Here is a 72,089-nt window from a genome sequence, read left to right as displayed (position 1 = left end):
GAGAGCTATAGGCACAATCTTTTAGGAGGCTCCAGTTTCATGGGCCAAATTCATGCCACAGGTACTAAGAAAGCAGTGCATGGTAGAATGGAGTACATGAAGGTTCTGAAAACTAATACTGCTGGTATTTTTTATCTCAATATTTTCCATGAAAATGCAACAATTTGTATTTTTAATTAAATAAAAGTCTTTAGTGGGTGTTTTCTAGAGTCATCTTTATCATCTTTGGATTTGAGTGTTGTGTTGGAGGTTAATTTCAAGAGATACATTTAGTATTTCATAGAGTTGCCCATACTAAAAATACTGAAAACATATTGGAAAAACACAAAAGGGCAAAAAGAAAAATGCTTCATGAGTCAATTATACACCAGTCATTCTTGAAAGGGGTCCATCCTATTTTCTTTTGATTTCTTCTATTTGGAATGTAATATAGGTTAATACACATGTAAATGCATGCACATGCACATGCACACGTGCACACACACATAAAAACACAGACACATAGAAATCCTTTGAAACTTACATAGCATACTCCTTGTCTCAGGTTCTTCACTGCCTATGTCTTACCTTCAGTTTTCTCAGCTCTAGTCACACTGAATGCAGTTGCCGTGCCAACTCCAGTGTTGTTAACTATGCTTCTTGCAGCCATTTTGATTTGCCTTTATGGTAAGTGGAGCTTTTTCCCTGTGGCTTACAAATAGGCGACTTTGCAAATATGAGGGAAACATACCTGCTGTTCTGTGTTGTCAGATGGAAAGACTCCACTTACCATAAAGGCAAATCAAAATGGCTGCAAGAAGCATAGTTAACAACACTGGAGTTGGCACGGCAACTAATATGGTTAACTAATATGTAGCCTTAGCCTGATTGGTTTCCATTGAAGGGCTCTTGCGCTCCCTATCCTGTTATTGTCCAATGAAATGATATATAAGTTGCTCAGTTTGGTCAGGACCACCTGTAACTGAATATAATGGATCACTTATTAAAAACACTGAATTAAGTGCTTAGCCTCAGATATACTGATTCAGCATCTTTGGGTGATGGGTCAAGGATTTTACACTTCTAAGAAGCATTTTATTGTTTCTTATGCTATTTAAGTTTTAAGAAGTCACTTGGGCAACTTTGTCTCTGTCTCTCCCTTGCTCAGTCTTGCTTATTTTCATCCCCAGCAAGTTTTAGTAAACAAGACACAACCCAAAAACATTCCAAAAGAGATTTTTAAAATAAAAATGAATACATCTTTCAAAACAGGAACATAGAAATTAATATGAATTACTATAGTGTAGAAGACCAGACTTCTCAATCTCTTGACCCTTATTGGTAGCCATGGAAAAATGTACTAATCAGAAGCCTCAACCAATAATATGATACCATTTTCTACTACTCATAATGCCTTTAGAGAGATCCCTCTTTTCCATCATGGATGGCAGATCTAAATGACAGAAAAAGATCTTAAATAAGATCTTTGCAGGCAATTGACTAAAAGCTTAACTTTTCCTCCCCTATTAACCCAAATTCTGCTGTTGGCTATTCATTGAATTAGGGATTTCTTGTTTACTCAGGTTCAATCTTGTAAAAATAAAATACACCTTAGCTCGAAGTGTTTCCCTCTATGGCAGAAGAATTAGGAAAAGAAGGTTATGACCAGTTAGTTCAATGAAAGGGGAGAAAGAAAATGGAAGAGTCAGTGTTAAATGAGTCTTTTTATTCCCCCAATCTTCATTTTGGGGGGGGGGTCAGGTTATTTTCTTTGTCTGCAATAATCAGAGAAGTATATTGTTTACCATATTTATCTCTGGGAATAGGTTCTTGAGGAAAATCAGATATGCCATAAATCTAGAACTTGATCTGCCATGCCTGGAGAGCCTGGGCACTGGAACCGCTTATCCAGTCAAAAATGCAAGTGGAAGAGCAGCAGGGCAGAGCTACTGGGGGCTCCAGGATCCATTTTCTTCTCCTATATACCTACAACACATGCCTCCTGCTCATCTGTCTTCTTTTTATCATGATATTTCTACTGATTTCTGACGTACAAATGTTGAATCCCTCATTCTCTCATCCATTGAGACTAACTTATTTTGCTTCTGTCAGATTTGCTGACACTATAAGTTAGCATAGATCTCCCCCCCTCTCTCCCAAGCTATCCTTAGTCTCATCTCTACTAGCTTTGATTGTACATGCCTTTTCTGCCTAGTCTGATTGGGAACTTCAACAAGATAGAATAATCATATATGTATCTAGTAGCTACTCAAACAAATGAAGAGTAATGTAGTTAGGTTAGCTGGGACTGTGGGAAGGTCACTGCTTTTTGTGCAGAGCCTGTCTTTGATCTTAGTATATTCTCTTTCCCACCTGATTCGTAAAACTCTGTGTAGGTGCATCATCTTCGGTCCTCAAGCCTTTGAAGTTCTGGAATGTGAGCTTCTGCTGGCTATCCTGTCACATTCTACTTTTATCTCAGAATACTTTTAATAGTTTTTCAAATTAGTTTGTTTGGGGGAAATTATCATTTTACTATTTCTCTCTTTTGGTGTGTTTGAACTGTGAGTTGTTGCTAAAACGGACAGTCTTTTCATACGTAGGCTGAACCTTCTTTCATATCTACTGCAGTATACATTCAGTTTAACTTAGCTGGAACAGAACTTGCAAATGTTGATGCTATTGTGTTGTTAAATGGTGCCAACCTAATGAATAAATCTAAGAATACATAAACTTGAATGATCATTTCAAGAGCTCTCAATGCAAAAGAGATAATAACCTTCTCTGAACAATTTTCCCTATGGTCTCACTTATATGTTGCATCTGGTTTAGAGCTATGACTATGTCTCCTTAGAGGCCTTGTTTTATTGCACATCTACTTTTTTGCATCTCAAGTCAACTTTATTCTGTTCAGTCAGGAATATATGACACTTGATTGTTGGGAAGACAGGAAAAAAATTCTTTCTTTCCTCTCTATTTTCTTAAGCCAAGAAAGCTAAGCAGGTCCAGCCCCGCCCCCTCCCTCCACCCCCCCCCCCTCCACTACCCCCCAAAACTTTACAAAACCCTAAAACACACAACAAAAGTCATTCCATTCTGATAAGCCTATCACTAGGAATGCTTATACTTCTCGTAAGATGAGAATAAAAAGTGTGCTGGAGGCCACTCACTGGAAGTTTCCAGGTAAGCACAATGTGAATCTGTGACTGCTTATCAATTCTAACACGATCTGTTTCCCCTCCTGGCACTTCTGAGGTCAATACAATTCATCACTGGGGCTAATGTGTCTTGCAGAAGAGACAATTCTCTCTCTCTAAGCATTTTCTTAGAAGTCAACCCACTGTGGCATATAGACTAAGAAGTCTGCTGTTACATCTTTTGTGAAAAGTCTATGGTGTTCTGCATGTACTCTGTCAAAGATGTTCTTACATGAACTGGCCACCATCACCATCATCATCTGGAGCATTTGGAGAAAACATAGATGGAGCTGGCTAAGACTCAGAGCTTCCCATTTGTAGTAACTGAAGCCAGGTTTGGGGATTTTAATATTTTAGTGGTTTGGGAAGGGGAGGTCATACCTTTTGAAGCTCTGGTCTCAGGATACTGCCATTATAATTAGGACTAGAGAAAAAACCTTGTAAGTTGTCTCCACTTTTCTTTTTCTTTTCTTTTTTAAAGACGATAAGAATCAGAGATATTGGAAGCTTCATTCAAGGAGAAAGAGTAAGGCAGAATTTGAGCCATGCTGAGATGCTGGATCTCTGGATTGTCCAATCAGGCTGTGCTGTGGGTACCACTATGGACCTTTCTGCCTTGGGGCTGTCCTTTTCAGTTGTTTTACTGCTACACCCTGGGCTGTTCTCAGGAAATGCTTTCCTTTCACCTCTCCTTCACTTCCTCTGGCTAAATCTCAGTGTAATCATCACCACTATTGCTGGCCTGATGTTGCCTCCATCTTTTCTATGTCTTCCTTAATTTTCCAGAACATGAGCAAAACAGGCCCCAGAGACAAAGCCTATCCTCAGCAATCAACAGAAGAATGCTGTGAGAAGACAAAGTGAGCTACTGCCAATAGCCTGTCAGCAAAACCTGAGACACACTGAGAGATTCTGAATTCTATTGGAAGCTGCCATAGAACAGTCATCAAGATGTTTAGTGCTCTTTTTTTAAATCATGCACAAATCAGGTTACCATAGCAACTAACAGTGTTTTGAAAACATAATGTTATTCACACAAAGTGATGTTATCTATTTGAACAGAAAGAGAAGGTTCTGTTTGGGAGGAATCGTAGGATCTATGCTTCAGGAGATAACTTCAAGTTATAACTTGTCACACACAGCACTTTTCCAAAGGACCTGTCCTTTTTGTTCTTGCTTCACCTCAACAATGTTTGGTCCGTTTTCATGCCACTGTTAACTTATTTTCTTCAACTTGCTGAATCTGATTTTTTTCTGCTTTCTTTCTAGGGAGGTGACAACTGACATGTAGTCTCAATGTCCCATGAGCATCTAATAGTTTAAAGCTGTCTTTAACCACAGCTGGATATTAGAGATGGAAAATGTGGATGTGTGAATTAACTAGAATTTTCATGTATTCCTGTCCTACCAAGAGAGTGGCAATGCTTAGTACAATTCAAGAGCTTCTTATTCTGAGTGAAGAGGGGGAAAGAAATCCACTTACAAAAGCTTGTACTCTGCACAGGGGGATGTCCGCTAGCAAAAGCAATTCCCACCACATTCCTGCCAAGAGGATCTACCATCATTTCCATTTCCAGATAAGGAAAAAAGGTTCAGGAAGATTTATTATTTGCCTAAAGCCACACAATGTCAGGATTAGGACTGATGTTTAATTCCAAAGCCTGCATTCTTCTCAAATGCTCCTATCTGAATTTTGGGGGCTACTTGCAAATATGGGAAAGGACTATGGGAAAGGAATAAGGATTGGAGTTCAGGGAAGTCAGGCATTTATCAAGGGAGTTAAAAATGGCAAGCACATATTCTTTTGGAAAAGTATTTTGAAGGTTTTCTGAAACCTTAAAAGGTTTCTGCTTATGATGAGATTATCCCCAACAGCTGAGAATTGTAACCAGAGAGAGGAAAACAGGAAGTGAAAGACATTTAAGTTGGATTGCTAGATTCAGGTCACAGCCTTTTCTGATTCACTGGTGCTAAAGTCAGTATATCACAAGCCCTCTGGCTCGTGGGTACCAGCGCTTTTCACAATGGGGGAAATGGAAACCCATTAGTCCAGCCTGTGAGAAACTGTCATTCTGATGTGACCCATAGCATGTTTCCTGCAAATGGGATGATTCTCCAATTAAAACAGGCTGGTGTCAATAGAAGTCAGAACCCATAGAAATTAGTGGACATCACCTTGGAATGAGCCTAGTACATAAAATACGAATAACTAACTCAGAGCAAAAGGTGAGGGGGAGAGGATGCAAAGAAGGGAAAGTCTCTAATTAGAGGTTTCTAATTAGCACATCTTTCTGAAGAAGACAAAACAAGAAACACAAAGAACAAAAAACAAAAGACTGAAACTTGCAGGTTCCCTCAAATGCAAATGAAATAGACCTATATTATACAAATAAAATTATGGGCAGGGACTAGTGACACAGGTCACAGAGAAGATGGAGAGAAGGCCAAGGTTTATCCAGCTGAGACTGATGGAATGGCTATGCAGAAGAAATTTATATCAGAAACTGAAGTGTAGAAACATCAGAGGCTGAGACAGATCTTTTTTTTTTAATTTTCTTTTTCTCAGAAGGAGCATTGAAGGCAATGGTTCCACTACGGAGCCAAGATGGCAGAGTCAGGGCTACTTGTGGAGCGGGTGGACCCTGAGCAAGGGTGAAAAGATGATTTTATGGGGGAGCAGCTCCACAAACATCATGAAGAGCTGCTGAGTCTTTTAGCCTCAAAGCTGAGTTGACTATAATTGTGCCAACTTGAGTGTTTACAGTCCTCACAATTTGTGCTTGAAAAGAGATGCTTTAAGGATGCTATGTTGGTTGTTTTGAAGGTGTGAAGGGCTGTCACACACAAAGTGAAATAGATTTGCTGGAAGGCACTAAGCTCCAGAGTTCTACAGAAACACAAAAGGAAAGCAGGGGGTTGATATTATTTTTCCCCCAATGTTGGGCTTGGGCTCTGAATCAGGAAGATTCTTTGGGTTCTGTGAAACTGCAGGCTTACTCAGGGCAGGCCTGCTGGATCCTTAAGATAAGATAGTGGATAAAGGAAGGACTCACAGCACTGGGAGAAGAAACAGGCTGGAAAGGTAGGTGGCCTACTTGAAGGTCAAGCTGCCTAAGAACAGGCAGAATCATCTGGACCACATCTGAGGCAGAGGAGAGGTTCAGCTTTCATTCCGGCAATGTCACTGTCCACAGAGGTCCAACTTGGCCAGCAGGTTCCATGGCAGGAAAGAAGATGGTAGTAAATAGCCAGATGGCTGTTGACCTTCTAATGGCTCACGCCAGGATTCCTGGTTCACATTGGCGGCACAGACTAGGATTCTGGGTCTAGGGTGAGACATTCTTCTGATGGAGACTTGGCATTTGTGGCAAGCAGACTGATGTGAAGTAAATTGAGATCAAGTAAAATGAGGTTCAACTGGAGCTCTGTAAATTTAGGAAGATGAAATTCTCCTAGAAACCTGGTCTGGAGGTTTTGCCAAAGAGTGGGCCTGAAGCGGACCTGAGCCTTTCCCTAAAAACATACTTTGTATTCATTTCTGGGGCAAGTATGGGTAGTATCACAGATGGTACCCAAGATGTCCTTATAACTGCAGGGATTTTAACCACTGCCTATCTTTTTAAAGGCCTAGCTCAAAGATTCTTCCCTTTGTAAATACTTCTGAAATCTCTTACACGGTTATTCTCACTTTTAGCTTTTACTGAGCTGTGGTATTGGTGATGATGGCCTTGTCTTTTCTCCACATGGAGCTCACTGTGTACCCTGGGGACTCCTTCTCGTACTTGTCTATCTAAACCTTTAGATAGGAAGATAATTATTTCTATTTTTTGCCAAGTAATTTGCCCAAGATCTCATCATGGCAAGTATGGCAGGTATATGAGTGTGAGTTCGACTCTGGCTTATTTTGCTTGAAATCTGTGTGCAGGGGTGTACCCTTTAGCATGCTGGCACAGGTCTAGGGAAAAGGACAGAGCTGCTTTGTGAGCATAGACATGTATCAGGAATGTTCTGGCTGAGTGTCACTACTCCACCCTGAGAAATTTCCATTTTCTATGTTGCATTATATACACCGGAATCAAGTGAGTCCTGATGAGTCTGGCTTTTGGCAACTGCTCTAACCCTATTGCCTCTACTCAGTAGTAGCTGAACTATTTCTGTCTAACTTGGCTGTTGAACCTACAAACTATTTCAAATCAGATGTCTTGTGCCTAGTGAAACTGAGAAAATTATTTTATAATCATGTTCGCTGGAAAAAAGTCAATGGAAATTTTTAATAAAAATATGTGTGGTAGAAACAGAATTTTAAGTCACAAATTGGAAAATGTGCAGCAACATCATTATCCACAGGCCTGTACAGTATTCTATACCCATTTGTGGAAGTTTTTTGATATGAGATTAAAAATGGTTGGATTTTCTGTTTATATGTAATAGAAACTTAATTGAAAACAGTACAACAGCTTCATGAGACCAAATATAATGTCTGTTCTTTTCAAGGTCAAAATATATGTACAATATAAACAGAACTATTTACTTTGGTTTTTGAATCAGAAGACCTTTGTTCATGTCTTTATTAAATACTGAATGTTTATAAGATATCTGAAAAGTAAATGGCATGATCTGCCCTTGAGTTTAAATTATATACAAGAGGGAATGTAACAAGGAAATGCATAATGTATGAAGTTAGTTTTCCTTTGTGTACATTTTATTGTTTGAATGTTTGCAAGTCTTGTCAAAAAGTTACTGGTCATACAAAAATCTCAGGAATACAGCTTGACAGACAGGTCATACTTTTTTGCTTTTTTTGTGCTGGTACTTGGGCTTGAACTCAGGAGCTCCCATTCTTACTTGGCCTTTCCCTCAAGGCTGACATTAGACCTCTTGAGCCAAACCTCAACTTTTGGCTACCCTCCCCATGCCCCCCGCCCTGTGCTGAATCTCTTGAATTTGTCTACACAGGCTAGATTCAAATCATGATCCTCAGATCTTAGCCTCTTGAGTAGCTAGAGTTACTGGTACCTTGCAGGTCATATTTTCTAAAATCTGTGTTCATCAGGACCTCAGTTTACTTCTAATACCCTTTAAAGAGGTTTTGTTTTGACTGTTCAATATTTTGAAGAGGTATCTGCATGCCCACAGTCACTATTTAAGATATTTAAGATAGCCAAGATATGGAATAAACCTACATTTTCATTGGTAGATGAATAAAGAAAATATGGTATATTTACAGGGTGGAATACTATTCAGCCTTAAAAAGAAGAAAATCCTTTAATTTATGACAAATGAGCTCAAAGGACATTGCATTAAGTGAAATAAAAAGGGAAAAGAAAATGAAATAGGGAAAGCAAATATTATAAGATCTTACAGAGTCTATAGCTGTAAAACTCATAGAAGCAGGCAATATAGTGGTGGTTATAGCAGTTAGGTTTAGAAAGGGGGAATAGTTAGAGTTAAAAGTCAAAGAAGTCTATTGTACAACATAATGACTATCTTAAATAAGTTAGTGTTGTTTGCCAAGATAGTAGATTTTAGATGTCTCATTACAAATAGGCATATATGTAAGTTAGAAATAAATAAATAGAATAATGTCTTTCCCTACTGCTCCCCACCAAAAAAATACTAGCCAAGTGTAATGGTACATGCCATTGATCTCAGTATTCAGGATGCTGAGGCAGGAGGATTGAAAGTTCCAGGCCATCCTAAGCTAAATAGACTCTCCCTCCTTGGCAAAGCAACATCACGAGTTACTAGGTTTCTCGTAGAAGCTAGAAAATGAACACAAAAAATTGCTTCATTTGTCATAGAATTTTCATGTCTTTGTTGGAGAAAGAAGGCTGGTCCAAGTGACTCCTTGCATCTGTGATCCCTGTCCCTGAACTTAGTCCTGTGGAGCCCTGAAAAGAGACTTGCCAAGGGCAAATGTCCAGAAGTGTAATTGCTGAATCATAGGGTAGTTCCATGTTTAATTTTTTTTGAGGAACCTTCACACTGCTTCTCAGAGTGGTTGAACAAGTTTCTATTCCCACCAACAGTGTAATAGAGTTCCCTTTTGACTGCATTCTCACTAACACCTGTTATTGCTTGTTTTCTTGATAATGGCCATTTTAACTGGGGTAAGGTGGAATCTCAGTGTTGTTTGAGTTGCATTTCCTTTATGGCTAGAGATGCTAAGCATTTCTTCATGTGTTCATGGGCCATTTTTACTTCTGAGAAAACTGTCTTTAGCTCATTAGCCCATTTATTAATTGAATTGATGGGTTTGAGTGTTCAGTTTTTAAAATTCCTTACATATCCTGGATATTAGGCCATTGTCTGATATGTAGCTGGCAAAAATCTCCCATTCCATAAAGGCACCAGTACAACCGTGTTTATTGCAGCACTATTTGCCACAGCCAACACATGGAATCTGCAAACTGCTGTCTCTATAGTAAGTAAGACTCATATTGGCTAAAACGGAGATGTGCATTAAAGCTGGGTGATTGATTCACTGTATCCATTGGCTATTTTCCCTTGGCTTTCTCAGATCTCTTCCCTATTCTGTTCAGGTTCTGCTCTGTGCCTAGGAAAATAGCTGAACTGTCCATGTTACCTGCCTGCACTGGCCTTTAGCAATTGGCTCATGAAGTGCCTGCAGAAGATGGGAGAATGAATGGACAGAATGATAGCAGCACCTCTACCATTCATGCTTGCTTCCATATAGTATCTAGAGCAGTTGTAGCTTATTCTCCTTCCTTGTCTCTGATCAGAGCTTGAACTGGTGAGTGGCTCGTTGTGTGCCTTAACATAATGTTTAACATGGTGTGGTGGGAGTGTGTGCAAGAGCAGCCCATGTGGAAGAGAAAGATATTTGGGGATACCAATTTATAAAAACCTGCTTTGTGGTAACCATCTGGGCCTGAGACCTAACATAGTCATGTAAGATGGACATTAATTTCTCCCAAGTCTGGTGCCACCAGTGATCTAACCATTCCTCTTCAGCCTTCTGCTTATAAACATAGGAGACATCATACTCAAGCGTGAACAAGTGGCATCATGTCAATTATGCCTAAAATCCTCGACATAAATGTCAGCAGATTATATGCTGACAATGGGTTTGTTAAGGATGCTGTTAAGGTGTCTTGAAATGTATTTCTTTTCATTCCCCCCCCCCCCACTACTATGGCTTCAGCACTAAGTGGTATTATCCAAGGACAGAAGAGGTTTTTAGTGACTATCTCCAGGGGACCAAGAGCCTGATTGAATATGGAAATGGGGGCCAACACCACCGTTGGATGAATTTAAGATCAGTGCAAGAGGAAAGCCTGGAAGGATGGTCAGACATGTCCCTTACAGGCATGATTCTACAATTGCTTCCTAGGATTCATCTAAAATTTAGTCTGAAATTCTGTCTAGTTTAAGAACAAATCTCAAGCACAAAATTCTACTAAAGGAGTCCATCAGCTTGAGGCTGACTGGTGTGGTCTATGTCAGAGGAGAGAGTTGGGTAGGAGCAGAGTGGGCACAATCACATACCTCATTGGTGGTTGATTCAGGGAGAGGGAGTACATGTCAGGCATCAGGAGGACACTCTTTGGGGGTATTTTCTGTTTCCTAAATGTTGATTTCAAAGCAGACTATCGAGTTATTTTAGTAAGAAGTTAGAACAAGTGTTTTACATTTGACATTAAACACTTTCAATTGCTGTACCATGTTAAAGGCTGGGTGTTGAGTTGATCTGTAACTCATGCCTTTTATTTTTGTTTATTTTTTAGGGATACTAGAATTTGAACTCAGGTCCTCTCACTTGCTAGACAGGCCCTCTATCACTTAAGCCATACCCCCCACCCTGCCTTAAAGCATGCTTTTTGAATACTGCTATCTTGGTATCATAATGGGTTCTCGAGCAGAAACTGGAAAGGCAATGGCTTACAAAAATGATTCTGGATAAAAAAGATGGCAATCTCTGAGTCTCAGCTCCAAAACTAGTTAGCTGCTAGTTTTGTGCAAGCCACTTAACTTCCCTGGGCTAGATTTCTCTCACTAGCTTTTATTTGAGGAACAAATTTCTACTTCAAAATATTTTCATGTACATTACTGAAATGTAATAGTCAAAGGACTTCCTTTAACCATGAAAAGGAGTGTAGAGTGTTAGGCTTTATGGACAAGAATATTCATACTTAAGGCTTAATTTACTTGGTGAGAAAATCAGCATATATAGTATAGGATATTTTTACTTAAGCAACCTATTTTCAGCTTCATTTTTATTGTGGCACTATCTCTGTGATGTGAATGATAAGAAGATAAATGATAATGATTGTCCTGTAAATTTTGAAGTGAGAAAGAAAACTTTATTCAACACAGGCTGTATTTACAGGTCCTTCTTATGAGAACATTGATTTTTCCTACTGAATGAAGGTCAAGTTATTTAGAGTTTACTTTTGTAAAAATATAGACACCTTTCTCTGCTGACTGACATCAATCTCAGAGCCCTGCTCTCTGGGAAAAAAACCAACTGAATATATAAAATTGACAATAAATGAGATGACTGGAGACCATACACTTGGAACAGTCAGAATGTGCCTAGTGAGGTATGCTAATGAAGAGAGGAAGGGAGTATAATTCATTTCTGAGTTGGTTATCAAAATCTTCTTGTAAGTGACTTGATCGAAACTGCTGATTGGCTTTGAAAACTGCTGAGTCCTTGTTTTTGCATCTGTGAAAGCTCAGAAAATGGGATCTTCTCAGCAAAGCAAGAAGTTTTTGCCAGCAGAAACCTTATGAGGTGTTGTACCCTGTGGCCAGCCACTTCTTAGGACCCTCTTTCTCTTTCACCTATTAATTACAATATGATCCACAAGCAGCTCCACTCATTACTCAGATTGGCTTCATCTTATGTCCTTAGCAAATCTGATTACCACCATACTTCTTGAAAACACAGTTGCATTATTGCCCTGGGGTCACTCAACAGTAGAGCTCGCAGGGACTCAAGAGATCATCTGTCTCACTAATGCTCCTTCTCCCAAGAGCAGCCATTTGGTTTTTTCAACCTTAACCCTCACTATAAGGTAACACATGAACCTATATCATCATCTTTGCTAAAATTTTACAGGAAGTTCTTCCTAGAATGTTTCCAACGCTTTTAACTTAGATTCTCCAAACTATAAAATATGACTTGGTTAGGAAAATGTTATACTGACTAGATGTGATAGCTTAAGCCCATAATTCTGCCTATGGGAGGATAACATTTTGAGGCTAGCCTGCTCAGAAACATTAGTGAAACCCTAATTTCAATAAATAAGCTAGACATGGCAGTTCTTGTTTGTAATCCCTGTTAGATTGGAGGCCTAGGTGTAAGGTCATAGTTCATAGGCAACAATGTGTGATGGTATCTAAAAATAATTAAAGCGAAGAAAAGGGCAGAGCTATAGCTATGGCTCTGAAGTAGGCACCTGCCTAACAAGCACAAGATCTTGAATTTGGACCCTAATACTACCAAAAAAAAAGATGTTATACTAAAAATTGTAATGAAATCGTTTTATTTGCTTTAAATGTGAGAATTGAGTTAGCTGCTTTTAGCACTATGAGAAGAGCTGAGAATTATGTCTTCTCTAAAGGAAGCCTGCCAAAGCTGGAACAATGTGGGTTGATTGAATTGTTGAGACAGACTCCTAACCTCTTGAAGTCTTCAATATATGTCTTCTGAGAAGTGCCACGTGCTAATATTTGTATAGGAGGAGAAAAGCATCAGAAAAAGATACATGTTTAATATTTCTTCTAGCCATTTTCTCTTTTTCCAGATATTATGTCTGTCAGAGAAATACACTTCTAAATAAGAGACCAGCTCCAGCAACATGAATAAACACATTGTCTAGCTGAGAAAACCCCATTCAGGCTGCTCAATTCAGAGCCAAGTTCAACAATAGTTGCATAGAACCAGTGGAATGGCATTTTTCCATTTAATGAACTATCAGAAACAGTTGCAAGTTTTTTTTGAAGTACACATGGCTTTAACTTGTTCCATTTATCATGAATTCGCAGAAGAACTCAGACTCACAAGTCACAGAAAAGCCATCACCATTGCATATATTTGATCACTCCATCAGGTGATCTGATAGCTTCTCTTACTCAAAGACTCATTTAGCACTGGAGATACATAATGCTTTTACTGGGCTGAGGCTAGGAAAATAGGAAAAGGAGTAGCGTCCACTTATTGGCATCAGATGAGACTGTAACAGCCATTTTCTTAGAACAAAATAAGAATGAGGGTTGTTGTACATTAGAGAAAAATCAATAATAATTACAAGCTCCATCTAGTAAAAGCTATACCTTATATTTCTGCCATCTCTCATACCATGCCAGCACAGGTCTAACATCAAGTTCTTCATCAAGCTTTATCAAAATGATGTTCTGCAAACATTCTCAAGAACATCCCTCCCCTAAGAAGCTCTGATTATTTAATCTCCATTTAGGTATTAAGTAAAAAGATGTTTGGACCTGGGAAGGATGGAGAAGACCATGAGGTCTTGCAAGGAGGGAAGAGAAGTTCTGAAACGGGGTTAGTAGATGAGGGATGGTGAAGGTTGTGATCAGGGGGTTATTCTTTGGCAAATTGTAAGCTGCTCCAGGAGAGATGACAATTAAGCAAAACTTTATACTACTTTAAAACTACATTTAGTTAAAGTTCAGATCTTTAAGGTGAACTACTCTGATTTCAGGGTATAGGGTATGCTAGGGGAAATACTATTCAGCATTTTAAATAAATGAATTGATTGGGATCTTGGGAACCTGTGAAAGCACTTCCTGGGAATTTTGTGAATAGGAACAAGCTTGGTTTCAGAGTTAACTCTAAGACTGAATTACCTGTCCCAAATGTTCCGTTTATCCTAACAACTCTTAACTAGGGACTACAGCTATCTTGCAGTAGAAATCAACTGCTGTTAAAACTCTTGCAGTTTGTCTGGTTTCAAATCTTAGTCTAAGAGAAGAGGGAAAAGAGGAGAAAAGGACCCATGTTTCATTGGCAACACAATTTAATTTTGAATGACTTAGCTTGTGAAAGAGTATCTAGGTTGAGTACATTCCTATCCTTGACTCATGATGTATCTATCTGCCTTTTATTACAAAATCTCGGGTCTTATCATTATTTCCTTCCAAGTTCTCTCATTGAATAGTGGAGACAAAAATTTCATTTAGTGTTTGTAGAGCTCTTGGCATTCTACTGAGTGGATAATTTTTTAAAGTGGATTTTATTCTTTCATTCTTTTTTGCTTTGTGTTTATTGTAAATAAGTAACCAATGAACCCATCTATCCAGTTAGCGAAATATAGCTAGGATTTGACACAGAAAGGAAGGCATCCCCGTCACACATTAGCACTGATACTGAAATACGCTCCAAAAACTGCCATTTGTGTCCCAGTAGTGAAACCACCTTCCCCCTTGTATTCTTAACATATGTCCCACATTTTAAACCCCATGAAAAGTATTTTTACCTCAAGGTCTTTGATCCATTTGGAGTTAATTCTGGTGCCGGGTGATATATATGGATCTAACTTTAGTTTTCTACAAGTGTTTAGCCAATTTTGCCAGCACCATTTACTGAAGAGGCTGCCTTTCTTCCATTCTTTTTTCTTTTTTGGCTCCCTTATGGAAGTTTAGGTGGCTATAGATCTGCGGGTTCATTTCTGGGTCTTCAGTTCTATTCCATTGGTCCTCAGGTCTGTTTTTGTGCCAGTACCAAGCTATTTTGATAGTATGGCTTTGTAGTAGACTTTGAAGTTTGGTATTGATATTCCTCCAGCACTGTTCTTTCTGCTAAGGATTGTTTTTGCTATTCAGGGTCTTTTATTGTTCCATATGAAAGAATAACCATGAGGTAAAAGCAGACACCCTGAAAACATTACAGGAAGGAATAGAAGAAACTCTTGGGCTCCTTAGCACAGGCTGAAAATTTCTTAATAAAGGCCCAGAAACACAACAAATTAAAGAAAGGTTGGACAAATGGGATTACATTAAACTGCAGAAATTCTGCATGGCAAAGGACATAGCTAGTAAGATCAATAGAAAGCCCATGGTCTGGGAGAAGATCTTCACTAGCCATACAACAGACAAGGGTCTCAGATCTAAAATATACTTAGAGCTCAAAAAATTAAATCCTACAAAAACAAATCCTTAGAGAAACAACAGCCCCATCAACAAGTGGGCTAACAACATAAAGAAAGACTTCTCTGAAGAGGAAATAAGAATGGCCAATAGACACATGAAGAAATGCTCAACTTCTCTGGCCATAAAAGAAATGCAAATCAAAACAACATTGAGATTCTACCTCATCCCAGTTAGAGTGGCTATAATCAAGAACTCTAATAACAACAGATGCTGGAAGGGATGTGGACAGAAGGGAACCTTACTGCATTGTTGGTGGGAGTGTAAACTTGTTCAACCACTTTGGAAAGCAGTAAGGAGTTTCTTCAAAAGACTCCACATACAGCTCACCTATGACCCAGCAATCCTATTTCTGGGAATTTTCCCAAATGATCACAAATAAGACCATACTAAAGCTACCAGCACAACTATGTTTATTGCAGCATTATTCACCATAGCTAAGATATGGAACCAACCCAGATTCCTCTCACTAGATGAATGGATGAGGAAAATGTGGTAAATCTATTTATCTATCTATCATCTCTCTCTCTCTCTCTCTCCTCTCTCTCTCTCTCTCTCTCTCTCTCTCTCTCTCTCTCTCTCTCTCTCTCTCTCTCTCTCTCTCTCTCTCTCTATCTATCTAGTGGAATTCTATGCTTCCATCAGAAAGAATGACACTGCCCCATTTGTTAGGAAATGGAAAGTCTTAGAAAAACATCATAGTAAGTGAAGTAAACCAAACCCAAAGAAATATAGGTCCCATGGTTTCCTTTATTTGCAATAATTAGTATATGTCTAAGATAATCTTAGCAGATAAGTAGAAAAGCTCAAAAACTATATATGACCATATATATGACCTATATGACCATATATATGACTTATATGACCATATAAGATGAGGCTAAGTGAAATGAACTCCAAGATATAGACACAAGAAGTTTTTCTTTGTTGTTGTTTTTAATGTACTATGTGATTTTTTTTTGCTTCTTTTATATGTTCGTCTTCCTATGGTATATCCCTGTTGTCACTGCATTTGATTTTGGCATCTTGTATATACATTTATCTAATTTTGGGCGGGAAAGGGGAATAACAAAATGCTGAAACAAGGACACAGGATGACCCATTGCAACAATGAGACTCACAAGACACAATGTTGGAAATGAACTTTACAACTTTGGGGTAGGGGGAAGTGGGGAGGAAGGAAGGGATAGTAGGAGAAAAACAAAGGAGGAGGTAACAATGCATGACAAGAAATGTACTCATTACTCATGTATCTGTAACCTCTCTGCACAGCATCTTTACAATTAAAACAATTTTAAAGTATTTTTAAAGAGAAAGTGAAAAAACAGAGTTTTTAGTTTTTAGGTGAGTTTGTACCTTAAAACAGTGACTAGTAATGATTTAAATCGTGGAGTCCTGTCACTTCCAGGCAAGAAGCAGGAAGCAGCGTAGAATCCATCCTGAAGCATGCTCTCACTGGGAGGAGGAAGAACGTGGCATCTGTAGACATAATCCAAGATGGCTGCTGTTCACAGGCTGTCCGGCTCTTTCTCTTGCCCCATCCTGAGGAGATTGCTATTCAGCTGTTTCTCAGTATAATACCTCTTGTTCCAAATTATCAAGAGACAGAAGCTTAAGAATATTTTTAGCAACATGAATGTATTGTGAAAAACAATGAGGATCTAGGGCTGTTGAAAGGCTGTGTTCCATTTCCGTTAACACCCTGCCGTGCCTGGTTACAGCACATCTGCCCAGGGCAAGCTTCTCACTTTGAAACACAGCATCCCAGATTTCACAGTGGCTTATAGGGCTTCAAAACTGTTAACACCTTTACATTCCTTGTAAAACCACACATAGCAGTTGTCTGCCTTCCAGGGTTAGCTCTCTGATGAAAAAGACTGAATGCTTTCAGGCTAAATATTTGGAGTAATCTGAGGATATGGATGTGTGTGTGTTGGGGGTGGGGGGAAACTATTATTAAGGGTTCTGTGTTAGCACACATTTTACTGGTTCTAATCATTTTGTCTTTCTGGAAAGGAGTTATATGTTGGGCCTTCATTCAGCTAGTCAGCAGTATTCAAAGAGGCCATGGACTGCCGTCATGCATTGCTCTAGATGCTTCAAGGTCATCTAGCTTGTAAGAATAATACTTAATGCACAGTCCTTTGATTCACCCATATTGTGATGTTGGCTCCAAGCAGAGTACAAGTGCATGCAAGCTAACGTCGCTGCAATACTTTATAGGTACTGTAAGATGATGCTGGGGGAAAAAGATTCTTCATTGACAAATTTCTTCATTTTAGTAACCAACTTCAGATTTTAATTTTCTGACTTCAGGCTCTCTTCTGCTGGGCTAGTGGAAAGAAATTTTATCTCAGTTGTTTCTGGGGTTTTCCCCATGGCTCCTCAGGATTGCTGTCACCTTTCTGGATCTTGTGTAATAAGAAGCGCCCAGGATAGAGTGCTGTCAGGTCCTCCCACATCTGTCCACTCCCATGTTTCTGTCTTCTTCACACTTTGGGGAAGTGCACTCTCTGCCACGCTCGTGCTTAGCATGGGGCTGAGGATCCAGTATGAGGCATCTCTGGTCCTGTAGGCACACTTCAGTCAGTTCTTTTCCTTCTCTGAGAACTTGCTGCCTTCTAGGTGGTGACACTAGGGACTGAAGTCCAGGTGATTTCTTCTTGTGGTCTACTGCTTTGTATTCTTGACTCTTGGGGGACTCTTTTTAAGGAGAATTCTGCTAGCTTCCCTATCCTGAGGACTTTCGTTAAGTAGAAGTCAGAAGGACTTGTGGGGATAGTTCTACCTTTTCTTTGCTAACTTCTTTCCCTGAAGCAATGAAGAGTATGGGGGAGAGTATGGGGGAGGAGCAGAGAGAAGTGGCAGAAGCAAGCAAGCAAGCTGCTCTCAAATAGTATCATCTTTTTCAGAAGGTAGAATTCCAGCTCAAGAGATCACACATAGCCCTATCATACATACATGTATTTTTTTTAAAGGACAACTGTGCTAAAAGTTTTACCTCAAATCATTTGAGAATAGAAGTATCCAGTTGCTGGAACCTCTATCTCTGGAACTCTCTAGGATGTTCCCATACACCACAGAAATATTTAACATTTTGTTTACTCTTAAGAACAAGAGCAAACTGAAGAAAGAGCACCTTCATCAGTGTCGATACAATATGATTCTAGTGGGTTTCAAAGACTCAATTCTCTGTCGTTGCCACTATTCCCTGGCAGCCTGTTGCCAGGGACTGAAGACCTCATCTAAGGACTTAGACTGTACCAAGTGAATCATCATTGTGTTCTCAGACACAGAAGCCCAGGCCAGCTGCCTGGCCAGATGTCAAAGTGGCCTCACAGGTCCTCTCATGCTGGCCTGAAAGAACCAGCAGCACAGCAGGGAGATAGAGTGAGAGAAATTATAGCCAGTAGCTGCTGCAACTCCAGCTGTTGATCCGATTCCAGACATGAGCACAATGATGTCTGGCTGCCAAAAGAACAGCACATTCTAGCCAGGGAGAGCCACCAAGGACCTCATGGTCAGCTCTGATACACGTGTGTTGTCTCAAGAACATCCAAAAGACAGAGGAAAATATTCTCTTCAGCATAAATTGAAGGGATGTATTTTGTGACTTTGTGACAACTTCGTTACTGAGTGTGGTTTGTGGACCATCATTGTGTCACTGGCAACAGGTTTAGTAACTTAGAATGGTTGAATGAGTCATTTCACAAGTCAAAAAAATCCAAATTCCATTTAGCTAGATCTGAGCAGCTACAATTTATATTTCCTCATATTTAGAAAGGACACCATACTTTCCAGATCCTTTTCTTTGTGTACAACCCTGATGTATCAATTTCAGGTATCATTTTACAGATAAGTAAATCAAGGCTTGAAAATAACTTATTTCTCTGGGCTTATACAGGGAGAAATGGCAAAGTTGGGTCTAAAACTCGGGCCTGTCTCAGTCTTCCAAGGAACTGGCATTGTTTTTGTTCTATGATGCTTTTCAACCTTCAAGTGCAGGTAGAAAGCCTGGATATTTTCTTTAAATGTATATAATCTGAGTCACTAGGCATTGGTAGGTCCTGAGTAGCTAGGATTACAGATATGAGCCACCATTTCCTGGCGAACTGGGAAAATTTTTAGAGAAGATAATCTCATTTTATAGCACTATGAACTCTGAGCATAAGAAATCCTTTTATTTCCCTCATTTTTTTAATTCAACAGATATTTATGTTAAACTGACCTTGAAATAAACAACCAAAACAGCAACAAAAGAGAAACAAACGAGGCCTCTCATTCTCACTCAGTTATAAGCTGTGACTCCAGGCATAGCCAAGTTAGGAGTTGGGCCAACTGTCCAGGTTATTCAAGCAGCAATTCTGCTTAGGAAAGAAAAATGATACAATGATGTTTTGAAGCTGAATTTTCCAAGTTCTTTCCCATCCCACCTACAAATCCTTTTAATTTACAGTTTTCTATTCCCTTTGCTTATGTTGATTTAGAAGAGTCTGTTTAGGATGACAGCAAAGCCTTTGGAATTTGTCTAGATTATGCTGCTGTCACTAGGGACTATAATTTTCATTAACTAACTTTTCAAAGACTCATTAAATAGTATCAGTATTATCAAGGAAGTTATCTGTCACTTTTTTTTTCTTTCTGTTACCAGCAGCCACATCTTCCTCAGCCCTGATAACTGCTATCTACCTGGGCTGACTCACACCTGTCATTTTGTCTTTTGGGAGGAATTCTTTGGTTGTCTGTGATGAGGTGATGCTGTGGAGCAGGATGTTAAATTTCTGACTTGTTAGGCTTTATCAAAAGGGGAACTCAAGGATCTGAGGAATGGGCACTAGGATTCAGGGGGGAAGACCAGGCAACATCTGTAAGCTATTGGCTGATGACTATACGTCAGGAAGGCTAAGGTGCTTGAAGGGTCTTCTTCGGGCCACAATCTTGATGGACAGGTTAAGTTTTTTTGATGTCTGGAAAGCCACATTGTCACTGAGGTTACTAAGGACATGGAAGGGTCCATGCGTATCCACCTGAGGGACCACATCTTTTCTGACTGGGGCTCCAACTTAGCTGAGCATGAATCCAGCCCGTTTCCATCATTCTCAAGGATGTAGTCAGAAAGGGTTTGGGACATCCTCTTAGTGTCAGCAAGTTCCTTAAAGGTAGGAATGGTGTGCTAGGAAGGTAAGCCAGAGTCAATAGTTGTAGTGTATCTACTACCTACAATGCTTCATTTGAAGCACCAGACATGGGAGACCTTGTATAAGTTCCATGCACTAACTAGTTGTACCACTGGAGCTCCCATGGGACACTGTGTGACAAATAACAAGCCATTCACCATCTCACATGTATGCAGATAGGTAGTTGCCCCATTCAATTTTCATTTCCTCAACACCCTTAGTTGGTACCTCCAAATACTCATTGTCCCCAAAGATTTACTTGGCCCTGCCTTTGTTAACTGGCTTCGGGTCATCCCATTGACAGAGGATCTGCCATTTCACACATCAGCTAAGACTTGTTAATCATACAGGCTATCAACTTATCTCATCTTTTTTTTTTTTGCTGTGAATTTATTTATTTTTAATTGTGAAAATACCGTACAAGGGGTTACAATTACATGGGCAAGGTAATGAGTACATTTTTTTTTTGTCTGTCATGGGGCCTGAACTCTGGGCCTGGGCGCTGTCCCTCAGCTCTTTAGCTCAAGGGTAGCGTCCTACCACTTGAGCCACAGCGCCACTTTCAGCTTTTTCTGCTTATGTGGTGTGGAGGAATCGAACCGAAGGCCTCATGCATGCAAGTTAAGCACCTTCCCAGCCCAATGAGTACATTTCTTATCAAGCATTGTTGCCTCTTCCTTTGTTTCTCCTAGCTTATCTCATTTTACCTCATTCTATCTATCTAATCCCTTTGGGACTAACTCAAAGTACATAATACACTGGACTTATGCTGTCTAGAGCAGACACAGCATCTCTCTCCTTTCCTGCAGGGATAACTCAACCTCTTCCACTTGTTATGATAATCTCTCTTTCCTACTAGCATGAAAATCAATAGGATTTGAGAGAGACATCTTTTAATGGAATATATTTAGTAGAAAAATTACAAGAAAACTATAGCTTGCTTCTTTCTTTCTTTCTTTCTTCTTTCTTTCTTCCTTCCTTCCTTCCTTCCTTCCTTCCTTCCTTCCTTCCTTCCTTCCTTCCTTCCTTCCTTCTTTCTTTCTTTCTTTCTTTCTTTCTTTCTTTCTTTCTTTCTTTCTTTCTTTCTTTCTTTCTTTCTTTCTTTCTTTCTGGAAGGAGAAAAGGAAAGAAAATCAGACACTGGGTATTTTTATGTTTGTCTCTTTCATTGACTTCATCTCTGACTTCTAAAGTATTTGCTCCAAATCCTTCTGCCCTTAGTCACAGTTCTAAAGGAGGTCAGACAAACAAGGCATCATTTCTGTAGCCTAGAGAGAACCAGATATTGGTTCTGAGATGTGTTGGTTTGGCATGAGGTAGAGATTTGCATACTCAAGTAGGATGAGGGTTGGGGAGGGGGGGTGCATGTTGCACCCTTTTGGAAGATTTCCAGGAGCATTATTTGGTAGGGAAGGAAGGCTTTTGGTCTAGAAGGGTGTAACTAGATTTGATCTCCAAACAGAGGTAATTAACTGAAGTCTCTTTAACTTCTTAAAAACAGGATATCGCTGCTTAGGTGCTGTACACTTGTGGTATCATTGGGTGTTCTCCCTACTTTAGTGCTGGCACAGCACAAGGTGTTGAATCACATTCTCAGGCAGAAGCCTCCATCTTCTTTCTGCCTCTGATTGGGCTCATGGGATTAAGTGATCAATTGAAGGCCTCAGAGTACACTGAAAAAGCAGCCTGGGCAGTGAAACTGCAAAACCTACTTTGGTGGTCATCCGAAAGTTCCAGATAGTTTACTTACATCCATGAGTGGAGCCTTATTTTCACAGGGCCTCACCTGGCTTCTTACAGTGGGCAGCTCCTCATCTGTCTTACATTTCCCATTAGAAAGTGCTGACATTACTTTGAATTTTTTCTTTGGTAATATTGTTCCTCGATGTGGTTTCTTCTTATTTTTCTTCCTGTTTTCATTTTTGAGCTTTTACAGGATGTTAGGTGTCAATGTCAAGAACCCTAACCATATAGGTCGTTAATCTATTCATGATGGAGCTTCAGTCCACTCTGCAAGGAAGCCCCCTCATCCTCAGCTCTGTTTTAATTATTGCCTCTTTCTCTACTTGTTCTAGGACCCTGTGAGTGTAAGACTTTGGAGGAGATCACAAGGATATCTTAGTTACCCAAACCAGAGATCCCTGGCTTTCCAGAAAAACCACGAACACACTGCTATTCTCATGAACTTTATAAAATCTTCTTTATAAGAATCAAAGTCCTATACCTTTAAATTCTTTTCTTTTACCCTTCACTTTTAAACGTCAGGGGCTGCTTTTCAAATCCCACAGCAAAGGTTATTATCTTTAACTCTAATTCAGCTCCCTCCCTCAACACAAAGAATAGGAGGCTACAGTATTTCTTCTGCTGTAGCACAATCTTCCCTAACTGCTGGGACTGGAAGTTTTCAAGGATCGATGCTTTGGAGGCTGTGTGCAACTTTGGCCCCTTTTAAAAAATGAGACTCAGAGTTGTAGTTATGACAAATTGTCATAGATAATTTTATGCATGAACTTGTCTTAAGGCACAAGGTGACTAGTTGATCAAGTATTATTCTGAGTGTGTCTAGGAAAGTGTTTTTGGATGAGATTAGCAATAAAATCAGTAGACGGAGTCACGTAGGTTGCCCTCTTTTGGGCAATTGAAAGCATGAATAGAATAAAATGATTAAAATAAGAAGGAGTTCTTACCTGGTAGCCTCTGAACTTGAAACAGCTTTTCCCCTATGCTAGAACTTCATACTAGAACTTCAGCTCATTCTAACCTCAAGTCTACCAGCCTTCCAACTGAAATAACATTGGCTTTCTTAACTCTCATGTCTTTGAACTCAGACTGGAACTATATCATTGGCTCATCTGGGTATCCAGTTTGCTGATTATACTCCCTTTTTTGGGATGTGTCAGCCTTTATAATTGCATGAGCCAATTCCTTATAAGCAATCTTTCCTCCCCACCCCCCGCCTCGCTTTTCTCCCCTCCTCTTGTCTCCTTTCTTTGTCTCCTCTTTTGTGTTGGTGTACCAGGGCATGAAAACAGGGCCTGGCAATGTTATTCAGCTTGCTTGATCCAGGTTGGTTCTCTACCACTTATGCCACACTGATAGCCCTACTTTTTGCTGATTATTTAGGTAAAAGTCTCTAGGAATTTTCTGCCTAGGCTGGCTTTGAACTGTCATCCTTTAGATCTCAACCTCTTGAGTAGCTAGGATTATAGGCTTGAGCCATTGGCACCACCCCCCCTCTTTTTTTGGGGGGGTCTGGTCGTGGGTTCTGAATTCTGGGCCTGGGTGCTGCCCCTCAGCTCTTCAGCTCAAGGCTAGCACTCTACCACTTGAGCCATAGCACCACTTCCAGCTTTTTTTCTTTTTGCTTATGTGGTGCTGGGGAATCGAACCCAGGGCCTCAGGCATGCAAGGCAAGCCCTCTACCACTGAGCCACCTTCCTAGCCCCACCCCCCCTTTTTGACAACAGTCTTTCTCTGTAGCCCAGGCTGACCTTGAACTTGAGATCTTCCTCAGCCTTCTGAGGAGTGGCATTGCTGGTATGTACCACCAAGCCTGGCTTTATAAAGCCTCATCTTTATAAATTGAAATCTGAGAAGGGACATAAAGGAAAAATGCAAGGACAGGACATTTGGAGGTATGTGGATTATCTTCGGTTACCTGATAGCTATGTATTTTCTGTCATCCTCTATCAATCCTCAACTCCTTTACAGATGAATGGTTTGTACTGTAGGTAACTAAAAATGCTCATGATAATTGGCTTAAATTGTCATAAGTATTAACCACATGTGATGGTTTGGACCTATAGTCCTCCCTACTTGAAAGCCTGAGTTAGGAAGTATACTTGAGCCCAGGACTTCAAAATCATAAGACCATCATCTAAACACATATGCATGCATACACACTATTATTTCTCATAAGCTCAGAGGCAGGACAGACCCTTAAGCCTGGTGTTGTTAGAACAACTGTGCTTTCACGTTCCCATGAACCTCCTTACTCTGTCTCCTCCCTGTGTTGGCCTATATGCAAAATGGCTGCAGTAGGTTCCAGGCAATGGGAGAGATAAAACAACAGCAACAACAACAAAACTTCTCCCAGGAACCCTCACCACATTGCTCCTCAGATCTCATTAGCTAGGACCAGAGCCCATGCCCTTGTCCAGGCAACCACTCACAAGGGGAATGGATCTTATTATTTTTTACTTTATAGTCACAGTTTTGTTGTTTTCAAAGGATCAGTGTGCAGAAATTGTTAATTGTCCTCTTAATATCTGCTCTTTTTCTTTTTTAGTAGAAAATTTGTTTGTATGTATATAAACTTATACATGCAATATATATATACATACACACACACACACACACACACACACACACACACACACACACACACACACACACACACACACACACACATATATATATATATATATATAAACACAACATTTCTCAACCACCTTTCTGGCCAGGTATGATTATGTGGCTAAATTCTGGCTAACAGGATGGAGAATTTTTCAGTATTGTTTCATCATCATTCTCTATATCTAATATGAACATAATTATTATAGGACAATAACAGTTCATGCCATTAAAACAAGAATATAATCCTACCTCTTCCCTGTTCCTGCTCATTCATGTGGACATCATGGCAGAAGCTAAAGCAGCTTCCAAAGACCATAATATTAATGCTGCAAGTTGAGCATGGCCCAGCATGAATATGCACAAGGTTCTGGCATTCTTCATCCCTCTGAGTAAGTTCATTCATATCATTAGGTAAGACAGAAAGAAGTTCCCATTGTGTTTGCCTGCTGGCATTTTTGGCCTTTGTTATGGCAGCCAAATTTGTACCTCAAACAACAGAATCTTTGTTCAAAATTCCAAGTTAAAGAAAGAAAACTTTGAGATACCGTTGAAGACTATTATTTCTAAAAGGCTGTAGCTTTCAAGTATGGCCCAAATTCTAGTATTAAAAAAACAAATGAACATGATCCAGCAGTCTTACTTTGGGCATTTACCCAAATGATCACAAGCTACCAGCAAAACTATGTATATCACAGCATTATTCACCATAGCTAAGATATGGAACCAACCCAGATGCCCCTCATTGGATGAATGGATCAAGAAAATGTGACATATATATAATGGAATTCTATGCCTCCATCAGAAAGAATGACACTGCCCATCTGTTAGGAAATGGAAAGACTTGGAAAAATTATATTAAGTGAAGTAAGCCGACCCAAAGAAACATAGGTCCCATGGTTTCCCTTATTTGCAACAACTAGTATAAGTCTAGGATAATCTTATCAGACAAGCAGAAAAGGTCAAAAGCTATGTACATATGACCACATAAGATGATGCTAAGCGAAATAAACTCCAAGATAGGGTCACAAGAGGCTGTTTCTTTTATTTTTTTCTTTTTTGGGGGGCCGATAGTGGGGCCTGTACTCTGTGCCTGGGCGCTGTCCCTCAGCTCTTCAGCTCAAGGCTAGCACTCTACCACTTGAGCCACAGCGCCACTTCCGACTTTTTTATTTTTGCTTATGTGGTGCTGAGGAATTGAACCCAGGGCCTTAGGTATGCAAGGCAAGCGCTCTACCACTGAGCCACCTTTCCAGCCCACAAGAGACTGTTTCTTTGTCGCTGTTGTTTTTAATGTACTATGTGATTTTTTTTTGTTTCTTTTGTATGTTCTTCCCCTGTGGTATAACTCATGTTTTCACTGTTTTTGAGTTCAGTGCCCTGCATCTTGTATATACATTTTTCTAATTTGGGGAGGGGAAGGGAAATAACAACATGCTGAAACAAGGATACAGTTTTACCTATTGTAACAATGAGATGTACAAGATACTATATTGAAAATGAACTTTACAACTTTGGTGGAGGGGGGGGGGTTGTGTGTGGGGTGGGAGTAGGTGTTAGAGAGGTAGGGAGGGAAGGGATGGTTGGGGAAAAACAAAGGAGGGGTAACAACGCTCAATAGGAAATGTACTCATTACCTGACTCATGTAACTGTAACCCCTCTGTACAGTATCTTTACAATAAAAAATATTAAAAAAACAAATGAATAACAACAAAATTCCCATGTAAGTATTATCTTTTGGGGAATGCTGCTTTACTAAGACTTTAATCTGAAATTTATTTCTTTTCTTGTTGTTTCTTGTACCCAATTCAGTCAAGTCATCTTTCCTCACCCTTTTACTAAAATTACTTTCACCAGGATCAATAATGACTTCTAAATGATGAAGTTCAATAGTTTCTCTGTAATTCTTGTCTTTGATCTGTCAGTGTCTGATGAATTTGATTTGTGCATTTTCTGTCATTTGGAAGTTCTTCACCTTATTTACCGAATCTCACTTCCTCAGATTTCCTTCACCCTCATTTCTCAATTTCTCCCTTATCACCTCTTCAATGGGGAACTCTCCTCAATTCTTAGAAGTTTCTTTTCTGTGTTCACCGCGTTGACATTCTTACTCCATCTCATAGCTTTGAACATCCTACCAGTAAGTGCAATCCAAAGTTTTATTTCTAGCCTAAGTTTTCTAAGGAAAAGTTTTCTAATGAAAACTTTTTTTGAGGACAGATGTCTTTGTCTGCTTTTTTCTCCAGTGCATCTTTGTGCCTGGAAGTTTGCTCTGGCACAGCAAATGCACTCTTCGATGAAGGAACACATAAAGAGGTAAGCGCTAGAAGCTTGCGCGCTTCATGACGATAATGTTTCTCAGGTATTTAATATCTACTGCTTTCTTGAAGGTCTAACTGGGCAGCAAGTATCTTTGCTTTGTGTATCAAGAAGATATGGAATAAAATTCAATTCTGGATTTCTGGGGATGAATCCAGGCTGTGTTCAGTCTAACTGTACAGCCACACAAGTAGGGGAAGGGAATATCCTGAGCAGGCTTTACACATTTTATAGCATTGCAGAATACGGAATGGTATGCCAAAGTCAATAGCAGGCTTAGAGAAAATGAGTGCTTCATGGCATTCGTCTCCTAGTTTCTGTGAATCTAATTTCCAACACAAACTTTTAGACCCATATCCAATGCACTAATTCCAGCTCCCTCAAAAGAGGTTTCCAGGATCTGCGTTGTTGGAGGCTATAGTTAACAAACCATTACACTCAAGAAACACATGTCTAATTAGAAGTATTATCAGTTAAATAAAGGTACTGTAAGTCCTCACTCAGAACTAAATCAGGAACTGCAATTAGTTCTTCAGCAAATAACGTATTATCTCCTGTGGGGTTTTATTATCAAACTTTCATTTAAGAAACGAATCCTCATACCATGATGCTAATTTGTTATGCTACAGTGGTCATCTCCTATGTCCAGCTTGTGCCTCATATTTTTGATTGCATAAACTTCATAAATTCTGAAAATAAATTTGTTTATGGTATCATTTACAAAGTGCCTTTGGCTAATTACTTTTTCATAGACTACATCTTCTTTTGATTTTTCAGCCACATTTTGAGAGTTGTTTTGTTGACTTACTTATTGTTTCTTGTTTCATTATTTCCCCAAAGAATACTACAACTTATTCTACGAGACCAGTATTACCCTGATACCAAAGCCAGACCAAAAAATTACTAGTAAGCCATAGTCTAAATGTTGGCAGTTGTTGCGTTTCAGGGTTACATCTTACCATGTCCTCCTTGTGTTTTGTGTTTACCGCAAAAAAATCAGTTATTCCAATGGACTTTCTATTGGATGTCATTTATTTAATTTTTATTGTGCATTTATTATTTCTCTATTTTGTATATTTAGGTTTTTTTTTACTATAATGTATCTAGGAGTATTTCTTTTCTGGTCTCTTCTCTTGGAGTTCTGCATTTTAGATAGACAAAAGTCTGGAAGTAGTGCTGTGGCTCCAGTGGTAGTGTTCACTTTGAGCTGAACAGGTTAGGGACAGCACTTAGGCTCAAAAAAAAGAGAGACAAAACTCTTTTTCTTGAGGTTGGGAACGTTTTCTGCTATTATTTTGTTGAATAGATTCTCAAAGCCTTTAGCTTTTGTTTCTTTTTCCTCAGCAGTTCCCATTATACATAGATTTGATCCCTGCCCCCCCTTTGTTTTCTTTTTTGGTGCTGGTCCTGGGACTTGAACTCAGGGCCTGGACACTTTTGCTTCTTCTGCTCAAGGATAGTGCTCTACGACCTGAACCACAGTGCCACATCTGGCTTTTTTTTCTGAGTGGTTTGTTGTAGATAAGAGTCTCATCGCCTTTCCTGACTGGGCTGGTTTTGAATCATGATCCTCAGATCTCAGCCTCCTGAGTAGCTAGGATTACATGCGTGAGCCTCTAGCACCCAGCTAGATTTGATCTTTTGACAGAGTCCAAAAGGTCTTGCAAGTATTCTTGGTATCTTCTGGATGATTTTACACTGTCTTTGGCTGTCTAACTAGTTCCTCTGCTTTTATCTTCAGTCTCTGATATCCTGTTCTCAACTTTGAGAACTACATGGAAAAGACTTGTTAGCTGTGTTCAAGGCTCTTTAACCTTCTTTTCTGTTTTCATCTTCCTTTTCCTATTCTTTTTAACTTACCTAACATACTTGTCTCCTTGATTTTTGTTATGAGTTTGAAACATGTGACAGTGGGAAGAACTAGAATACAGTTTGAAGAATTTGGGATTGGTCCAAATGTCATTCCTGAAAAATAGTGAAGTTGTGGAATGCATAAACCTTAAATAATTTTAGTCATTGAAATAGGAAGAAATGGGTTAATATTGCTGAGAATTTGGTTGAGCAATGAGAAAAGAATTCATAAAATGGAATAGTTATTAACCTTGGAACAACTGATTGAGATCCAGTTGGGAGTTTTGGTCTCTGTGGGATGTGAGCCAGGTCAATTCACATCTGCTCAAGATATTGTGCTGGATTTGGTAATCCCTGAATAGCTGTTCCAGCTGATATCCAAAATGTTTTGATGACCTGCTCCAAATTCCCATGTGTTTTTTATATCACTGTGTGTGCTCTTGAACTTTCCAAGGTCTTGGAGTACCATCTATATAAATCAGTCCTGACCCATAGGCTTAAAAACTGTTCTCTGACCAAGAATAATATGACAAAAGAATAATATCATACGTTTGAACTAATTTTTTTAAAAAAACTTTTTATATTTTCTTCATGTGCCAAGTACTTCAAAAATTATTTTATTTTTTTGGGTCCGGTCGTGGGGCCTGAACTCTGGGCCTGGGCGCTCGGTCCCTTAGCTCTTCAACTCAAGACTAGCACTCTACCACTTGAGCCACAGCACCACTTCCAGCTTTTTTCTTTTTGCTTATGTGGTGCTGAGGAATTGAACCCAGGGCCTCATGCATGCAAGGCAAGCGTTCTACCACTGAGCCACCTTCCCAGCCCCTCTATGCTTACAGCCAAGCTGATTGGAAAGTTCAGAGCTATTAGATACCCTCTGTCCCAAATTTGAATATCCTTCCCAATGCATACCCTACTCCACCACGATGCACTGATTAATATTCATTGAATTTAATATTGATGTTACTATTTCCTACAGCTTGTTGTTGTTAGGTTGATTTAATCTGTGTGCTTGGAAAAATGGACCCACCATTGAAAATACTTTAGTTTTAATTTTTTATGTAGTTCAGGAATTTCATAACCTTGTTTTTGACAAAAATGAAAGTTTTTGGAGGGTCTGGGGTGTTATGTATTTTTACCTTGGACTTAGACTCTCAGTAGAATTTCTCTTGCTCAGAATAGTACTCTGTTTTGTTGCATTTGATTAAAAATGTCACTGTTTGTAAAGGCAAAGAAATGATGACCCATAGAGGTTATCTATCTTGCACAGAGTAATACAATTAGCATTCAAAGCCAAATTTCCTGATTCTCAGCTTATTGTTCATTCTCAAACATTAAGCCTCAGGATTTCTGTTCTGAAAAGCCAATTCTAAAGGGAAATATTCAAGTGTGGTGAGAAAAATTATAGTCTACCTCTGCAAGCCCAAGATGAAAGATATTATGATTTAGTTTGCACTAACAGAGTTCCTGTATTCCAGATTCTAATACATGCTATTGTTTGACTCAACTCACTTATGCTTACGGATTCAGGAAGAAGTGAGCCTAGTGGTCTTTTGAGATTATCTCACTGTAACTCTGTCCCTTTTTGCACATGGTGGGCCATGATCCTCCTGTTTTCACCTTTCCTGCTGCAGCTGGCATTACGAGCATACATCAATACAGCAAGGTTTCTCTACGGAGATGGAGTCTTGAGAACATTTTTCCTGGGATGGCTTTAAACTACCATCTTCCTGATCTTAGCCTTCTGAGTAGTTGAGAGCCACCATGCCTGGCGTAGGAGTACTCATGTGATTCATAGCTAAACAATCCTTTCTTCTGAAAAAAAAAGTACAAGATGCTATGTTGAAAAATGAACTTTACACCTTTGGTGGGGGTGGGGTGGGGTGGAGGGGATATGGGAGGGCAGGGATGGGAAGGGGAAACAAAGGAGGAGGCAACAATGCTTGATAAGAAATGTATTCATTACCTTGCTCATGTAATTATAACCCCTCTGTACAGTATTTTCACAATAAAAAACTTATTAATAAAAAAGAAACTTTCCATAAAACACACTATAAGAAAAAGCAGTCCCAATGAGTTTCTCTTGTAGAGGTAGAAACAAAAGATGGGATCTGACTCAATTCATCCATTATCCTTACTGTGTCAGATGCCTGGGCTCTGTGGTAGACAGTTTCAAGTCCAAAGGCCTCACCTTTGATGCTTAGTTAACATCTGAGGAAAGATAAGCCCTTGAATCCTAAAGTTTTGTAAAAATAGTATTTTTTGAGAAATCTTTTTCTTTTTCAGTTGGGGGACTTGAACTCGGGGTCTGGGTGCTGTTCCTGCACTCTTCTCCTCAAGGCTAGAGCTCTACCATTTTGAGACACAGGCATCATTTCTTGTTTTCTGGTGGTTAATTGGACATAAGAGTCTCATGGACTTTTCTGCCTAGGCTGACATTGAACTGTGAGCTCTCAGCCTTCTGAGTAGCGAGGATGACAGGCATGAGCCACAAGTGCCTGGCCCAAATTTTTTTTTTTTTATTAGCATCTATTGTACAAGGGGATGCCACTGTGCTTTTCCATATATGTATACTAAGTACCTTGATCAAACTTCCTTCCTTTCTGCACTCTCCTTCATCCCTTTCCCCTGATTCTTAAAACAGTTTCAACAACTTTCATTGTTCTATTTACATAAATACATATAAAGTACTTTGATCATCTTCACCTTCCTTCATCCTCTTCACTGCCCCCATGTTTTACTGTTGGCTTCCATCCTTGAGTAAATTCTTGACAAACAGTGTGTGGAAAGCAGAAAATGGATCCCTTGCAAGTGTGATGATGTTTTCATTTTTCTGATAGTGCACTAAAGAGGTATAAGTTGGAAAATTTTCTCCAGAATTTTAAATGCATATCTATCTATCTATCTATCTATCTATCTATCTATCTATCTATCTATCTATCTATCTATCTACCTACCTACCTACCTATTTAGTGGAGAACATATTTTTACCTTCTCTGAACATTTAGAATTTGTTTGTAATAAAAAAATTCCTTTTGGTATAAGCATTGACTTTAATATTAGTTGTTACTGGTATTACGTGTAAAGTGCACACATGTGAATGTGTGTATATATATGAGCATAAGCATTCCTACCTCGCTTAAAACTGAAATATTAATATTCTACCCAGTCACCAGCAGCCATCTTTGCTCATCTCTGCCACATTTGTAGAGGTGTGAGCTCTCTGCTGTGAGTTTTTTAAAACCACCTGGAGGTTTTGCCTATTAAATAAATTGAATTATCAATTAGTAACTTTCCAAAATAGAGGATATCAGGCTTAGATGGGTTATTGATGGATTCTACTAAACAACACAGTAATAAATCATTATCAATCTTTACAATTTCTTCCAGAAGTTAGAAGGAGAAGGAATCTCCATTCTAGGATGTAAACAATACTCTAATATCAACAGCAAACAAAGACAGTACAAGACAAGAAAAGTAACCACCACTATCTGTTTTAAAATAGATTCAAAAATTCTCACCAACATATTACAAATTACTAAGTGGAAATAATTGCCCAGGTATGTAAAGCTGGTTTAGCATTTGAAGATCAGTAAATATAATCCATCATGTCAATGGATTAAAGAACAAAATTGCGATCCTATCAATATATGCAGAAAAGGCATTTGACAAAATCCAACCTCATTTATGAACCCCCCCCCCAGCAAACTAGGAACATAAGGTTATTTCTTCAACTTGATAAAGAACAACTGCAGAATTCTGCAGCTAAGGTCATGTGTTGTGGTGAGAAACATGAAGCTTTCTCACAAAAACAATCAAGAACAAGACAAAGATTGCTTGCTCCTTTTACCACTACTTTTACCTAGAAGCCCTGCAGAGGCAATTAGACAAGAGGAGGAAGGAAGGAAATGCAAGAAATATACGTTAAGAAGAAAGAAGTAAAAGTGTTTTTATTCACAGATGACTTGATTATCTATGCAGGAAATCTGAAAGAAGCAACAAAAAAACTTCAGGAACTAATTAGCAAGGTTATAGGACACAAAGTTAATATATGGAGGCCAATCAATTTCCTACACACCAGCAAGTAACAAGTGGAATTTGAAATAAAACATATTACTATATACATTAGTATTTCCCCAAATGAAATTAGTATCCCTTAGGCATAAATCTGACAAAATGTGTGTATGAATATGACAAAACTGATCAAAGATATGAAAGGACAAAAAAGGAGCAATATTTAATCTATTTTATAGATAGGGAATTGTCAAGATGTCAATCATCCTTTACTTGATCTATCAATTCAACACAATCCCATCAAAATTCCAGTAAGTTGTCTTGTGGATGTACATTGATTCTAAAGCTCATGCAGAAAGCCCAAACAAGCAGCTCAGTATTTTTTTTTTTTTTTTTGAGAACAGCTGCAGGACAGACACATCTTGACCTCATGACTCACTCTAAAGCTATAGTAATCAAGGCTATGTGCTCTATGTAATCTATTTAGATGATTTTTAGCTATAACACCAATGCCTGGCTGAGGAAAGGAATGATCAACAAGGTAAATTTCACTAAAATGAACAACTTTTGCTCTTCAAAAGGTGACATGACACTGGGCGCTGGTGGCTTATGCCTGTAATCCTAGCTATAGGAGGCTGAGATCTGAGGATCACAGTTCAAAGCCAGCCCACTCAGGAAAGTCTGTGAGACTCTTATCTCCAATAAACCACTCAGAAAACTAGAAGAGGTGCAGTGGCTTAAGTGGTAGAGCGCTAACCTTGAGCAGAAGAGCTAAGGGACAGTGTTCAGGCCCAGAGTTCAAGCCCCATGACCACCACCACCACCACCCCCATCACCACCAACAAAACAACAGACATGAGTAGGAGAAAATATTTGCAAGCAGTCTCTCTGCATCTAATAAGGGGTTGGCATCCAAAATAGACACAGATTTCTTCAAATTCAATAATGCCATGAACAACCCAATGAAAAATTGGGCAGAGTCTGAGCATAAGATCACCATAAAAGATACAAAGTTGACAAACAAGCATATGGAAGATGTTCAACATTAGGAATTATAAATGAAAACAAGGGGATATCACTGTGTTAGTACATGATGGAGTATTAGAATGTCCAAAATCCCAAACATTGACACCACCAAAATACTGATGTTGTCAAACACCAAATCTTGACTCTGCTATTTACTAGTTATGTGCCCTTAGGTAGATTCAGTAATATTTCTGGCACACTATTTTTTACTGAAACATGAAGACAACCATTACTTTCTCTTGGGACCATTATGAGAACAACCTAACAACATACATATTAATCTCAAAACATGGAACCTCACAAGCCCAGTGTCGAGGAAACAAACATGTTCTTTTCCCTTTTGGCACTTAGGGCTCTTTGTTCAAGGATCTGTTATGAAGCCAGTGCCTGAGCACCTACTGGGGGACTATAGGGCACCTTTGATGGAAGTTTGTTTCGCAATAAGAGTTCTGAAAACCCATGTCTCGGTTATGAATCTCTCCCCTATCACTTCTTGGCTTTGTTACCTTAGAGGAGTTTCCTAGCTTACCTAGTTTTCAGTTATGCATTTTAAAATTGGGGATGAGGATCTTAGCTGTCACAGTTATTATGGCTGTAAATAAACAGCTGCCTGCAATGTACTTGCACAGTGCTCTATCCATTGTGGACACTAAGTAGGTACAAGTAAGGACAGTACCCTAGTACTGTTGTTTGCTGCCTGTTGGCAAGTTCAAGCAAGTCATTACAAGTACCTAGATCTCAATATTTATCTGTGAAACAGGGAAAACATCCACTTTTAAGCATTGCTTTGAGAGCAATGATAAGTGGAGGTAGGGGAATGTAGTTTAGTGGTAGGTATAGGTCAGTTCCCTCTGCCATTTTTATTGTCCTGCTTGTGGATTAAATATTCTTTGATTCTATTCTTGTCAGCTGTCTCAGTTTCCAACACGGTCCAAGCAGACAGGGTGGGTGCCTTTTCTAAGTAAAGTTACTTTTCTTACTTTCTGGAGCACAGATCTACTGCTGGGTAGGTTGACAGGATAGCCATGCAGTATTCTTGCTGGTAAAGGATGTAGGAACGTGACGGCTTAGAGATGGTGCATGTCACTGTCAGCTAGCCTCCTTGTCCTCGCAGGACAATCCTCCAAAGACATCTCAGTTTCTTTTTCAGATCAAGAAAGCCCTTCCACTCCCTAAACCCCAAAGCAAAGTAAAAACAGTATGTGTTTTTTTTTCTTCCAGGCAGTGATCTCTTCTAATGCCAACACAAAATTCTCTTTAAGAGCGCAGTTCCCGGGACCATGTATCATTACATTAGACAATGTCTCTTTTCTTGCCAAGGCTTTCTTGTTTGTGTTGACCATGCAGGAATTCATTACTTTTGCTCTCTGGACCTGCGCCTAAAATGATTTAAAAAAATCATGCTTGTCACACTGCATTGCACGCATGTCTATGGAGGGTTTTTTTTTTTTTTTTAAAATAAGTATTTTATTTTCTCCTTCAGAAAAGGAACAGAAACAGTTGCCCAGCTGTGGGTTTGGAGCCTGAAGTATAATTCAGCAGTACCTTCTAGTGGCAACATTGGGGAATTACAGAAGGCTCTGAGCTATGAAGGAATTAAGATTTCAAAATGAAAACCCTTAGAAACACATGATTTTCCTCTTTTTAAAAATTTTCTATTATCTGTAAGTGGGTGTCCAAATGTGTTTCAATTGAACATGTCAGTTAGGGAATACAATGAACCTTATGGCATGTCCTATTCCAAGTGTATTAAGTACATAGAATTAATAAAACTAATTGAAATTTTCAATCACCTTAGTGTGTGTGTGTGTGTGTGTGTGTGTGTGTGTGTGTGTGTGTGTGTGTGTGTGTGTGTGTGTGTGTGCATGCGCATAACAGATCAACATTTTTTTTCCCCTGTGCTCTCTTTGCAAGACTCATAGGAATATTCCATTTGGGCCATACTTCTGTTTGTCTCCATGAAAGTCACCACACCCCAGGAACCAGTAACCAGTTCTACTCTTTTATTAAAGAAGATTCCATCATGAAGCTGCTGGATTATTAACATTATGGATTCTGTATTCAGCAACAGGCATTCCACTTTGATATTAATTTCCGTGCCTTGGTGATGTCTAGTACCATTTGTAAAAGCTATTAGCCCAAGCGAATAGGGGACATGCTTCATTTTCTCCATCATGGGTTCTGGAAAACTGAGTGAATCCTTCCAAGGATGCCCAGCCTTCCTAGTTCTGGAACCAATTTTGTACTTTTTACAAAAATGATACCACTTCCTCCTCACCAATTTTGATAGAAAATGGGTATGATAAAATGGCACTGATGAATAGAATCCCTCCACCAGAGCACTGAGATTTCAAAATTAATCAACACTAGAAAGACTGGTACAGTTGAGCCAAATGCCTACAATGCAAAGACAGGGTGACAAATATGAGGACTTCAGCCTGACCCACTTCTTATAGTTTGGATCCAATTTTGTAATCTGTAAAAATGAAACTACTGAAAAGGTTAAATGACAATGTGTGTTAAAACTTTAGCATAACACATAGAAGCTTACTTAAAGCAGTGTTTTTTCTATTCTATGTCATGGAGGCAAAGAGAGAAAAGTTGAAATACAGTATGTAATTGGTAAAATTCGGGCTGTGGAATTTGAATGGACAGATGATGTTAATTGTTTTAAAAAAGTATACTAGTTATAAATGTAGGCTCTAGGAAAGTTGTTTTTTTTTCTGGTCCTGGGGCTTGAACTCTGGGCCTGAGTGCTGTCCTTGAGGTCCTTTTGCTCAATGCTAGCCCCATACTACTTGAGCCATAGCACCACTTCTGGATTTTTCTGTGATTAATTGGAGATAAGAGTCACAGCGTTTCTTGCTCAGGCTGGCTTTGAAACATGATCCTCATATCTCAGCCTACTGAGTAGCTCGGATTATAGGAATGAGCCACCAGTCCCTGGCCTCTAGGAAATTTTTCTTGTTTTCAAAGTCTGGATCGATCACTTAAGTTGCTGCATGAGGATCTTTGCATGTTAGGTTCCTCAGTTGCAAAGCAGCAAGAATAAGAACATCTGCCTTATGATATTGAGGATAAAAAGATGTCATACCTGAAAAGTGTTTAGAAAAGAGCTTCACAGAGAAGAAGTTCTCAATAAACATTCTGTGTTACTAGTATTAAAAGGTGGAATACTTTATGAATCTAGGAAACAATTATATTCACATATTTCTATTACATTGTGTGTGTCTCTGAAAAGAATGTGTATTCTGCAGCTGTTGATCTATAGTATGGTTTAATTCTAAGTTTCTTTGTTAACTTATTTTGGTGAGAGTAGAATATTGAAGTCACCTACTATTATTGTGTATTTATGTCAGTAGTGTTTGTTTAATACAATTTGGTGTTCTAACACTTAGAGCACATATGTTTAAAAGTTTTATTTGCTATTGGTGAATTTTCAATATGAAGTGATTTTCTTAGTCTCTTCTGATGAATTTTAGTTTGAAATCTGTAAGTATAGTTATCCTTGTTTGCTATTTGGCTTGTGATATCTTTTTCTACTCTCTTGTTATGCTATGTTTGACTTGGTCAATGAAGTGTGTTACTTATAGGCAACAAATAGTTTTTTTTTTTTTTTGTCGGTCGTGGGGCTTGAACTGTGGGCTTGGGTGCTGTCCCTCAGCTCTTCAGCTCAGGGCTAGCACTCTACTGCTTGAGCCACAGCACCACTTCCAGTTTTCTAGTGGTTTATTGGAGATAAGAGTCTCATGGACTTTCTTGTCCGGGCTGGCTTTGAACCATGATCCTCAGATTTCAGCCTCCTGAGTGGCTAGGATTACAGGCATGAGCCACTGAGTCCCGGCTTTGGTCTTATTCATTTATTTTTTTTTTAACTCAACCCACCAGTCTGTATCTTTGAATTGGAGAATTGAGACCATTAACATTCAGAGTTATGATTGAAAGGAATATTCTTGTTCTTGCCATTTTACTTTGTAATGTTTGAACTTTCCCTCACCTTTCTTTGCATATCCATTCTTCCAGTAAGATTTATTCTTTTCCATATTCTTTTGGTTGTTGATCTTCTACTTTCATGTGTATGATTTCTTTTTTTATGTATTAAAAGCCAGATATATTTTTTACAGATTATGCTTACAATAAGTAAATTATGTAGTGGAGAAACATCAAAATGAAGTTGATGAATAAAAAGTCACGTCTGAAAGACTGAGTAGTAGACAGTTCTTTTTGTTCCATTTAGAATGTGGGGGGAGAGAGAAACAGACACGTTGAAGTTATTTTTTTGGGTGAAGGTTCCTGTCAGGAGCAGTGATTAACACTGGCTTCTTTTCTCCCTCAGTCAAGGTGGTCTCTTCTTCCCCAGCATCTAGGGATGGTCAGTCTTCTGCCACGTAGAAGCGATACATCAGAGCTACCACCAGGGCAGAGATGGCTGGGATCACCCAGTTGGACCACCAACTGGAATTAGACTCGACAGTAGTAATGAGAGTGTCCGAGGGCTTGGGTAATTTTGATCTGTCGTCTGGATGCAGCCCTCCGATGATGAACGTCTTGGACAGTTCTCGAGCATCGGTAGAGTGGCCGACATCTTCGGCCTTTTCTCTGAGGACTTCTTCCCCACCAGGATGCTCTTCCAGAAACTTGGTCAGGTCGTACACCTTGTGATGCAGAATCACCCAGGTGCTCTTGCTGGTTTTGTGCTTCTCGATCTCTTCCAGGGTGTAGTACTTCACAGCCTGGTCTGCCTTCCCTGTCATCTCCAAAGCTCCCCAGGCCCCGCACCCGCACAGACGCGCCTGGTGGAGCCGAGCGCACGTCTGAGGCTCCTCCCTGTATGATTTCTTTAAGTATCTTCTGGGGTCCTGGTTTTGTCCTTCAGTTTTTGTCATGGAAGTTCTTTTTTTCTTTAACTATGCGGCAACTTTGCTGGATACAGTAATCTAGGTTGGCAGCTATTTTCTTTCAGAAATTGAAGTCCATGATTCCAGTTCTTCGTGGCCGGTAAAGTTTGCTTTCCCCTTTTGTCACTTTTGGTAGTTTTTGTCGTGTATTTAAGTTTATCTGTTTGGGGGAGGGGAAGGGGAAGCACAGAAATGGTGGGACAAAGGGTGAACTAATTCAGCGGTGATACTCACCAGACACGATGTTGAAAATTATCTATACAACCTGTGGAAGAGGCAGGCCAGGAGGGAAAAAGCTGGAAGAAAATGAAGGAAGGGGTAACATTGTTAAAAAAGGAATGTACTCATTACCTGACCTAACTGTAACCTCTCTTTATATCACCTTTACAATAAAAATCAATAAAAAAGGAAAACATCATTCTTATGGGCTTGTGTTTAAATGTGACTTAGTTACTCTTGCAGCATCCAGTATTTTCCCCATTCGGTATCTTTAATATATTAACTGTAATATTTCATGTAGAAGCTCTTGTCTGACTGTGTTTATTTGGTGATCTGAAAGCTTCCTACCTGGATGTCCATCTTTCCCCAACATTTTGGAAATTTCCACACCACCACCTCCTCTTCCTCCTGTACCTCCTGCTCTTCCTCTCCTTCTCCTCCTCCTCCTCCTCCTCCTCCTCCTCCTCCTCCTCCTCCTCCTCCTCCTCCTCCTCCTCCTCCTCCTCCTCCTCCTCCTCCTCCTCCTCCTCCTCCTCCTCCTCCTCTTTCTCCTCCTCCCCCTTATCCTCCTTTCTCCTCCTTTCTCCTTCTTTTCCTCCTTGCATTTAGTGTTCTAATTAATCTGCTCTATCTTCAAGCCATGATAGTCTGTCTTCTACTTGCTCTAGTCCATTAATAAGGTTTTCAAGTGTGTTTGCTTATTTCACATAATGTTTTCCTTTTCTGAACTTTTCACTTGATTTTCTTCAAGCTTTTTTATAGAACTACTAAATTCCTTTTTATATCCTACACTATCTTCTTCATTTCATTATTTTCTTTGAATTAATTTGGGGATGTATGAGTGTCTTCTTTAATGTCATTACCCAGGAATATAATCACTCTTTTGAACACTTTGGGATTTTTTCCACTTCCCTATCAAAGTCTGTATTGTGGACTTGATTTTCTGAAGAGTCGCAATGCCTCCCCCCACCCATAGTTATTATATTTCTGCATTGGAATTTGTTCTTCTGAGACCATGTCATTGGTTGGAGGTTTTAATCAACTTTTCAACTTTCAGTTGAATTCTACTAGGCCAAATGAGACACTGGGGAATAGCAAGACCAAAGTAATGAACACTAAAACTCAAGACAAACAAAATTCATCCATTACAGAGTGTTTGAACAGGGAAGATTATGTCTTTATTTCAGCAGTGCCCTCTTGTGGAAGTTTCTAAGAAAACCAGGTGCAGGAAGTTCACAGTAAAACAACTCCCTCCTTAATTCTTTCCCTGGGAAGATTGCTTTTCTTTGCACAGACTCTCTTCCTCTGCCTGTCTTTCAGCCCCCTCCTTCTTTACTTTATTTTGTAACCCGTTGTACTTTCTCTCTTACTCTCACTTTTTGTTCTTGCATATCCTACATTTTGGATACAGTTCTTGCAAACTTCACCTACTTACCTCTATCCCTACATGCCTCTAACTTAAAGAAGTCATCTACCAGCTAGGATACTGGATTCACACGTCTTGCTTTCAGAGGGTTATCATTAAAAGAATATCTATGCACATACCCACAGAACTTTGCCCTGGATAATTCGAATCTCTTTAAAGTTACTTTAACAATTTCTGTGTTCAAATTCTAAGCAAGTGGACAGTTCTATTTCTATAGAGGAAAACATTTTCTACTGTAAAATCTTTAAGGCATTTACACTTCAGTGCATGGGATAAGACAATAGGCTCTTCAGGTACACCCTATCTTACCTACTTCATTCACCGATGGGACACAAAACAAAATGAAATCTCACCTGATAGTTTATGTCCTCTAATGACTGACATCATAACATTAAATTCTAGGAGCATTTGGGAAAAACACTTCAAATGAAACCCTATATATACTCAACAAAGCACATTGGAAATTGCTTTTTTCTTCTCTTCCACCATCATTATGGATGGAATTTGATAGGAAAGATAGATTTAAGGGAGTTATTACCTACGATGAGGTAATACAAGAAATTTTCTGATGTAGCTGAAAATCACGTCAAATTCAATATTTTGCTTTATTCACATCTCTTCTCTTTCCTCTCATTTCACATGAATTCTCTTCCTAGGCTCTACTTTTGAAATATATCTAATAAATCTTGCATGGGAGAGACAGAGTGAGAGACAGACGAGAGATATGAGGTGATATTTTAAAGGTTAACCTCATCATCTTCAAACCAAAACCCAAGAAAGCTTTGTGCCACAAAACCTCACACCACCACAGCCACAGCCTAGGTCCCTGAAAGGCAGCTCTAGCTGTTGGCCAACTAACCACAGCAGTCACTCTTGATTCATTCAGGCACCCTTGGTCTAGTCTATTCATTGGCTGTTTGGCTGTGGGGCTGAGATGTTCCTTGACAGCAGATAAGAGGTGAGAAGTTGAGTATTGCTTCTTTGCTACTTCACAAGAGTAGCAGCTGATCCTTAATGAGCAAATAAAACATACTGGACTCCAGTTGAAGTGCTTGACTTGTTTCAACTTACTCAATTCCCTCAAGAAATAAATGAGGTAGATACGGTCACTTACCTTCACCTTAATGATATGAAAACTGAACGCTCAAGAGCTTCTATCACCTGACCATAGACTTGTAGTCAGAAGGACCCAGAAATTCTGGCTCTGTCCCAAGTGCCTCATCTCTGTCTGTCTGGCCAAGCCAGTGTCTCTCAGAGAAGCATAGTTGTAGCCAAGTATGAAGCATAGTTTGTAGCTGAGCATGAATCTGTGAAGGGAATCCAGTGTTCCTGTTTTTCAAATCAAGTTGTATTTCCTTGGACAAATTCCTGGGCATTGGGTATAATAAAAATCACATTTAAGACTGCAGCAAAACTTATAACTTTATATAGTTGAGGGAAAATCTCACTGATATAAACTATAGTTAAGAACATAGTGACTCAGTAAATCAAGTCAAATGAAAAAAACCCTTAACTTGGAACTCCACCAGTCTAAAACAAATGGTTCTGTGAATGGGGTTCTGTTACTTACCATGCTCCATGTTTGAGGCTGAGATCTCTACAATTTAGCAATTTGGTTTTGATGTTTCTAAGTTGTATTTTAATCAGGTCTAAACTTCCTTGAAACTTTCATGTTTCTTCCAAGGCAGTGGGTTCCCAAGTGCACAGAAGAGAATTCTATTACCTTTTAATAATTGTAAGAGAAACAGGGGCGATTCAGGCAATTTTAGTCCTTTAGGGAGAAAAAAAGATTTATAAAAGATGATTGCCTGCAGCCCTATACTTTTTTTCCTCACTATGTTCACACAGCAGCAAGCAACAACAAACTGCAACCCAGCCTGAGCTAGCAAATCCTGCAAATGTTGGTGCTCACGTTAGATGAGAATATGTGTTCCCTTAGACCCAGCAGCCTTGGAAAAGGCTCTATAAATAACCTTTGTTGGACTGACAATACTTAGGAGGTGGGAAGGGAACTGATTTCTACAGCTAGAAGTCTCATCTTCCCTTATTTCAATACTTTATTTCTTACTCATTTTTCCTATTGAATCTATTTGGGATTTTCCCTAGCTCTTCCCAGGAATCCTTGTAAGGCATCACTTTGTGAGTCTTCTAATGTCAAGTCCTTGCTTAGAAATGAAGCTATGAAGCTTTTTCTCAGTATTTGGCAGAACAGGAGATCAGTCATAGGTTGATCTCCCCCAAGTGGCCAGAAAATATGTTGCACTCTGATGTTGCTCCAAATAATGGAGCTGATGGAGAGATGGGTAAGAAAACGCATGACCATTTTGTCTGGGCTGGCCTTGAACTGAAAGTCTCCTCATGACAGCCTCCCAAGTAGCTTACTTTGGGGTTTGTTACACACAGATTTAGCTTCATGGTGCCAAAGGGACATTAAATAGAATACTGGGTTTGGATAAGGAAGTGAGCATGGGCAGGCTCCTCTTGGCTGGTGGGATGAAGATGATCGACTTTTTGAAGAGTGACTTTGTAACAAATGTCAAACCCACAGTGCTTCACATCATCTGATGACCATGTAGTGCTCAATCCAGCACTTCATCAGACATTTCCCAGTTATAGGGTCTGCTCAAGTTAGGATTAAAATGACCATAATGGACACACACTTAATGCATCTCTTTACAAAATGAGTCCTTAGATCCAGTGGACAAATTCCCTTGCCTCAAGGAAACAGACAGGAAACTCAAGGTGGGGTAACTGAAGAGAATTTAATAAGGAGGCTATTTGTAAAGGTATGAACAGGGGTAAGGAAAATCAACAAGAGATGGAGAAATGTCCCAGGGCAAGCAATAGCAGAAAGTCATTACCACCTCTAAGGTGGAAGGTCAAGGGGAGAGAATGTTCTAGAAAACAGACATTGCTGAGAAACATTTCCAGCCCTGGGAACAAGCTTCCTGTCAGGCGCCAGGGATCTGAGGCGAGGAAGGCCAGGGAACAAATACTCCAGTTTTGCTTTCCCCAGAGCAGAAAGTAAGTGGAAGTCAGAGATTGAGGAAATTGATGCAGTGTGAAAATGGAAATGCTCTGTTTTTGCTTTTCCTAACTAGGCAAGACCTTTGACCATACCAGTCCGTTTAACAGTTACATAATCAGTGCTAATTACAGGCTCCTAGCTCCTCTTTCTCCAGTTTGAATGAAGATGTGACTTAGCAAAAGCTTCTGTTCATCACTGCCAGCTAGTTTCAATGATTTAATCTAAAAGCTTTATTCTATGTCCTGTCACAAAAAAGTATTCAAATTATTTTATTTTCTAGTCAAAATTTTCTTCAGGTTCTCTCATGATTTTTACTGTTTTACCTTTAATTTGGAGTTATGAATTCATTTTGCCATGTAGAGTTGACATTCATTTTGTAACTTTATAACCCTACTTTTACAAGCAGAAAAATTTCAGTTTAGTGAAAAAACACTCATTTCTTCCTCAGACTTGAAATTCTATGCATGTATCATTTTACTGAATGCCTGTGTTATCTGGATTGGCTTCTAAATTTTGTATGTATCTTAACAAATTCTTATATTGATTTTTTTGTCTCAACCATCTCATCACATCTTTCAGTCCATTCATTGCCTTTGGTTATTCTGAATTAATTTCTTTCTCTTTTGTAATTATTTGAGTAGTATCTTAAACTTCTGCCCTGGCAGCTCTGGACTGTGATCCTCATATTTATACTTCTCTGTGTAGCTGGAATGGTGGGCATAAGCCACAGCACTCTGCTCGAATTCATTCTTGCAAAGAACTCTCAGATAATTGCTTGGAATCCCACATGTGAAAAATCCAATTGTTATTTTGTTTGGAAAAATGTTCCACTTGTGAATTAATTTAAAGAGCACTAATACTATGGAAACACTGTGTGATCCCATTCAGAGGCCTTTCCATTTATCCAATCCTTCTGTTATACCCTGTTCATAAGTTCCATAGCTCTGGGGATGCAAACTGTGTATATCCAATGCCATTTCTCTTTTACCTTTCTCACTATTCCTTTTCCCTTAACCTAAAGGAAGCTGTTCACATTTCTCATGTTTATTTTGTTCTTGGTTGCCTAATTAATTTTTAAAATTGTAATACCTTTTCAGGTTATTCTCTTGAGAGTGACATCAGAGCAGCTATCTGATAATGGTTACTCTTCTTAAAAGGGCATATTTCTTTTATCTAAAAGGTTTCTGAATAATGGACAACAGGTGAGTAGTGTGTTTTTCCCAACCTTGGTGCTTTCTAATTAAACATGATGATTTCCTGGGGGTGGGACACAGCAGCTTTTTTTCTTTTTATTGTAAAAATACCGTACAGAGGGGTTACAATTACACAGGCAAGGTAATGAGTACATTTCTTATCAAGCATTGTTGCCTCCTTCCCATCCCTTCCCATCTCCCTCCCCTCCCCTCCCCTCCCTGCCCCTCACACCCACAGCAGCTTTTCATCAGGCTGAAAGCATCCTTCAAGTCTTAGGTATTACAGGTTTTGCTTTTTAGAAACCATATAAAGATGCTAAACTTATTGAACACTTTGTGAGCATCAACTAAGATGATTATGCATTTCTTCCACTTACGTTATACAAATTTTTTGTTATCAGGCAATAATTTCATTTAGGGATTTAATTCTATTTACTGTGTTATTGCTTTAATAAGTCACAACATTTACTCTGAAACATTTATACTTATATAAATAAGACTGGTCTGTGGATATTTTTTGAGTTGACATGTTAGAGGAATTCTGTTGCTAACTTTCTGTCAACCTCACAAAACAACCTAGAACACTTTCAGTCCTGCTGTCTAGTGTCCCAGACCTGTCAAATAGCCTGGACGCATTCTGTCATTAAAAGAACTTACCTGCAGGGTAGCCTAGGCTCAGCCTCTCATATAAGCTAGCTTCTTAGTTTCCTTTCTGTTTCCTTCTAAAGTTGGAAATATATTCAGATTTTTATAATTTCTCTGTCAACTGCTGTGTCCCAGAAAATTTTCCATTTTAATCATCCTTTAAAAAAAGTTACCTGGTATTGGGCATGGTGTTTTGTTTTAATTAAAGGATAAACTCATTAGTATCTAGGTTATTTTCCTCTCCCTTTCTAACTTTGGGGGTGTATGTCCTCCTTTCACTCATGCTAAATGAGTCTCGTACAAATTAATAATGAACATTAGAATTAACATCTGAGTTTATTATTTATATATTTTTTCTGTTTTCCTAACTCAGAATATTTTTGTTTTAAGAGCTATCTATCTACCTAAATTCTCTATTTCCTATTCAGAAGAACTTACTTAGGTACTGTTTTTCTTTTGTTTTTCTGTGATGCTGAGAAATTGAACTACCTAAGGCATGGTAGGCAAGTGCTTTACACGGAGTTGCATTCCGAGTTACTATTTTTATGTTGCTTATTTTCAGTGATTAATTAGTATCATTCCATTCTTGCTTCATAATGAGAAATATTTCTGCCTGTCAGATGCGATTGGCATGCTCATGTTCGAAACCGCACTAGACAGAAGACATGTATTTGGCTAGCACAGACGTGGCCAAGGCTGCAACTTCTGGAGAACTCAGGGGGACATTGAGGAGCATCTCAGGGGCAGGGATTTCCTTCTGGAAGTTCAGCCCAGAATCTTCTTCGCCAGCCCTTACAAAGATTTTCAATATCTGGTAACAAATCCTTTTCTTGGTTAAATTTAGAGACAGAATGGCTTGTTTTGTTTTCTGCAACTGTACCCTGTCTAATACACTGGCTTTATCCAACATTAAATTCTTATATACACAGGTTCCTGGCTGTGGATATATATGTCTGTCTAAATTGCATTTTGCTGGCATTAAATGATCTATAACTTTATAGTCCAGCTTGACAGGTGGTAGGCCTAGTAGTCATCTTTACTCTGTTTTAGTTTTTAAAAATGTATTCTTCACAACGAACTGTAATATTGCTGTGAGTTTCTCCATAATGTTCTCTTTAGCTTCACTTGGGCTCTTTGGGGCTTTTGATTCAATTTGATTAAACTGCCTATGTGTGATCTGTGTGGGAGGGAAGGGCCCTTAGTTAGCTCACTATGTCTTGGTAAGAGAGGTGTTATGCCTGTTGTGAAATAATTCTTAGGATTTAACTTGAGGGTTTGGACATTGAAGTGTGACATTATATTTCATGGTTTTATAACTCTATTTGACAAAACTTAGTTTGTATTTTTATACCAAATGACTTATGAAAAGCTAATATCAGAAAAGCATAGGGATTTCCATGTATCTATAATTAGGGTAAGGTAATGATTAACTGTGTCCAATTGTATAATTGTGTCCAATGTATAATTATGTCCTTTACACAGAGGAAATGTAAACTGTGTTAAGAAGCTAAGAACTAAGCTAGGAACAGGCTTCTAGGATCAGTTCCTGTAAGCCCTCTGCCTATATTTCTCTCTCTCTCTCTCTCTCTCTCTCTCTCTCTCTCTCTCTCTCTCTCTCTTTCTCTCTCTCTCTTCAGATACTTTGAAAAACACTAGAAGAAAGGGTATCTGGGTTCTAGTTCTGACTGGTTTATTTAATGTGGACAAACATTTAACTTCTCTGAGACAGGCTTCCATTTTCATAGGCTATGTATGGTAATAGCTGTTCTGCACAAGTGTTCAGTGTTGGTATCCAGCATCCATGACATCTTATAAGATACAGGCACTCTGCCATGCTACAACGTACAAATTTCTTGCCTTTCATTCTTTCTCCTGTTGCAGTCACTACAGTATTGTGACTCGTACCTCACTCTACCCATGTCATCTTTTTACCTATCTCAGATTATTCTTGGTGTAACACCAGCCCTAAACAACTGTCTAGTCACCTCTCTCAGGTATCTTTCATTATTTTTTTCTGCCAATGCCCACTACTTAGACAAGATTTTACCCCTCTTTTTCAGTGGGCCAACACTTAAGATTGAGGAAACACTTGTTAGATATAATTTCTTACAGCTAATGAAGTCTATCCAAGACATAGAATAGTGATCAAGAAATATAAATGAGGGGTTGGAGGTATGGCTCAGGTGGTAGAGTGCCAGCCAGTGAGAAAAAGTATCAGATATTCAGATTCTCGGTCTGGGAAACACAAACAAACAAACAAACAAACAAACAAACATATATATATATATATATATATATATATATATATATATATATGTGAGCTGAGTATTGGTAGTTCATGCCTGTAATCCTAGCTACTCAGGGGGGTGAGATCTGGAGGATCATGATTACAACTTAGCCCAGGCAGAAATGTCTGATTAACTAGCAAATGTCCAATTAACAAGCAAAAATCTGGCCTGAGGCCTGGCTCAAGTGGTAGAGTGCTAGCCAAGAGCAAGAAAGCCAAGCAAGAGGGTGCAGTCCTGAGTTTGAGCCCTGGTATACACACACACACACACACACACACACACACACACACACACACACACACACACACACCACAAACAGACACACACAGAGACATTGAGATTAATTTTATTCTGGAAAATTTCATATCCTAAAGTAGTGTATCTGCTAAAGCTTCATTGGATTTTGAAAACTAACATTACTTTTGAAAACTACCAATTACTAGGCTGGGATGCTCTAGAATTCCCAATAGTAATGGAAAGGGCTGGACACACAAAACTGTATGAAATCAGACTCTCAAAGGCATTTAGAGAATGGGGAAGTTGGGAAAGGAGAATTGCAGTGATTGCTCTGGTTGTTCTTGGGAAAAGTTACATGAAAATAGATACTAAAATACAAATAACAAGCTAGGGTTGGTGGTCGCACCTGTAATCCTAGCTACTCAGGAAGGTGAAATCTGAGGATCTCAGTTCAAAGCCAGCTCTGGCAGGAAAGTCCATGAAACTCTTATTTCTAACCACCAAAAAGCTGGAAGCAGAGCCGTGAGTCCAGTGTCAGAGTGCTAACCTTGAGCACAAAAGCTAAGATAATACTCAGGCCCTGAGCTCAAGTCCCCCAAAATAAAAAACAAAACAACAAAACAAAAACAAATAACAGCTTTGCCAGGCTATTACTAAGCCCATTATTAAGCTCTGTACTCAATTTACCCTTTGTGATGTACCCTTATGAGATGTTAAGAAAGAAAAAGGTCACATATAGTATTTATCTTGTTTTCAGTAATGCTAACAAGGTTCTAGTGCCTTGTCCCTTATTTTTCTAGATATGCTTTCTATATAATTTTCTTAATACATTTGATATAAAATTTCAACATTAAGCTCAGATATATAGATAGCTATCTCATCTATCGGTCTGTCTGTTTGTCTTCCTTTTTTTTTTTCTTAACCAGTCATGGGGTTTGAATTCTGGGCCTGGATGCTATCCCTCAGCTCTTCAGCTCAAGGCTAGTGCTCTACCTCTTGAGCCACAGTGCCACTTCTGGTTTTCTGATAGTTTTATTGAAGATAAGAGTTGCGTGAGCCATTGGTGCCCAGCCTGTCTGTCTTCTTTTATCTACTGTATCATGAACATTTTCTTGTGATTCCATAAAAAAGCCTTGCTTAGGATCAGTGGCAATTACTTATTTGACAGTGTTGGATCTGGTTAAGAATGGTTTTTTTTTTCTTTCCTTTCTTCTTTTCTTTTGCTGAGGAAGATGCCTGGGTTACTTCTCTTCTTTTTTTTTCTCTTTAAAAAATTTTTTTATTGTGAAAATACTGTACAGAGGGGTTACAATTACATGAGCAAGGTAATGAGTACATTTCTTATCAAGCATTGTAGCCTCCTCCTTTGGTACCTCTTACAATTCCTTCCCATCTCCTCCTGCCCCCCCTTCCCGTCCCTGCCCCATGCCAAAGTTGTAAAGTTCATTTTCGACATAACAACTTGTACATCTCATTGTTGCAATGGGTCCACCTGTATCCGTATTTAAACCATTTGTTTTTTTCCTTCCCTTCCCCAATTATACCAACATCAAATACATTGAAAACAGGGTTTATACTGTGGGGGAGGGACATACAAAGCAACAAAGAAATCATCTTATAAATATGTTAGAAACATAGCATGAAATAAAAAACCATTTGAGTCCTTATCTTGGGGTTCATTTCACCTAACATCAACTTATCTGACTGTTTCTGCTTGTCTCAGACATAGACTAGTTATTGCAAATAAGAGAAACCATGGGACCTATGTTTCTTTGGGCTTGGCTTACTTCACTTGATATAATTTTTTCTGTCTTTCCAGTTCCTAACAATGGGGCAGTGTCATTCTTTCTGATGCAGGCATAGAATTCTACTGTGTTTATATACCACATTTTCTTGATCCACTCATCTACTGAGGGACATCTGGGTTGGTTCCATATCTTAGCTATGGTGAATAATGCTGCAATAAACATTTGTGCTGTTAGCTTTAGTATGGTCTTGTTTGTGATCATTTGGGTAAATGCCCAAAAGTGGGATTGCTGGGTCATAGGGGAGTTCTATGTGAAGTCTTTTGAGGAACTTCCATACTGCTTTCCAGGGTGGTTGAACAAGTTTACACTCCCACCAACAATGCAGTAGGGTTCCCTTCCGTCCACATCCCCTCCAGCATCTGTTGTTATTAGAGTTCTTGATTTTTGCCATTCTAACTGGGATGAGGTGGTATCTCAATGTTGTTTTGATTTGCATTTCTTTTATGGCTAGGGGGTTGAGCATTTCTTCATGTGTCTATTGGCCATCCTTCTTTCCTCTTCAGAGAAGTTTCTTACACAGAGAAAGCCAGTATTGAGTTTGTGCCAGTAGGTGTCATCTATTCACACCAAGCCGGCCCTGGAAACCTGAAGTAATTTGCTTTAACTGTGGTTTTCCACAGGCTTCCAATCTGTCACAGCTCTTTGGGACGAAAGCATTTAAGCTTTAAACTGAATTCAAATTTTTTTTTTTTGCCATTTAAGCTGATTGCAAAAAAAGAAAAAGGAAAAATAAAGAGGGCAGCTTTTGAAATGGAGTGACTTTCACAACTTTGAAGTTAATATTTTATAACCTAAGAATTCATCAAATACTGGGAGATGGTGATTACAAGTAATGTTATTGTTATGGGTTTTACAAGGGGAAGGGATCTGTCTCAACCCTGCATATGAAAAGTTGAATTGAATCAAAATATGATGAGATTTCTTTTCTTGCAAGTACTTGCAGTTTTATCAAATTTTAGAAAGCATTTTTATAGTCACAATAAATGTCCATTAACAATATACTGCACACTTATTACATAGTCTAATTCAATGATAGCACTTTGAATGGTTGTAACAGTTAATATTTTTGTCTGTCAATTAAAGGTGATATGCAGTCCTGAAAGGTCTATGAAATATTTCAGTATTCTAAGTTATACTATAAGGGGTATTTTTTTTGTAGATCCAAACTAATTAGAAAGAATTTTATTATTTCTTTTTAAGTTATAAATGAGATAATTGTGGAATTTGAAGTTGAAATCACTTTCCTTTCAAAGAGTTTCTGGCTTACATATCAGAACATTTTTGTAATATCACTAATAAAATGTATTTCATGTATGAAGAGTGTTACAGTGATTTCTTTTAAGTTTTTATTGTTATTATAAAGGTGATGGACAGAGGAGTCACTGTTTCATGTCAGGCAATGAGTACATTTCTTTTTGGATAATGTCACCCCTTCCTTCAATCTCCCCCAGTTTTTCCTCACCCCCCCACTGTTGTATCGTTCATTTTCAACAGAGTTTCTGCTGAGTACCACTGCTACCACCCCATGTCCCTGATGTGATTACTTTTTTAAATGCTCAATAAAAGTCCATTAAAAAGTAATGAAAAAATTAAATCGCACGAGTTGATTATCAGTCTACTGTAATAGTTTTTAAGAACTTTAATGTACATTTGGTCCTGAGAGGCCCCTGAGGTTGAGTAAACTTCTGTTCAGAGAGGTCAGGCACCTCTTTCAGGGTCACACAGCTGCTCAATAATAGAGTTGGGTCTAGAACAAGAATCTCTTGACTTGGTATAACCTATATCTGTGTATGTATGTGTTTGTGTGTGTGTATAGTGTCAAATAAGTGTTATCCTTTAAGTTAGAAGTTAAGAATAGGTGACTCAATGTTAAAAAAAAGGGAGGGGGTAGTGAGAGCTGGGCTGGTGGTTCTCACTCATAATCCAGGACTGGGAGGGCGAGGATCATGAGTTTCAGCCAGTCTTGGCTATAGAATGAAACGTTGTCTCAAACAACAACAGCTGCAGCCACATCACAGAAAGAACACAGGTCTTTAGATATGCCTCGTGATGCATTATTTTTTGAATAAGCCACACACATATTTATTTATTTATTTTTACAAAGGCAAGCCTCTTATGTGTATCTGGAAAAAAATGAGAAGTTATTGGCTAATTGGAGGCCCTCCATAGGATGCCTAAGCCTATGGGAACACCACCTCCTGGGGGCCAGCCTCGTGCATGGCCCGTGGTCCACCATTCTGCCCCACTGTCTGCCTGTCCCTCCTCATTCTGTATTCACCTACCTGACTGTGGATGCAGAAGAAATTGCAGATGTTTTGACCGGAAGTTATTTACTTATCTCAATTTTATCATTATGGCCTGAAACTCTTTTGGAATAGCCTTCAGATTAGCTTAAGAATCACTCCAGTAAAGCAGCACCATTATTTTAGTCCATTTAATTTTTAATTAACAAGTGGCCTCAGGTACTTGACCACTCAGGAGGAAAGTAGAGAGCAAGGAAAGTGGAGAAGGGCAGTCTGAGTTCTGGGGGAAATCAATGCCAATTTTCAAGAGGGGAGAGGAATTAGAACTGACAAAGGAGCCATGTGGAGAAATGACAGAGGCAAGGAGGCTGCATCTGGGACCAGCCAAGGGGCTGCCCTGAAATGTTTAAATTGGGAGGATCAAAGTCTCCTGCTGAGAGTTAGACTTTCAGTTTAATGTAGACTAAATCTGAGTAGAGGCAAGCAAAGTCACCTGAAGTGAGCAGAATGGCTCTTGGATCTGATTTCACCTAGGAATGGCACTTAAAGATACAGTATAACATCAAACATAAAGCTGAGCAGAAAGGTCAAGGATACTAAGGAGAGAGGACCCTGAGGAGTTGGAGGTGTCCAGCTTGTGGGCAAGCTTAGAAAAAGTTTCAAGGAAAAAGTGAGTTTCAAGGAATAATAAGAGACAGTGACAATTTACAAGGAGTTGAGGAGCAATTAGGAGAAAATGAGGAGTAGAAACTCAAGTTAGATCTATCTTTACTAAGAATAAAGAGAGAAGTAGAGGGAAGGATGGGCAGTCTGAGGGAATATGTGTCTAGGTGTATATGAATGTACATGTATGTGTGCGCATATATGTTTGTGTGTATTTGTGTGTATATCTGTGTATGTGAATGTGTATGTGTATTTATGGGTGTATGGCAAGCATGAGGCCCTGAGTTCAAACACTAAGTGCTATGAAGGGTGGGGGGAGAAAGAAGTAAGGAAAGAAAGAAAAGAAAAGCAAGCAAGCAAGTAAGCAAAGAGTTTTTTGTGGGGAGTTTGGTGGAAATCTAAATCCCACATGAAGTCTCTGGAAGATGGTCAGCCATGCTGCAAAGGTGAATTAGGTTTATTTACAAAGGTTACTCAGATCGAAGTGTGGGGGCTGTGGAGATGGGACAGAAGACCAGCAGAGAGAGATTGAAGGTTGATGTTAGTCAGTGTCTCTGGTGAGCTGGGGGAGAGCTAAGAAGGGTTGGGGGTGGTGCTGCTCCACTCCCCTCAGGCAATGTAGGGGGAGAAACCACTCATGCAAATGTTGCTTTGAGAACTTCAAACAAGGCAAAAGGAAATACTCACTTGTAGAACTTGAGAAAAAGCAAGCATTTTTGCATTAGGAACTCTGGTGCCCACAAAGCAAGAAATAACAAACGTTCTACTTTTAATGTAAGAAACTTTCCGTTCCCCACCTCCAGCCCAGTCATGCACTAGACACAAATCAAAGCCCTGTTAAGTCATGGAATAAAGAATGAAAAGAATAAAAAAAAAAGGCAAATAAGTGCTCCCTGTGGGTGGGTGGAAATTTTCAGCCAGTTTCTTTTCCAGGCACAGGAAAACAATTCTGATTATTTAAAACCACAAGTACTTGTATTTTTAATTGAGATTTTTGAGAAGCTAAGACACAAGAGACCACATAAAGGGACGGTGGTAGCATCAAATACCATTTATATAGAAGCTAGCTCGTTTCTCCCAACTGCCATCAACCATTCTATACACCAGGAAGCTTGACGGTTGGATTAAAGCAAACAGGTCATTTCAAATTCATACCCAGTTGAACTAAAGCTAAATTCAACTGTAACTTGTACTTTTCTTCCTTGGAGGTAGAAGTATAAGACACAGATAGCATAAGACATATATAAACATGATGTAACTGTGAACTCAAGTTTGTTTCTCACCACTACAAAAGGCCAACGCCTCAAGGACAAGTTGAGGGAAAGGAAATTATTTAGTTGAGCTAGAAATGGTGGTGGTACATGCCTGTAATTCCAGCTACTTGGGAGGGAGAGAGAGAAGGTAAGCTGATCTCAGTTCAAGGCCAACCCTGGTGAAAGTATGAGAATTTATCTAAACAAGAAATGAAAACAGTGCTGGGTACCAGGTCACTCCTCATGTGGCATGATATCTTGGTCTTGTCATGAATAGTTCCAATAATATTGTACCATTTGTAAAGAACTGGAAAAATTATGTCAAGTGAAGTAAACCAGACCTAGAGAGACAAAGGGTATGTTTTCTCTTATATGTGGAAGCTAGAGTTAGCTCACGAACATATAAGTACATACTCTGCAGGTGATATGTAAGCATATATAAATGAATCAAGTGAAATTCAGTAGACTCAAGGGAGATCTCAAATAGTGTTACTCCTTAGAAAAGCAAAGTCAAAGTTCAGTGAAATAAAGTACCAGGAATCGAGTAATCTTGGGAATTGTTGATGTATCTAAGTATCTGTATTTGTACTCCTGCCGTTTATGAATCTGTTTAAGATGCAATAGAAGAAACGAAAATGGAAACCAAAACAAACGAAAAACTGAGGACTCAAGCCCAGAGTCCAATATTGAGAGTGCTCACCAATGGTATGGCTTGGGTTTGGTGATGTTCTATGACCTCTCTGGGCCTTAGTTTTTCTCATTTGCAAAATGGGGTGATTGGTGGGACTCTTACCACAGAGTGGTTAAAAGACTTAAGAGTTAAATTTATGTAAAATATAACACTAGAAATAAATATATATACACAAGTAATAACCCATGTAAACGTGTGTAAAACCACAATATAAATTAGTAAACTCATAAATATATTAGCATTTTAATATATTTTCTAGATGTTGAATATATTATGAATTATTCTACATTTAATTTTACCTGCAATTTACATTAAGTTAAGCTTCATATAAAGCATGTAAGTACATAAACATATAATTATTTATGTATGTATTATTGCTGTCATTACTGTCTACTTTCTCTCCCTGCAGGGAGAGAGGGACCATGACAAGCGTTTCAATTATTTCACTTTCATTGGAGTTTATTGGTTCAGAATCCCTAGTTTTTACACTGTTGTAATATGAAGCAGGCTTTAAGTAGCTTAAAATTAACCTCATTTGGAAAATAAAATCTACAATAGATGCCATGTAAATATTCACGTATGTGTGTGTGTGTGTGTGTGTGTGTGTGTGTGTGTGTGTGTGTGTGTGTGTGTGTGTGTGTGTGTGTGTGTGTGTGTGTGTTAGTGTTGGGGCTTGAACTTGGCCTGGACATTGTCCCTTAGTTGTTTTTGCTTAAGGTTGGTAGTCTACCACTTGAACCACACCTCCACTGTAAATAACATTCCTGTGACATTGCCCTTTCAGATTTCTTCAATTTCCTCAATACTTTCATGGATTTCTTGTCCTGTTCAAAGACTTTGCCATCTGTGGAGCAAACATTCTATAAGATAGCAATGTGGCGTATGCACTATGTGGTTATTTGTCCATCCTGTCATTCCCCAGAATTATTGATCCAGAGGTACTTTGGCACCAAAGTGCTTCTAAAGAGAAGGGACTGTTTTGTTGAAACCAGGATACAGGTGAAGTTTTCATTTGCCTTCATGACCATATCAATAATCTATGGATCATCACTTCATTCCTATAAGCAGAATGCCTCCCCTGTAGCTACTGGCATCAATGAAGAGACAACCCCTGTGCTTGATGGGAGTATGACACTGCAACAACTCCCACAAAACCCACTTCCTTTCCAGCAAACAGAGACAAACAACAATGAACACGAGCGCATCATTATTCTTGAACACACAGGAGAGGGCTGCATCTGTTTCTGGCAAACATGAGATCAGACCTCTGGTATTTCTTTGTCTTCTGCTTCCAAATTGAAGTCCTAGCAGGTAAGTGACATATCTTCTACTTTATTTTTTATTATGTTGTAATTGTCAGCATGCAGAAAAAATAGAGAAAGTAGACACCAAACAAAAAGAGAGTCTTGTGTTTTAAAAACAGGAAACAAGTTCAGAATAGTCCAAGCACCTGGTGAAGGGCACTCTGTCGTCCATGTCACCATGGATGATTGAGCCTGCCTTGCTGTCTTTGATAGTGTATTTTAACATGAACAAATATGTTCAAAGACCATTAAATTTTAAATTTGCCCGCTTGGAGTTATCTGCCGGTGGATAAAATAGAAGAATAGCTTCCTATTCTCAGCAAAAGATGAAAGACAAACTGACTTTTGTCAACAGAATGAAAATCAAATAGCTCTGACATTTGGGCTGGGAATTCTATGGAAGAAAATGAAATGGAATGGTTTCAAAAAAAGGATTTTGATTTAATTCTTTCCTGGATGATACATTGTTTGAAATGTATAGGTTGCCATTGGGGTTTTATTAATATTAGGTGTCAGGTTTCCTCAAAAGGACAAGGAGGAGTATACGATTAAAAATACTCCTCTATTCCTATATTAAAAATCATTCTACAATCTTTTATTCTTTGTCTTGGATGGTATATGTCAGAATCTGTATGAATTGTTTAAGCAAGGGTACCTATAAGTTACTATGTGTGTTTCTGATGCGTCTTACTCAACACATTTTTGTATTATTTTTCTTTTCTCTTTACTCTGAGTCTTGTTCTTGAGACTGGGATAAATGAAGTGAAGTTAAATGGGGGAAGTTCCATTAATAGAAAATGTAGAGGCAGAAGTTCTGGTAGGTATATTCCTATCTAGAAATGTATTTTCCAGGAGTAAACATTGGTTTCTTCTCCAAAAAATGTCAAAACTAAAATTGGATAAAAACCAGTGTTTGATCTTGTGCTGTCTCCAAGTTACTTAAAGAAAAAGAGAAATGAGGTTATATTTAGAATCAATCCTAAGAGTCATTCTGGGCTGCCTCCTTGTTAATGATGCCTTTTCTGCCTCCTCATGAAGTCCTTTAGCAGCCAGGGTGGCCTATGAATAACACTGGAATAGAAATTCATCCACTCATTCATCTTCTGACTCGCTTGTCCGTCCATTCATGCAGCACAGGATCCTTGCCACACAGAAGGCAATGTGTTAGCTGCTATATGTGCAACTATGAGTAGCACCAGGCACCTTCTGCTCTTCTGAAACAAACTGAAGGCTAGGGAATAAAGTAAGCAGTCTCATAAACTTGTGATAAATATGGATGAAAAAGTCAGCTATATAAGAGAATATACCAGGGAACCTGACCAGATGGGGTAAGTGTGTGTAGCTGTGGTTGGAGAACAGGTTTTATTGAAGACTTTCCTTTGGAACTGACACTAGACATTTGAAGGAGGAATCAATGGGGAGAGAATAGAATAAACGTGGGAAGAAAATCCTATGGTATGGAAAAAGTAAACACAAAGCACACTTTTTTCATGTCAGGAAAGAAAGAAGTAAGGCAAGAGGACTGGGAGAGAGAGATAGCCCAGGAAGGGAGGAAAAGAGGGACAGGGAAGATGAGTCTGGAAAGGAAAACAGAGGCTAGACTACTTACACTGGAAAGATTTTGAATTTTCTTCTGAGAACATTTGTACAAATCATGGCAGGGTTTAGTATGTCCTACTCAAGATATTTGAGTCAGAGTTGCTGTTATTTCTGTAGAAGGATGGATCCAGACTTAGAAAGCATCATTATAGGTTGCCAAACTGATAAATAAATCATACTTCTGGAATAATATTTATCTGAGATTCCAAATGAATAAGAGCAAGGATCGTTCTCACCTCACAGAAAACTAAGTTATGTGGTGTTCTGCTTTCCAGTCAATTAGGCGTCAGGACTGGGGGCATGAGTGGTAATAGAGGAAATAGCAGTCACCATATGTAAAATAATACTATGCTGCATAGGCCCAGTATGTCCCATTAAGGAAACAACAATAAGCCCAAAGAGCTAAATTCAAGCAAAATAAGCACTTGTACTTTCTAATGCAAAGTTGAATTTAGGACATCATAATTACATGTGCTCTCCCTCTTAAGCTACACCCCTAGAGCTTCTGTATATAGTTTGTTTTTCAGATAGGGTCTTGTGATAACTTTGGCCAGTCTGGCTTGGAACCATGATTGTCTTACCTCTACTTGCTGAGTAGTTGGGACCACAGACATATGCCATCATGCCCAGTTTGTTTTTGAAATAGGGCTTGATAACTATTGCTTGGGCTGGCTTTAAACCATGACCCTCTTGTCTCCATCTCCTGAGTAGCTAGGATTGAAGAAAGCATGCATCACCATACCTGGCCTCTGTATTATATTTTTAAGTTTTCACAACTTTGTAGATTTTGTCATGCCTTGAAGATGTAGGCTTTGCCTTCACTCTTTTTTTGAAGAAGGAATCAGTCCACAAAAAGCTAAGTGATCATTACATAGTAGCTAATGGTGGAACCAGGGTTATAATCCTAGTGTATTTGACTTCAACATCTTTCTAAACTCTATTGAAGGAGCAGATTTATAAGATGAATCTTATGATGGGAGAGAACTTCTGACCAACTTTGTTGTTGGGTTGGCCAATTATGAAGGTTGGGAATCTTGATATTCTCAGTTTTTGATACATATCTCAATGCAAAACTCAATGAAGGCTTTGAATAGTTCTGGAAGGGTAAGAAATTTTGCCTTGTAGAAGAATCTGGAAGAAACGTGAACCTCTAACTGCATTTGGAAGGGCTTCTTAGGCCTTACAAGCATGATGCCCTGGTGGGTGGTCTGCTGAAAGAAAGACTACTTTCTTGTAGAAAGACTATTCTGAGAGTAATATGGTGAACACAGATGAGTGGGAACAGTGGAGGGCAGAGGGTGCCTGAGCCATGCATGAATCCTATGCAGTGTTTGTTCTGGAAGCTGGGAGGGCACTTCTCAGAGCCTTGTTGTTTCATTGGGGCTGATGGAAGCAGCCATTCCTGAATCCTGCCCCCGCTGGACAAACAGCCACTTGACATGGATCTACCCACAGAGCTGGAAGAGAAGTCTGTGGATCTGATTAATCTCGGGATTCAGTGATGCCCTGGAATTACCCCTTTCAGTATTCATGCTGTATTGAAAAAAGAAATAAAAATGTCCCAAATTGCCAATCTTTAAAACAAACATTTTAAGTAGTTGTACAAAGGAGTTGTCATTAAACAAAGCAGTTCATTAATACAATGCATCTTGATTAATGTCACTCCTTTCAACATTCTCCACTCATCCCTCTCATTATTTTTGATGGATGAATTGAAGGTAGTTCTCCTCGACGTAGCAAACTTGATTTTGTTCCTTCAATATTGATTACCACTAATTTTTCTTGATTTTATTCCTGCAATATAGACATTTATTTTTCTTTGTTGTGACATCTTTTCTTCTTCTTCCTTCCCCCCCCCCACTTTCTCCTTTTCCTCCTTCTCCTTTCTTGACATTTTGTTCACACGATGAAATTTCTTCTTAACTCTTTTCCTCTAGTAAAATTTGGAAGGTTGCCTAGAGTTCTTAATTTACTAAGTCATAGTCATATGCAGAGGATTATAATTGAACATTTAATATTTATTCTTTTTTTGTGAGTGTGGGGATTGAACCCATGGCATTGCATATGCTAGGCAAATGGTCTCCCACTGTACAACATCTCAGTCCTATTGATTTATTCTTGTAGTGAAATAAATATGAGGATCCCCTCACCTGGTGTGCTTTGCTCTCTGCCCCTGCACTGACATCAGAACTTAGAAGTGTTTTTTCCTTCCCATTTCCAGCTTAATGTCCTCCCCAACCCCCCCCCCCACCCTCCTGCCCAGCTGCATTGAGAATCCCCGTCCCATGTCTGGGTTTTGTGCAAATGATTTAAAATGACTTTTTCCTTGATACTTACATCACCTCTCTTCCATGACAGCATCATTCAGGACATTGGCATCTGTCTTATAACCTCTGTTTTGAGCCAGTTGTTGTGGTCTTCAGACCCATCTGGCTCCTTGAATCTCAGCACAGGTGAAGCTGTCTTTATTTAACCCTGCTAGGTGGCTGATAGCTTTCCTGGGACTGGGATTCCTCTTGGACTACTAATTTTTTATTTTTAAATGTATCTTTATTTTTTTAAGTAGTTGTACAAAGGAGTTACCATTAAACAGAGCAGTTTAAGAACACAGTGCCTCTTGATCGATGTCACCCGCTTTGGACTGCTGTTTTACCTCTGAGTAGTTTTCATCTAGTATCTGCTGGTTTTGAGGATTTCATGAGGATAATGAGTGAGGAGTTCTCATTTTTTTTAAATTAGTAACTTAAACAACAACAGCAACAACTTTCTACAATTCTGTAGTATTAAAAGCCATTCATTTTAATATTGGAATCTAGAAATCCCACTAGCATACAACTCTGTTTCTTTGTGTGTTTTCATTGGGCCTTTTTGATCTACAGACTCAAGCTTTATCTTTATTTGTATTTACTTAGTCATATCTTTTCTTCTACTTTCCCTCCAGCTTTCTAGAGATGTTTATTATTCTCATGTAAGAAGTTAAATCCCTGCCTCTCTCATCTTTAGTAAAATAAATGGTGCTTGTAACTTGGGTTACTTGTTAACAACTATTTTAGATTAAAAGGAATGTGAAAGTGTCTAAATTAGCAGGAGCATATTCCCACTTCTTGGATGAAACAAAATGAGTTGTTGGGAAGATCCAATTTCTCATCCCAGCTTTACTCCCATTAAGATCTATAGCCTCGCTTGACTTAAAAAATACTTGATAAGAAATGTACTCATTACTCTGCTCATGTAACTGTAACCCCTCTGTACAGTATTTTCACAATAAAAACTTATTTAAAAATACAGATGTAAAGTGAGCAAAAGCTACAATTTATGTCTCCTTATTCTCAGAATAAATTGGGATGAGCTTGAGGAATCCATTTATTGATTAACAACTCAAGTGTTTGCTGAACTCATAATGAAAGGTCTTTTTATTTTGTACTATCCACTGCTAATGAAAAAAATTCCATGGAAGTGTTTGATTGCACTCATTTAATTGTAGTGGAAGTTTCTTATCTACATGAATCCATTTCTGCAGGCAGAAAAGTTACAACACAATCACTGGGAATTGACACTGCCAAGGCAAGGACTCAGACTGTTTTCAAGTTTCAGTACATGGAGAAGCTTAATGCACAATGGTTAATGAATAAATAGCTACAGAAATTAGTGTGAAGCACACACAATTGCATATCAAAGAAATGATTTTATATTTTTGCCTGTAGGATATAACCCTTTCAATCATGGAACACGTGTGTTTAAAACTCCTCCTGTATTTGTGGCAAAAATATGCCCAATATACTTTGAAAGAGAAGACATATCTGAAAAGCACTATCTTTAGTTTAATGTTAAAAATGTCTTATTTCATAGCACATCCTTTTAGATATAAAGATTTACTTTCTTTAAAATGAGAAGCTGGTCTAAATTATTGGGCAAAGAGATTCATTCAGCTATGTAGCCTCTGGGATCATATTTATGTAGGTTCAAATTATGGTTCTACTGCATATTGCTTTATTACTTTGGACCAGTTACTCCAGCCTAAGTTTCCCTTTCTCAAAACACAAGGACTTAAAAGGTGGTTATGAGAAGAAAGTGATATACTTCCTACAGTATACTTAACATAGTACCCTATACATAAGAAGCACTAAATACTTATTATGTGGAAACTCCTGAAAGCTATTGGGGTTCTAAGAATTATCTGGCATCATTCAGTTTCAGTCTTTGCCTGTGAACTGGGAAATAAGTATTTCCTAGCACTTAGCAAATGGTACCTCTTGTTCAACTTTTCTTATTGCTCTCCTAGGCTCCTCTCCTAGGCTCATTCTAAGGGCATTTTCCAATGTCATACATAGTTTCCATGTTCCTTTATTTATCCATTAAAAATACTGTTTAACTGGGCACTGGTGGCTCACACCTATAATCCTAGCTACTCAGGAGGCTGAGATCTGAGGGTCATGGTTCAAAGCCAGCCCAGGCAGGAAAGTCTGGGAGACTCTTATTTATTTGTTTATTTTTTGGGTCCAGTTGTAGGGCTTAAACTCTGGGCGTGGGTGCTATCCCTCAGCTCTTCAGCTCAATGATAGCGCTCTACCACTTGAGCCACAGCGCCACTTCCAGCTTTTTTCTGCTTATGTGGTGCTGAGGAATCGAACCCAGAGCCTCATGCATGCAAGGCAAGCACTCTACCACTGAGCCACCTTCCCAGCCCTGGGAGACTCTTATATCTAATAAAAACACCAGAAAACTGGAAGTGGCTCTGTGGCTCAAGTGATAGAGCGCTATCCTTGAGCTGAAGAGCTCAGAGATAGCTCCCAGGCCCAGAGTTCAAGCCCCATGACCACCACCACCATCACCAACAAAAAACCCAAACCCTCCAAAACAAAAAAATATTGTTGAGTTTCTAATGTAACAGTTCCAGATCTTGAGGTTATTTAGACAACTATGGTGCAGTCCTTACCAATATAGCAATCTTGGCTAAATGAATAAGACAAGAATAATTATGACCCAGTATTACTTGAATCATGAATGTGCCAATTGGAGCAAAGTACTGTTAAGAGGGTAAAGTTAGGACCCTGGGGGAATCCCAGGAATACCTAAAGGAGAGGAGTTGACATTTAAAAATGACTCTTAAAGAGAGAATGAAAGTTTCTATCAGACAAAGAGGATGCTTAGTTTGCGAGAACAGAAGTACTGAAGTGAAAAGAATGGTCAAAAACATCAGTGTGGTTTGAAGGATTGTGAAAGTATTTTGTGTCATGCCAAAGTGACTGGATTTTTACCTTATACGCAACAGGGAGCCCTTAAAACAGGTAACTGTAAGGCTTTTCAGAAACCCAATTTTGGGAGCAGCCTGGAGGAAGTATATGGAAGGAAGAACCTGATGTCAGGAAGAAGCTGGTTCTATAGTTGAGGTAGACAGGAAAAAGACCTGGCTTAGCAATGGGAATAGAGACAAAAGATGGAACTCAAGATGTATCTAGGAGCTGAAGTCAACTGTACTTAATGACCAATTTGATGAGGAAAGTCAGGGAGAGGGAGAAAGGAAGACTGAGGGCCCTAGTTCCAGTCTAGTGACTCCTTAAATTATGAGTGAACATTGAATTCAGTTTGGAAATGTTGCACTTCATGTGTTAAGAGTATATCCAGAGAGATATACAGAGAGGAATTAGAAAAAAAAGACTGATGGGCCAAGCTGTAGATTAAAAACCAAAACAGGTTTCTATGATTAAAACTAGAGCTGAAGATATAAATGAATTAACACAGCAAACCTCTCATTCATGTGTCCATAGAGCTGTGCCCGGCAACTAAGAAATAGAGAGCAATGTGTGTATTAGGGATGGTAAGGGGAAACAAAGGAGGCAACAATGCTTGATAAGAAATGTACTCATTACCTTGCCCATGTAATTGTAACCCCTCTGTACGGTATTTTCACAATAAAAAAACCTTATTAATAAAAAAAGAATATGGATTAAACCCTCTCTCCCTCCCTCCTAGGTTCACTTAATCTGTGATTTCCCTAATCGGAAGATTTTAAATCAGTGGCAGTGGAATAACTAACAAAGTATCTTATTTGCAAATTAATTACTTGGTGAATATTGCTGAAGACTTTTGTAACACCTCTGGGAGTCTCTATTTTTCACAAAGAAAATACACTTCTAACCAAGAGAAAATGAACCCTCCATTTTCTTATTGTACACATTTAGAGAACCAAGGGTTGTTTTGTATGCCTTCGAGAGTTCCTTGGAGAGTAAAAGGGAATTCACGCTCATGTGCGTGTGTGTGTGTGTGTGTGTGTGTGTGTGTGTGCGCGCGCGCACGCGCACGCATGCGTGTGTGTGTGTGTGTGTATTCTTTTTTGTTATTTTTTGGCTTTATCTTCCTTTTTTCACATTTTTGACATTCTTTCTTCTAAATGTTTGGAATTTAAATTGGATGGAGTTTTTTTTACCGATCCCCCCTACATCTTTAGGCTCTATCACTTCTTGAAGTCCCAGATGACTTTCAGTCATAATTAAAGTATAGAGATGCTACATATTTAATAATCTACTGGCCAAGATTCTAAAAGTATTAGCTAGCTGCCTCATGAGAAAATGAATTATTCTGATGGAGGGTGAAAAAGTTGTTGGAAGCACATTTTTAGCAATGCCAGAATTTCTTAGTAAAAGATCAAATGTCACTAAAAATCTAATGTAAGCATTATAATTATTAGAACGTCAGCTCTCATGCCACATTCTCATGCTGTGCTAAGCTAGGGCTTATCATTGTTTGATTATAGAAAATGTGTTTAATAAGCACTATCAATAACTGCAGACTCAGGAGATCTTATCTTTCTATCATTCAGAGACTTTTGTGGTTAAATGTCTGAGGTAAAGAGAATAAAGTCACGCTGTTGATCCGTTTTGCACCTCCCCTCCTTCCCCCCATGTCATAAGTATTCTCTAAACTTTTCTCCAAAGAATATTTTAACCAGGAATAATGCAACTGTCTGCAAGGAAATCTAGCCAGATTATTTTCTTTTTTTCTGTTTTTAATGTATATATATTTATTATCTTTAAGTAGTTGTACAAAGAAGTTGCCATTTAACAAAGTAGTTTATGAATACAATAGATCTTGATCAATGTCATTCCTTTCAACATTCTCATTTCATCCTTTCCCTACCCACCTCTTCCCTCACTCTTCTTGATTTTAGAGGATATACATCAGATTCTTGACTGCATTCCCTTCTTCTTCTCCTCTGCATTTGTTGATTCCTTCTTCCTTGACCTCACTCTACCCCGTTGGGTACCCACTTCACAGTGTTTTGTTTTGCTAAACTTTGATTTTGTCCTTCTAAAGAATTACACAATTTGAGTTCTCCCTTAAATCTACTGTATTCCAATAAATGCACTTATATACACTTGTACACCACCCAAAGTATTTACTTGTAAATTGATAAGCTAAACCTATTAGCCAGATTATTTTATATTGAGAAATGAAAATAGTTAAGATACTTAAAAGAACCAACTTGCAAATAGACTTTTCTGAACCATGGTGCAGTTCTCTGGGGGATAATCTTCCTCCAGAGATTTTATCATCAGACTTCTAAGAGAGACATGCTCTTATCTTTGCAAAATCTAAAGACTTAAAAAACTTGGCATAAAATTCTGATTCTAATTTTGAAAACATTATTAGTCTATTGTGCATGTATGGAAAAGTAATGACTATATCAAAGACAATGGGAGAGGAGATATTTTGAAACAAGATTTTATAATATTTATGCTATATATAATTGTTGTATAATATACACCTATAATAGTTATTATAATATTTAAAATATAATGTAATGTTTTTATACTAGGTGAAGAAAAGATAAGTGTGAGAGAAAAGAAGAAACAGAAACAACAAAAGACTGATGAGGGGAACATTCAAAATTTGTAGCTGCTTGTACAGCAATGGAATTAACTAAACAGATTTGACATACTACCACTCAAAACAGACAGCGGGTTTAAATCCTAATGGTTCCATACAGTATTCCAGGTTTAATATTAGACTTGGAGATAAGAACATCCAAAGGGAGTGGAGAAAAGAGTTTAGACTCTTCTATCATTGTAAGACATTAATGTATTCAGATTTCCCCTAACTTGTCTATTAATTGGCAATCATTTTCATTAGGGATATTCTCTTTCTGATTTTTTTTCTGAATGCTACCAAAGGCTAAGGAGAATTGCTAGGTCAGCATATCAGGTCTTTGAGTGCCAATACAATCTTGAGGGAATTGATTAGCTATCATGGCTGAAAATATTGAAATTGTAGACTTAGAGTTGTCAATTTTTTCTTAGAGGAAAATGAAACATTAGATATATGAAAGCTTGAGCCTTCTCATCCTACATTTAATAATAAAAAATAGGACTCAGATAGATTTTAGATTATCACAATAATTGAAACTGAATAATTTAGAGTGTCCACTAAAAATGACACATTGGAGCTGCCCACTGATTTCAATGGCACACACTCAGCACTGTCAGACAAGCAAAACTCAATCCTTCTTCACCTTCCTAAATACTTTTGTGGGCAAGAAAGATAGTCTCCTTTATTTAAACATTTCCTGATTTTTCTTGGGGGTGGGGATATCCGATCAGAAGAGAAGATAATGGAAAGTTGGCTTCTTCTTCAAGGAACTCCTCTAAGGGCTAAGTTTTATTCATCTTGGTTGTTAGAAATCTCATCCTTAATCCACAGAAAATAAGTGCTGGAAAGTACTTCAAGATAATTTTCTTTTGCTTTGTCTCACAATGCAAGTGGCACCTGATTTCCTTGAGAATCAAGGCATTGTGTTCCCACCATTACATGTCACCTTGTGTTGGGTTTTAGGTCCCTGGGTGTGCTCAAAATGGAGAAAGTGCTGACAAAATAACCCTAAGAAGAAGAGAATGCTTCTTGCTTATTTTGTGTACACAACGGCCAGCCCCAGACACTTTTGCTCCAGGATCTCTTTGTGGTTTACTTTCTGTCACTCTAAAGTCTCTGGGAAATTTGCTCTAAACATGTCCAAAGGAACTGAGAACCAGTCTTATCTTCCTCAGCAGAGTTAGACACAGGAGCATCAAGTAGCATCAATGCAACATAATGCACTTCAGAAAAACAAGTCCCCAAGAAAATTGCCGGTGCAAAAGATAAAACTAGCATCATTTTCCTTTGCATATTTGGAGTATTAAAAAATGTGAAGCAGTCCAGAGTCACCCAAAGTGATATTAATGTGTCTAATAATCTGCACAAAGGTCAGATTACTTCTGGTTTAAATGTACTCCAAGGATGTAATCTTGGGAAACAAAGCTTATCAAGGAGAATGCTTTCCACTAGATTATTTACCTTGCAGAATCTGGGAGATAAAATATAAAGACAAAAGTTTGAGCCTGGAAGAACAATGAATGCTCTAGAACAAAAAGTAGCTTCTAAATTCTACTTATCTCTCTGGGTTCTAGGTTCTGGGTTCTGTGTCAGTTTTTTAACTTGGCAATTTCCCTTCTTGGGGCGGGGGTCAACTATTTAATCCTTTTAATATTACTTTTAGACATTTGTTTAGTACTTGGTTTTCTTTTTGAATAATTTATACAACTACAATTAGAAACTGAAGTGTTTGTTTTTGCAATCAAATCCCCCATCTAAAAATCAGTTCCCTAGGAATATACAAAATTTAATGAAAGCCTAGCAATATTAAGAAAAACACATCTCTATAAATCTATTAGTAAACACATTGGTGGCATGCAAGTGCTCACAAATGAATTAACTAAAGAATAGTATACTCTATGGAGATCTGAAATAGTATAGTTTTTTAGAAAAAAATAGGTCAAAGCCCAACAAAATCAGTACCAGGTAATTGATACATACGGGAGACAGGTGGGGGTAAGGGGAGACGGGAAGAAGAATGAAGAGGAAAAAGAGGAGAGAATGCAGTCAAGAATTCACTGCATATATCACAGAATTAAGAAGAGTAAAGGATGGGGAGGGTCAAATAAGTAAGAGGGGGTGAGAATGTTGAAGGCAGTGGACACTGATTAAAATGCATTATATTCATAAACTGCTTTGTTAAGTGACACCTCCTTTGTATACTTACTTAAGATAAAAAATTTAAATAAAATACAAGTAATTGTAACAAATATTAAGTGAAGTTAAGAAAATAAAAGCAGAGATGTGGACAAATGGGTCCTCCTTCATGCTGCTAGTCAATGTAATAATTAGAGCACTTCTTTAAGAACACAGCAAGGCAGGATATACTGTTATAGTAATGTTTAAACATTTTGATCAAATACCGTGCTACTTCAAAAGGTTGAAAATACTGAACATAACCACAATATATAATTAGTGGATTAATTTAAATACATTATCATGGATTAATATGGAAGTCCTGTGGATAGTATGAAAGAAGGGTAATTATCCGGCTGGCATGTAGCTCAATGGTAGAATACTTGTCGAGTACATTCAAAGCCCTGTGTGAAATCTCTAGCATGGTTAAAACAAAGATAATTATAAAAATAATGGAGTGTTGACATATACCATTAAAAATAGTGAAAAAAGAATACGTTTGCTATTTGAAAAAAGAATATACATGGAAGATAAAGAGCAAAAATGCAAAGCATTGTTTCTACTTCACTGAAGGACTGAATATGTTTCCTAGAAATTCTTCATGCTTATTTAATCTCAAGAAAAAAGAGAGATTTGAAAATTTAATAATTTCCTCCAACAATTTCAATATTAAGCTGTCATAAATAAAAAGAATAAAAGAGGAAAAAAGAAGGAGCAATTTGAATTGCTAAACTAGTAGCTCAGAATCTGTCACCAGGCTTTTCTATCTTAGTATCTTCCTCCTGTGATTTCCATGTAGCAAAAAACAATCCTAGTTCCCATGAGTGCACACTTCATTTAAAAAGCACAAAAGGCAAGCAAAAATCTAGGGCTTTACCATTATCATCAGTTTTGATTCAGTCATCTGTGAAGCAGGTTCACAGAAAACATACTAATACTGTTTAAGCATTATCAAACCATAGTCTAATGTAAATATCTATTTTCATAGAATCATTCCTTTTAACTCCAGTCATATTTTTTTAGGATTTTCTCTTCCATTCTTAAACATATTCCTCCAAATTATTCCTTATTTAGCTAAGTGATATTTATACTTGAATTGAAATTTTAAAAGTCACTTTTTGAAAGGGCATTTTCTGGTCTTCCAATGAAAATTATAATCCATCCCATCGTTACCACACACTATTCCATTCCTAGCATAAAGTATGGTGCATCATTACACATTCTTTTGTTAGCCATCTGTCCCCATTGTGGAAGAGGGTAGAGACTAAATCTTTTTGACTCATACTATTCAAATATGCTATTTGATACATAATATCATGTAAGACAAGTACATTTCTGGGTAGGTTTACTTTTTTTTCTAGAATGCAACCTCATCTTTTGTCATGTTCCATTTTTATGTGTTTGGATGGGAAGTTCTTTCACTTTGGTGCAATAGACTTTATGCAAAGAAGAAATTACTTTTATACTTAAGTGTAATAAATAGAATAGCATATCATAAAGTGTCACTTTTTCTTTGTTTGCTTTCTTTTTATCCAGGAGGAATCAATGATTCTGCCAAGGAAGAGATGTTTACATTCCACAATGGAGGAGTACAAATTTTGTGCAAATTCTCTGAGACTGTCCAACAGTTTAAAATGCAACTACAGAAAGGGGAGCAAACACTCTGTTATCTCTCGAAGACCAAGGGAAGTGGACCCATCATATCCACTGAGAATCTGAAGTCCTGCCAACCTCAGTTAGCGAACAATAGTGTCGTTTTTTTCCTAAATAACTTGCATAGCTCTCATGGCTATTACTTCTGCAAGTTGTCAATTTTTGATCCTCCTCCTTTTCAAATAAAGATTATTAGTGGTGAATATTTGCATATTCACGGTAAGACATTGTTTTCATCCTTGGGGCCTTAGAATACATACATATTTTGACAACTTTCTCCCTAATGAAAACAAATAAATGGCACCTTTCATGTTTGAATTTACTTAGATGTAGTTGACAGGATCATTTAAAATGAAATACACAAATGATGATTTATTAATACAGTAATAATTGATTTTTATTATTGCTAACATACAATTTAACCACATAAGACTGTTGAGCTAGAATAAGGTCATGTTACTTTAAAATATCCAGATTGTAGCTTAGTTGCTACTGTCTCCATACTCCTAAGTTATACAGTATCTTTGTGTTGGGTTTGTGGAATAAAATGAGGTGAAAAAATAATATTTTTTTGTCAAGGTACTGGTAGCTCATGTCTATAATCCTATCTATTCAAGAGGCTGAGATCTGAGAATTAGAATTTGAAGCCAACCTAGGCAGAAAAGTCAATAAAAACACTTATCTTTGTTAATTAGGAAATAAAAATAATGACTGGTTTATACCAATACATTTTCTATATTTTGTAAAAATAGAGAAAGGCTTTTTCTATTAACCATAGTTGTAAACATCCTTAAATGATCTTTTAAGGTCTAGCGTTTTGCTGTATCACTGGAGGGAGGGTATTAACCTTCACTGGATTTCATCACTGTAATGAAGAAAAGCTTTACTTGGTTAAACAGGTCCTTTAAATATTATGAAGGAATCTACAATGCAGCATGAAAGAAGAGATTTGGTCCTCAGATTTTTACATTAATGTACCGATTTTTTTCCCTAACCCAGAATCGCAGCTTTGTTGCCAGCTGAAGTTCTGGTTACCTATAGGATGTGCAGCTTTTGTTGCAGTATGCATCTTTGTATGCATATTTATATTTTGGTTTACAAAAAAGGTGAGCAGTTTGTATTTTTTCTTTCATCAATTTTCCTATTTTCTGACTCATCAAAAAATGCACATGACTCTTGTCAGAGCAATTTGAACAAGTAGACAATTCCCTTTCTCTAAGATGTACTACTGATGAAACTAATAACTTAGAATGGGGCTTGTTTATTTGCTTATTTCATAGATAATTCATTCCAAAAAGGACTACATGGCTTACAGAGATATGTTTACACTACTATTATTTTAAAAAAATAGGTAGAAAACTAGGGGCAAAGGGAGACAGATTTTCAACAAGGAGGTTAAAAATATAAAAATAAATACCTCTGATTTTTAAGAAAATTATTAGAGGTGAATTGTGCTTAGTTGAACACAACCTACCCAAAAGTCAGGGAAAAGATGACAATAATTAGCTTTGCATGTCATTTAATTGTTATATTAAGAAAAGCAGTAAAAAGTCTTAGAAGGTACCAGCAGTAGAAATCACCAACTTCTTTACATGATATGTTTTTAGACTCCTTAATGTTGAAAGAAACTGCTGAAAAGCTGTTCAGAACAGTAAAACAATAGTGACATAAAAATTTCTCTGTGGAACAATTGTTTTAGTTGTTTGTGTCACAGGTGTTCAATCAAAAACCTTAAATCATTCTGCATATTTTGTGAGTATGCAAGTAGTCATATGTATGCCCCTCTGGTACTGGGTCAGGCAGGATGTGTGTCTGTGCTAGTCTAGACTTTTATTTTTAATTTAAATTTTATTGTAAAAGTGATGTACAGAGGGGTTGCAGTTACATAAGTGAGGTAGTGAGTATATTTCTTTTAGAACAGTACTACCTCCTTCCTCCTCTTCTCTCATTTTCCCTTCCTAACTCCCTTCCCCCTCAAGTTGTAAAGTTCATTTCCAGCATAGTATCTAGTGAATATCACTGTAGAATTGTTTCACCCTTTGTCTCACCATTTATGTGATTCCCTTTCCCTTCCCCATATCAGAAAATCTTTTTTTTTTTTTTTTGGTCATGGGTCCTAAACTCTGGGCTTGGGCACTGTCCCTCAGCTCTTCAGCTCAAGGGTAAGGCTCTACCACTTGAGCCACAGCACCACTTCTGGCTTTTTCTGCTTATGTGGTGCTGAAGAATTGAACCCAGGGCCTCATGCATGCAAGGCAAGCACTTTACCATGAAGGCACCTTCCCAGCCCCCAGAAAATCTTATATACAAGACAAAGTGTACAGAAAAAAAAACAGTGACCACAGGGAATAAACCAAAGGAGAATAAAGAAAAAATAATTGCAAACAGCACAATAAAAAACCTCTTGTTTCCATCTTGTTTCTTCTTGTTCATTTTGATAAGCATCATTTTATATGGTCATTGCATATAGCTATTGAGCCATTGTGATCCTCTCCTAAGAATATTCTATTTTGTTCTCAGTGTATTAATGCTTAAAGTGCTGTTTAATGCTGTTTAATCATGTCCAAGTGTAATTATTATTATTATTTTTACTATTCCTTTGGTTAACTTGTAGATTTATAGACTTTGACAAGGAGGCAAAGAGGAAAGAGAATGAGGTAGGACCCACAATCCAGGTCTACTAGGGAAGTAGGATAATCAAGGTAAAATGGAGAAAGTTCCACCACAGACTCTTTTACTTGAAAATCTTTTGTCTATTTTTCTCTTAGAGTCTATAGTGAAGAACCTAAGCTCATCATTACACTTTCGTCATATATCACTTTAACAAAGGATAGGAAGAAGTAAAAAC

At 38.4% G+C, this 72,089-nt stretch overlaps 2 protein-coding genes and 1 pseudogene across 2 annotated transcripts in view; 2 read left to right on the top strand and 1 right to left on the bottom strand.

Annotated features, from left to right (window-relative positions):
- The window catches only part of Ctla4 (cytotoxic T-lymphocyte associated protein 4), a 6,130-nt gene extending 5,929 nt beyond the window's left edge, over window positions 1-201 (top strand). Inside the window, exon 4 of the mRNA XM_070030261.1 lies at window positions 1-201. This exon is cut by the window's left edge and continues 1,408 nt beyond it. The gene's annotated coding sequence lies outside the window, so the exon portion shown is untranslated.
- A 38,187-nt stretch (window positions 202-38,388) lies between these two features.
- LOC138832302 (cytochrome b5 pseudogene) lies at window positions 38,389-38,806 on the bottom strand (annotated as a pseudogene).
- Window positions 38,807-55,821: 17,015 nt separating this feature from the next.
- The window catches only part of Icos (inducible T cell costimulator), a 19,887-nt gene continuing 3,619 nt past the window's right edge, over window positions 55,822-72,089 (top strand). The window contains exons 1-3 of the mRNA XM_070018791.1: window positions 55,822-55,955; window positions 69,125-69,460; window positions 70,241-70,347. Coding sequence (XP_069874892.1) covers window positions 55,898-55,955; window positions 69,125-69,460; window positions 70,241-70,347 — 501 coding nt within the window. The 5' untranslated portion in view covers window positions 55,822-55,897. The remainder of the gene's footprint in view (window positions 55,956-69,124; window positions 69,461-70,240; window positions 70,348-72,089) is intronic.

Source organism: Dipodomys merriami, unplaced genomic scaffold (genome assembly GCF_024711535.1).
Source record: "Dipodomys merriami isolate MVZ:Mamm:240054 unplaced genomic scaffold, mDipMer1.0.p SCAF_1, whole genome shotgun sequence".
In the NCBI taxonomy this organism is placed as follows: Eukaryota; Metazoa; Chordata; class Mammalia; order Rodentia; family Heteromyidae; genus Dipodomys; species Dipodomys merriami.
This window is presented reverse-complemented; position numbering and strand designations above follow the sequence as displayed.